This window comes from Ambystoma mexicanum, chromosome 3p (assembly GCF_040938575.1).
Source record: "Ambystoma mexicanum isolate Mex_15411 chromosome 3p, UKY_AmexF1_1, whole genome shotgun sequence".
Taxonomy (NCBI): domain Eukaryota; kingdom Metazoa; phylum Chordata; class Amphibia; order Caudata; family Ambystomatidae; genus Ambystoma; species Ambystoma mexicanum.
In genome coordinates this window covers 439,093,904-439,165,992 of record NC_090925.1, presented here as the reverse complement: position 1 = coordinate 439,165,992, position 72,089 = coordinate 439,093,904, and positions in this window count along the sequence as shown.

The window sequence follows — 72,089 nt, the reverse complement described above, 5'->3', positions numbered from 1 at the left end:
TGTGGATAGCTATAACACATAGTTATAATGTTGATTGACAACCCAAGCATCATCTTCGTCTTCTTGGCCTTCATTTAAGGCTCATATCGAATATTAAGGTACCCTAAAACAAAATAATAGGTATATTCAAGCCACAGAGGTTGCTTGGGCATTCCTTCAGAGCCTCGAGACACATACAAGCCGGATTCCCTGCTCTAAGAGAAATATTAAAAACATACATAATGTGCAACCCTTTCATCATCAGCTTCACACCCACAATGTCAAAACAGATGGTGGGTATCTAAGATGGCTCAACAGGTAAATAGGATGAAATGCGAGTCAAGAGTACTCCACTGGGCTTTCACTGGGGGCTTTGCACTACTCATTTGAAAAAATGTGACATATCCCAACGTCTAGAAGGGTTCCATTTAGCCCTGCCTCCTGCAGGCAGATACGATGTGGACTTTGAATACATTCAAACTAGTCACCTGGCAACATTCCAACTTACCAATCTAGTGCATTATTCAGAGTGCAGTGCTACTCACGCACAGAAAAGGAGCCATGAGACCTGTACCATCATTTACAATGAGAGGATCAACGTGTCAGTCCAGTAAAATTGAATCTCTCATCAGCTTAAAACATTTCTCCCTCTCTTATGTACTTGAGGACCTTGTTTGTGATCTTGTATGAGTATGTTATCCATACAATCCTGCCTAAGCTGACTAGCTATATCCACAGGGTTGGTGTGAATCCTTATTCCTAGTGGAGGGACTGTTCTTTGACCAATTAGTTAATATTTATTTTCTTAGAAGGTTGCATGATAACTCCACATTGATTATGTCATGCTCACAATCAGAGGGATCCTGGAGGCAGCATACATTGACTATATCTCCACAATTTATGGAGCAGCACTACTTCCTAAGCCTCATCAACGTGCCCCTGTTCTCATTCGAACCCATCGTGATTTTCGTGACTTGTAGCATAAAAAAGATAGAGCTTAAATGTGGCTGTGGCTTGTACACTCCAGGAAAGGCGCTGCCAGCAGGTGTGGGCAAGCACAATGTAGATAATTAGAGAGTGCACTCTGTAATCTTTGGAATACAGGTGCCAGGGTTCACTAAGACAACTAAAGGAGCATGTTGGACAGAAAGAAGCATCCTACCACTTTGGATGCACTGTGTTCATCACTTGCTCTACCTCACATGACTTTGTGCACACTCAGAGTATGACAAACAGAAGATGAAAGCCTGAAGATGAATGACACTTTACTAAAACCTGCTTATACATGGCTGCTAGCCAAGGCTTGAAAAGACACCAAGGTTCCCGGAAGTTATTAAAAATCCTTTCATCAACACCCTCTGGTGGACAAAGATTTCACATGCTCTATTAACCAAAAGCTTGAAAGCAGTTAAGAGACTAGTAACTAGGATTCACATGTTTGTCTAAACAGAAACGTCTTCCGAAGGTGACTTTAGTAAACTTCCATGATGGGGGAAGAGCAGAAGAGGGCCCCATTTCTTCAAGAGGAACTTGTTTTGGAACCCACGAGGGTTTACAGTTTAAGGGCACTGGCCCTGGTATTTGCTGTTTTTCACAAATGCATTTAACTGAAAAAGAACATGAGCCGGTTTTGAGATGCCAAGCTGAGTCCAGAGCCCCGATCGAGCTGCTTGAACTTTGAACTATCTGGCAGACTTTTGAGCCCTGAGATGTTCACAACAACATGAAGCCTGCGTTAAATCACCACTTCTTCTGCAAGGACAAGCACCAAGAAGCCTGTTTTTTGTATTTGAGCCTCCTTAAGAGAAAAACTAATTAATTATCTGTCATTCCCGAGATATTGATAGGTCCCTTTCCCATCTTAACCATCCCCTCGGGCCGCAAGGACCAGTTAGGGCCCATGTTTCCTTTTTCGTTCATCTATTTATCTATTTTTGCTGCCCTTCCTTCAGGGCAGTTCCCAGTAAACATGTATGATCAGTCACATATTCATCCTGTATTGCTGTCAATTTCCCTTCCACAGGTCGGTGACTGATGTCTGTCTTATGAGTAAAGGCTGTTATATGAATACATTCTTTTTTACTTTGGTACTCACCGCACTCTTACTGTTTGGAAATACCCTCTGCTGATGCACATCTCTATATAGCCTTGCATGCCTTTGGACCATGCTACCAATATAGACAAGATCGCGGTATGCTAATTACTTTCCATCTGCTTTATCTTTATATGGTGTTATGTTGATTCAGACCGTGCACCGCTACCACCAAGGGCAGTCTCCTGGCGCTCTTATGACTAAAAAATGGTATTCCACAGTTTTGCCCAATTATTTTTGACTGCATGTTTTACCACTTTTTTTTACCTATAGTAGGTAATTATGGGTATGGTATATAGAGGGGGTAGGGTTAGAGGTGTAAGGTGGGAGGCAGAAAAATCAGAAAAACAGACTTCAGCAAGGTTGCTTTTGTTAAAAGAAAATTGTGAAACACTCATGCCACATAGCACTTTGTGATGTCCTTTTCCTTTTTGTGTTTTATAGTCTCCTGATGGTATAGCAAATAAACATTTTAATTGGTACACTCCCAATTGTTTCAGATGTTTGAAATGACAAAACTGTGTCAATATTGTTCCGGGAGGATAGCTCAGCGGCAACGTGCGCGCATTGGAAGCAAGACGACACGAAGCAACACAGGTTTGGGTCCGCGCTTAGAAACCTCTGGGTGTTTAAGCGTGTTATAAATACTCAACTAAGACACAAAAAAACAATTACTCAATTAAAAAACAAACAATTTCTGTAACAGCGCCTCAATGCCCACAAGGCTGTGTGAGCGCTTTCAAAATAAAAAAAGAATATTTTTTTTCTGATTGCATAGACTCTTATTATTCTAGCAGAGCTTCCACTTGGCCGAGCAAAGACGCTGTTAGGGATGCAATGAATTTCATGTATGTTTTCTTGTTTGTTCAAACACTAATCGTCACAAGGCAGACACCGCCTCAGTCCCAGTCTCCCTCATTGGGAATGCTAATTGGCGGAGAGCATTTCCTTTGCGTAGTGATTTGCATTTAACTGATGAAGGAGAAAAGCTGGCATGAAATCTGGAGAGGTATGTGATGGGGTTTAAAGGTTAATTATAATGACATTTGTACTGCTAATACGTTTTCTTAGAGACACATTTTTCTTATGTGTGTAATTTGTTGTAAATGTATTTTACATGTATGTCTGCTTGAAAATCATCTGTGGAACTAAATGAATATATGTTTGATAATAAAAGAAAGCAACACACTATTAAAGAATCAAAACCAGCAACTATTGTATTGACAACACTAAGCTCCTCACCAATGTAATACACCCACCCACATTTTGAACCACAACAACATTTAAACTATAATCTCTCGGTACCATGGCACTTCTGGCACCACCTACTTGAACAAACTGCATTAAGCAGCAATACACCCCCTCCTCCCACACATCATGCCATCCATGGACATTATCACCAAGGCAGCAGCGGGCACTTGTGGTCATGCAGAGCCCTATACCTATATATATGATATGACAAAACCACTTTAAGTACACAAACAACGCAAAATGTAATATATCACAGAATGCTTTGTTTACCTCTGTACATGGATTATTGGTACGAGAATCCCATCTGCCTATCTGTAAACACTAGAACGTTTGCTTTTTTCTGCAATGTCTGCCCCCCCCCCCCAACCCCCTGTGTACTAAGGCTTGCATTTGGCTTTGTTTAGTGGACAAAATACTCCCTGCCCGTGCAGTCCCATTGGGAAAATGGATGAGACCTAACTGGTGTAAGACCGGTTGTGCAGTTCTGGGGATATAGTGTTTCATATAAGTGCAAATGTGAATTCATTGTGCACATGGGTGGGGCAACTGCACACCCCAGAGCAACCTTTAAAAGCCCGATAAGCAAAAATGGCATTTTTATTTCACCAGTCCTTCATGTTCTCATGGGCCACAGGAAACATGTTCAATACACATCTCCCCTAATGGGAAATGTTTAATGTCTCCCTGGTGCATACATGCAAACATATTGACGATACAGGTTTTTTTTATATGAAACTAAAATCTGACATTAGTTTGGTAAGATCTTGCTTGGAAACTATACCTTTGCAGAGGTGTACGTTGTAAAGTTTATTTCAACCGCCCGAATATAGAAAAGAAGCTTATCTGTGATGCGGCTAAATAGAAGCACACATTTTAATGCACTTGCTTCATAATTTGTTTCTAGAATTAAAGACCTGGACCCAGGCCACTAGGTGCAGCACATGGTCCATTAAGCTAATGAGACAAGCAGTCCTATTGGCTGAAAGCCCTGCTGATGAGGTCCTCCCAAAGCTTCCCTTTGAAATAAATGCAAGGCAGAGGGAACAAAGGACAAGACATTCCTTCAAATACTGGAATGGGGGAGGGGTACAGAGAATGTTGTTTGTATAGTCCTAAAACAAATCTCTCAAGATGTGGATGAAGGGGCTGTGGGCTAACTTACGGAACATTAATGATATGTGTTTTATAGGCTTACAATTTGCAAAAATAGATTAGCAATCAGCCTTTCCTCTACATTGCCAGGTAGTGTTTTACAATGCATTTCAAACAGTGACGGCTGGTGAGTTTGAAAGCTGGTGGGGCGTACTTTTCCCAGGGGGAATTTGGGAGAGAGAGCGCGCAGCGCGCAAGCCCACACCACCCTGTGGGGTGCGGGGCAGTTCTCCCCCAGTGATTTTTCTTTTAAAAAGCCTCCAAAATGTGTAATTTTCTGTCCCAACCCACTGAAGTATGACATAAAAAGCATTAGGTTTTACAAACTAATGGTGGTACATTATTCGTACGTGTGCAAGTGTGATGGTGTTTATTACAGCAGCTTGTATTGAAAATAGCTGGTACTATGGTGTATGGATAAAGAAATTAATTATATAGTCAGTAATGATGGAAAAATATAATTTTGTCATTCTGTTATTTGCATTCATATGGATTCATCCTCTTAGTAAGGTGTGATATTAGGCCTTTTCTGAAAGGGAGAAACTAAGCTAACATATTACTTTTTAACCACTAAATTAATGCAACACCTGTCCTACCACTAATGGCTGTCTGCCTCGTTGAGTCGCCACTGCTTCAGTTGCTCAAAGTTGAAACACGTGGAATGCAAAGGTCACAGAAATAGCAGCACATACATATTGCATGAAGAAAAATGAAACGGAAATAGTTTACTAAGTTTATTAATTGCAGTGCTTTATTATCACAACCAACAACCATTACATCATAATCTGATCAACAATTAAACAAACTTCACATTTCTCACTGTTCTGTCAAATAGATCACTGCAACCTTGCACAAAATCCTAACATGTAAGGAAATTGAAACAATTAAATAATTCAAGGTGTTACCCACAAAATATCTGCAAATAGCTTGTAACAGAACATTCACCTGTCGATCATTTTGAAAGTTTGTACACAAATTGTGCACATCTATTTTTCAGAGAGGCACATTTATCAATAGTCCGTTTAGTGAAGTCAGGGATCTTGTGAATGAGTTGTTTTTCCATGGGAAGCATGGCCAAAGCTTTCAGACGATCCTCAGTCATTGGGTTTATTAAGAATATTTAAACTCGCTTTAGGGTGCAGAAACAGCACTCAGACTCAGCTGTTGTCATGGGTGTAGTAATCAGAATTTTTAATAACTGCATTGTCTCACAAAATTCTTCTTCGAGGAACAATTTTAATAAAGACATGGCCCCACTTGCACTACAGAATTCCAGTCTCTCATACACAATTGAAAGCTCAGTGCACAGTATTTCCTTGTTTAACATGGGGTACACTTGGCCAGTTGCAGTCAGTGCATCATTGGGAAAAGACTGTCCATGTGTTTCAAATAGGTCACTCTGCAACAATTTGGCCCCCGTTGCAGGCCGATTCATGAAAATAATGTGCGCTGAAATTTTCGGCACACGCGTGCGAAAGCGTGCGAATCGCAGTGCCAGTGCGAAAATCGCAGCGAAACCCACGCACAGCGATTCATGGAAGTCCGTGCACGAGGAAATCCCAGGATGTGCTCCAAAATACTGCGTGGCGCACGCTGGCGCACACGTCTTCAAACCACGTGCGCTAAGCGCAAAGCAAAAGTGCACATAGCGCGGCGCACACAACAAAAGTAGGCGTAACACGGGGCGTGACACGCCGAATGGGGAACAATGCGTGAAAATGAGGGCGTTACGGGGGAAGTACAGGAGGCAAGTGCGCGGAATGCCCACACGCTCGCCTACAACACGTATTCATGGAATCGAATAGGGCAACCAGCGCACGGGCAAAGATGAGCACAGGCCTAAACACGTCCACCACACAAAGGCAGGCGGTAGTGTCCCTGCGCATGAAAGAAATGTGCGCCAAAATGTGCGCTAACAAAAAGGACGTATATACAGCAATGATGAATGTCCCATACTATGGCCCTCTCGGACAAATGACGTGCAAAGGGGTACGAGACAAACACTGACACCCGCTGTGTGAAAAATAGCGTGTGCGTGTATTTCGGGGGTGTGCGGGAAGTTTCGCACACAATAGGCCTTGGGGGAGCGGGGTACGTGTATTTCAGGGGTTCGCGTGAAGTTTCACACGCGATAGGCCTTGGGCGAGCGGGGTACGTGTATTTCAGGGGTTCGCGTGAAGTTTCACACGCGATTGGCCTTGGGTGAGTGGGGTACGTGTAAATCAGGGGTGCGCGGGAAGTTTCACACGCGATTGGCCTGGGTATGTGTATTTCAGGGGTGCGCTGGAAGTTTCACACGCGATTTTGCTGTCAGAGCGGGGAACGTGTATTTCGGGGGTGCGCAGGGAGTCCTACACATGAATTGGCAGTGTGGGTCCCCACAGGTGTCCCCTCTACCCCCTCCACGACCCCTGCAGGCAGCCCACACCACAGGGGACTACCCTGCACCCCTGGTCATGTCTCGCAGGCAGCCCATCCACCATGGGAATGCGCCCCAGCCAAGGCACATGTCACCTTGCAATATGATCAACAACTCATGTCCCCCTGCACCCCCACCACCCAGCAGTCAGGGGCACCTGCCAGCAGGCCCCCACTCATGTCCCCTTGCACCCCCACCACTCAGCAGTCAGAGGCACCTGCCAGCAGGCCCCCAATCATGTCCCCTTGCACCCCCACCCCCCAGCAGTCAGGAGCACCTGCCAGCAGGCCCCCACCCATGTCCCACTCATGTCCCCCTGCACCACCACCCCCCAGCAGTCAGGGGCACCTGCCAGCAGGCCCCCACTCATGTCCCACTCATATCCCCCTGCACCCCCACCCCCCAGCAGTCAGGGCACCTGCCAGCAGGCACCCACTCATGTCCCACTCATGTCCCCCAGCACCCCCACCCCCCAGCAGTCAGGGGCACCTGCCAGCAGGCCCCCACACATGTCCCCTTGCACCCCCACCCCCCAGCAGTCAGGGGCACCTGCCGGCAGGCCCCCACTCATGTCCCACTCATATCCCCCTGCACCCCCACCCCCCAGCAGTCAGGGCACCTGCCAGCAGGCACCCACTCATGTCCCACTCATGTCCCCCAGCACCCCCACCCCCCAGCAGTCAGGGGCACCTGCCAGCAGGCCCCCACTCATGTCCCCTTGCACCCCCACCCCCCAGCAGTCAGGGGCACCTGCCGGCAGGCCCCCAATCATGTCCCCCTGCACCCCCACCCCCAGCAGTCAGGGCACCTGCCAGCAGGCACCCACTCATGTCCCACTCATATCCCCCTGCACCCCCACCCGCCAGCAGTCAGGGCACCTGCCAGCAGGCCCCCACTCATGTCCCACTCATATCCCCCTGCACCCCCACCCCCCAGCAGTCAGGGCACCTGCCAGCAGGCACCCACTCATGTCCCACTCATGTCCCCCAGCACCCCCACCCCCCAGCAGTCAGGGGCACCTGCCAGCAGGCCCCCACTCATGTCCCCTTGCACCCCCACCCCCCAGCAGTCAGGGGCACCTGCCGGCAGGCCCCCAATCATGTCCCCCTGCACCCCCACCCCCAGCAGTCAGGGCACCTGCCAGCAGGCACCCACTCATGTCCCACTCATGTCCCCTTGCACCCCCAACCCCCAGCAGTCAGGGGCACCTGCCAGCAGGCCCCCACTCATGTCCCCCTGTACCCCCACCCCCCAGCAGTGCAGGGGCACCTGCCAGCAGCCCCCCACTCATGTCCCCTTGCACCCCCACCCCCAGCAGTCAGGGGCACCTGCCAGCAGGCCCCCACTCATGTCCCCCAGCACCCCCACCCCCCAGCAGTCAGGGGCACCTGCCAGCAGGCCCCCACTCATGTCCCCTTGTACCCCCACCACCCATCAGTCAAGGGCACCTGCCAGCAGGCCCCCACTCATGTCCCAAGCATGTCCCCCTGTACCCCCACCCCCCAGCAGTCAGGGGCACCTGCCAGCAGGCCCCCACTCATGTCCCCCAGCACCTCCACCCTCCAGCAGTCAGGGGCACCTGCCAGCAGGCCCCCACTTATGTCCCACTCATGTCCCCTTGCACCCCCACCCCCCAGCAGTCAGGGGTACCTGCCAGCAGGCCCCCACTCATGTCCCCAAGCACCCCCACCCCCCAGCAGTCAGGGGAACCTGCCAGCAGGCCCCTACTCATGTCCCCTTGCACACCCACCCCTCAGCAGTCAGGGGCACCTGCCAGCAGGCCCCCACTCATGTCCCCCTGTACCCCCACCCCCCAGCAGTCAGGGCACCTGCCAGCAAGCCCCCACTCATGTCCCCCTGCACCCCCACCCCCAGCAGTCAGGGGCACCTGCCAGCAGGCCCCCACTCATGTCCCCCTGCACCCCCACCCCCAGCAGTAAGAGGCACCTGCCAGCAGGCCCCCACTCATGTACCCTTGCACCCCCACCCTCCCAGCAGTCAAGGGGACCTGCCAGTAGGCCCCCACTCATGTCCCACTCATGTCCCCATGCACCCCCACCCCCCAGCAGTCAGGGGCACCTGCCAGCAGGCCCCCACTCATGTCCCCTTGCACCCCCACCCCCCAGCAGTCGGGGCACCTGCCAGCAGGCCCCCACTCATGTCCCACTCATGTCCCCCAGACCTCCACCCCCCAGCAGTGAAATGGCGATTCCATGACACAAACCAAAAGTCAACTATGTAAATCAACACATGTCCGCCATACTAAGGCAGGCAGTAGCGTCCCTGCGCATTAAAAAAATGTGCGCTATCAAAAAGCATGTATATACAGCTCTGATGAATTTCCCATACTGTGGCCCTCCAGGACAAATGAGGTGCAAAGGGGTACGCGACAAACACGGACACCCGCTGTGTCAACAATAGCGTGTATTTCGTGAATGCACGGGAAGTTTCACACGCGATTGTGCCTGGGCGAGCGGGGTATGTGTACTTCAGGGGCTCGCGGGAAGTTGGGCTCGCGTGAAGTTTTACACATGATTGGGCCTGTGCGAGCGTGGTACGTGTAAATCTGGGGTGGGCGGGGAAGTACAGGAGGCAAATGCGTGGAACGCCCACACGCATGCGCCAAAAAATACACGCTAATCCGGAAACACGTACGCCAACAGGAAGCAGGCGTACGTGGACCTGTGCAGCATAAAAGTGCATGCAAACAACAAGCAAGCTCAGACGCCAGGATGAACATACCGTTCCTAGCAGCAGTGGTCGTGGGATACCGCAGGAGGAGGAGGTGGATAGTCAGGCCCAGAATTTTCACACCCAGAACCAGCCTTTTTTCGCATGCTTGATGACCAGGTGTATGGGAGGTACAGGTTTCCACATCACATAATACTCGACCTGGTGAGTGAGTGGGAGGATGACCTCACATCACCCACCCTGTGCTCCCAAGCACTCAGCCCCCTGGAGAAGGTCCTCAATGTACTGCACTTTTTGGCCACCGGATCATTTCAGCGGACAAGTGCCATAGTGGGGGGGTGTCACAGGCCACACAGTCACGCTGCCTACACCAGGTCTTGGCCATCATGACTGCACGCCCATCAGTCCGTAGGCACATATACCTGCCCAGAACACCTGCAGAAAGGCAGGCTGTTGTCCAGGATTTTTACGGGGTGGCACAATTCCCCAAAGTCCTAGGTGCCATTGATTGCACCCATGTGGCCCTACATCCCCCCAGGGCATCAGAGCACATCTATAGAAACCGCAAGCACTGGCATTCCATCAACGTGCAGGTAGTATGTGATGCCAAGGGAATCATCACCTCAGTATATTGCAACTATCCAGGGTCCACCCACGACAGTTTCATTTACAGAATGTCAACCCTAAACCGGGACCTAGAAGCTGGGCGGCATGGCGATACATGGCTGCTTGGTGAGTATAAATGCCACAGCACATGCATGCATGCCAGATACTGAGTAATGTCACAACCCCACTAATGATACCCATCACCACCTCCCCGGGGGACAGTGCCTACCCTCTGAGCACCCACATGATGACGCCAATTCGGAACCCCACCACGCCACCCGAGTTAAGATACAACACAGCCCATATTGCAACCCGGGGCATAGTGGAGCACACATTCGGCGTGCTTAAGTCACGCTTTCGCTCCCTTGACCGTTCTAGTGGGCAGCTGTTATACGCTCCCCCAGTAGTGTGCAGGATCATAGTGGCAGCATGTGTCCTGCACAACGTTGCAACACGCCGGGGCCTGCCGGTGGACATGGTGGTGCCCCCACATCCCCAACCACATGCACGCCCGCTGCGCATGGGAGGGGAAAGGGCACGGGGTGAGGCAGCCCGAACACAGCTGGTGGCTAATTACTTCACTTAGAATCAATTCCCTGTGGAGTGCACACAGCCCTGCCACATACCAGCTGACAATCAATGATGATGACATGAGGGACAGTCAACTGTCACAACCATACCATCCTGAGATTGGTCACCTGGAAGTGTCACAATGTGTGCATCCCTACCTACAGAAACACCACCAATGCTGTGTCATCAAAAGACACATATTCTGCTAAATGCATGACCCCTTGCAAAATACAACATGAGAACAGTGCCATGTCACCCATCCCCTCCCCAGCACCGCCACCCAACACACCATGGCATGTCATGCTATGTGAGAGCAAACAAAGCAATCTCAAAAACCTGACACAAGTGTCCCAAAGTACAGTGTCCCTAATGGAAACTGGCCACACACAATATGCTCCTAGTAATGTTGAACTAACAACACACATGACCAAATACTTACCAACTAAACAATGCATCTAGACAAGTTCAAACATTTCTAAAACATGACGCTACTAAGTTAAAGTAGTCGTAGTCATACAACCTGAATATGCCACCACATCGCTCACTTCAAACTGTAGTCTTGCAGCCTTCAAAACTGGTCTGTGTACTGCACACAACATGAACTCCATCTCCAAAGCAGACGGCCTTGTGAAGACATAAGGAATGAGCCTGAAAATTCAGAGGGAGATATGGAAGCAAAATCATGCAGTGTACAATACAACAACAATATACACAAGGAATGTTGACACAGTATTGACTACAGACTGCCCACACAGCTCATGGAAGCCCAACGTCACTGTGTACATCACTGTCACTTGGTCACACCCTTTGCAAGCCCATGGAAACGGGATGCAGGAGGGGTGTGTGTCTCATGAACCCAAGCATCTAACCCAAACTCAGGACAAGCCTGCATGTGCCCAGCCGGAATACAGTGGATGCCCACGGGAGCCACACAAGGCAACACACTGTCAAATTATTTTTAAAAAAAAATCAAAAATCAAAAATCAAAAATCAAAAATGGCCATGTGGGGGATGGGGGGGGGGAGGCCACCCAGGAGGTCCGAGGACAGGGTGCGCACCAACAGCCACCTGTGTGGTTGGGAAAAAAAAACACCTCCATGGGCTCATGGCCTGCACGGCTATGCCAATGTGGGAGAATTGCTGCTGTCGCCCTCATGACCCTCTGCTGCTGCATCAGGAGGTGTGGTGCTATGGGAGGCAGCCCACGCAAAGCCCTAGTATGGTCCTCCATGGCAGCAAGCATGCGGGTGTGGAAGGTCTCGTTCTGGAGGATTATAGTGCGGAGATCCCCATGCAACACCTGACGTGATGACCGGATCTCCTCCCGAGTTGCCCGCATCTCAGCTGAGAGCGTACTTGTGAGGTGCTCCAGCCGCTGTTCTGCCCTAAAATTAGCGGAAGTCTCAAGCTCAAGAAGAGTCTGCCTGAGGTTATGGAGTTCTTCACTCAGGGCTTCCGTGTGGGCCTGGGACTCTATTGAGATAGATTGGAGCAGAATCTTCAGTTCCGCCCGTCGGTCCCCGTTGGACGCCAACATGTCTTCCCTGTGTGATTGGCAAATGGAGTCTATTGCCTGCTGTAGTTGCTCCATCTACCTTTCATGGGGGATAATGGAAGTGGCCACCCTCTCCATTGCCTGAGCCATAATTTCAACTGATGCTGACTGTTGGGTTGCCATAGCGTACATGGAGTTCTCCCATACGCTATTGCCTGGTGGCGTACGGCCACCGCGTCAACGGGCACCACACCTGTTTGGGGCAAGGCGATGTGCACCTTGCTGTGCTGGCACCGCCTGAGGATGCAGGACTGCATTCCCCCTCTGATCTGCTGGCCCAGGAACAGGATCAGATGCTGTGGAGTGTGACCCTGCATCCGTAACCACCAAAAGCACCTTTACCAACACTGACATCCCCATAGAGGGATCTACCCCTGGTGCAGGTGGGTTGGCCAGAACAGAATCCCTGCCAGAAACACTTACCTGTGACGGCACATAGGTCTCATCATCCGAATCAGCACCTGAATAGAGGTCTGGGGAGGTGCACCCAGATACACCCCTGGAAAGTATGGTCTGCAGGAGGATTGGGTTCTCACCCACCACCACAGCACGTCCCCCGCTGGTGCCCGGTCGTGCCTGGGATACCTCCTGGGCCTGCACCATCTCCTCAACCTCAACTGCATCAAGTGCGTCATCCCCTGCAAAAACATAAAAGAGAAAAAATTGAAACAGGCATTAGCACCATAGCACACAAATAGGCCTGTCAAGCTACAGAACCAGTACATGATTCACACATTTCCCACATGACTATAACCCTCCCATGCCTGCACTGTCACTGAGTAGTAAGGGGAGGCAAAAGGCAGACACTGATGACACCAATATGGGAGAGCAACACATTTGCTGCATGCTGGGTAGCACTGCCATCGCACATTGGCCTGTAAGTGGCATGTCCAATACACATACATGACACATGGCAGCACACAGATGGCATTTAGCATAGCCATGGTACATTTGACAAGTACAGCCATATGTCAGTGATTGAGTACTGTCACCCATCCATGTTAGATGGACATGATGACATGAAAAATGCCGCATACTTGGACTAAGTACACATGTGCCACTCACTGCAACACATGCAATGTACAAGAATACAGTAATAGTTGGATGATGTATGTTTCCTCACATTGACATCGCAGGAAACATCTGTCATTTTCCACATGCAAACAGGCACTCATCTAAACATTTGTGCTGGCCAATACTCCATCACCCTGAATGGTCTCATTGTGTACATAACCAGGTAAAGCATTGCCCCAGTGTGGCCAGTAAACAATAACCGAAGCATATCACATATCTCACAATATGGTTGATAAATGTCTAGCAAAAAAGGGGAGAGTGGAAAATATTATCCTGAAGGCACACTTACAAATTCTGACCAATGTAGTTGCAAGATGGCAGTACAAGGTCAACTGCACAATTGTGGACCTAATAGGATACTGTGGGCAGAAGGGATGTAGTCATAGCCAAATACAAGGCACGTGATCCCATGTGAGGAAGGAAATGGGTGACCCATAACACTCTGGAGTACACACTCTCACCTGGCACTCAATCAGAACCCGTCACCCAAAATACATAAACATGTACTACACATACACACATGGGCACTCATCGGACAATGCTTCGTAATCAGGTAGTTCTCCCACACCTCGGATCTGTTCCTCTGTGACTAAGGTCCCAGCAACAGACTCATGTTCAGTGAGTTCGTTGTCCTCTTGTGGAGACCCACCGCCAGTCACCAGAGTAGCGGCACGATTTGAGGCCAGCTTGTCCTTTGCTCTGAGTTTCAGGTCGTTCCACCGCTTGTAGCAATCATCAGCTGAGCGCCTCACAAATCCAAGGGCACTTATGTGGTCGGCGATGGTCTGCCAGTGTGCCTTACGTTGACCAGGTGTGGTCTTCGACCCTGCAGTCACCACCATTTCGTGGCTATGTTGCGACACATAGCTCACAAGTGCATTAAGCTCTGCGTCACTAAAGCAAGGCTTCTTTGATGTGCCGGAGTGTGTAGCCGTGCCTGGGGTCTCAGCCTGTCGTTCCAGAGCACCCTTCTTCCTCTTTTTAGAAGGTGGAGCTTAGCCAGAGTGGCTAACGCCGCTCTGGTCAGTAGGGGCAGAATCACTGGTGGACTCGGTAGTTGGAGTGTGCGAATGCACATTGACCATAGGACTTGGTGCAGGCATTGTCTGAAGTGTGATGTTGGCAGGGGGAACATCAGTATGATGGACCAGGATCAACACTGTCCTGGCTGGGAGAGTCAGAGCTGGGGCGGATTGAGCTGCAGCTGCCCCTGCAGCCTCACCACCATGCATACTTGGGGAAGCAGATGACATAGCTGCCCCAGATCCACGTGCCTTGGTGACAACTTGCACCGCTACACGGGGCCTAGACTTGCTAACCTGGAAGTCAGCCAGGGAGTCATCCTGTGCCAGGTCAGGTGCCACAATGGGCTGGTCCAACAGGGGCTGAGCTGGGATGGTCTCAGCCGCGTTTCCCTCAACCATGGGGGGGGAGCATGGGCGTCTCTGATTGGTCATCCACACATGTGGGTCTAGGGGCACCCTGCAAATCCTGGCCACGTCCCCTACCGCGCCCACCACATCCACCTTTTGAAGGTTGGCCACCTTTGCCTCCCTTACCGCTTGGTCGCCTCCCAACCGTGGCACTGATGTTGTTGTGCGTATGGGAGGAGCAGTAAACTATTGTCCTGGGCAATTGGGGGTCAAAGGGGTAGGGTACTAGATGGAATTCATACCCTAGTGCACTAACAAGGCTGTCTGTGACCCCTGGGGGAAGATGACTTGTCACGCAACGCACAGGCAGCCCAAAAACAAAAATAAACGTGCACGCAACCCCTCGTAGACCACGTGCGTGGAAAAATGAACCTGAACTACGCTGTGGCACCCAGAAACACAAAAATAAGCATACGTGTAATACACGCAGCCTACAATGACCTCTAAAGGGAAACGCGACACACGGGGCAAGCACAGTTGCTAAGTACGTGCGGAACTCACCGTCTGCCTGGAATAAGAACGTGAAAAATACGCGCGTGTGCGCGTTGGCAACACCCCCGCCAAAAGAAGAATTGTACGCTGTCTGGGGAGACAGGACAAAAGGAGAAGTGAACACTGTTTGAGGAAACAGGGAGTACGAACTTGAAACGCTGTGAAGTAATCGCGTGTGAACCGACAAGAAGTACAGAATTCATCCACTCGCTCTCCATGAAAAGCACATACAAGAAAATGGCGTTCTACACATACCTTTTAAACTGGCCCACACGTACACATCACTTACGCGTGTACGCGTCCTTTCCTCCAATTACACGCACTGACAGTTGGACATGCACCTTTTCCACGTGTGCTCTGTCATCACGTGCTATGAGGGAAACACCCGCGTGTGTCACGTCAAAGACACGCTTATGCGCTAAGGGCCTTTGGTCCAATGAAATCGCGTACGTGCGCTGATGCACTTACGCGCTAAGGGTCTTTCCTCGAATTGCACGCTGACGTGCAAGATTTTCACGTGCCAAATCACTCCGTATCAAGCTGGCCACGCGTTCACACACGGAAGACCACACTCCTGCCCAGAAGGCCGAATTACTGCCCCCCAGAGCCCCGAGCACGCTCCCACCTGCCATCTGCTGCTGCCTGATTGCCTGCTGCCCACGTGCCCTGCCATTTGCTGCCTGCACGTCAGCCCGGGGTGCTGTTGCTGTGACCACCCCTGCTGGAACCGAAGACTCCCGATTGCTATTCCATCGCTCCACAGCCCAGCCCCAGGACTCAGTTGCCCACCCACACCTGCCTCTGGGGTTGCCATGTCGGGCACCACACCATCTGGCACCACTGGCAACCTCCAGCCACAGAGGCAGAGGGCCACCAGCTTCACAGCCACCGAAGTTGGTGTCCTGGTGGAGCAAGTCCTGGGGCAGTATGATGCCCTCTTTGGAAGTTCGGCCACCGACAAGGAAGGAGGGACTCGGATCTGGACGGACATCGTGACTGCCATCAACGCGGAGGGGGTAGCAGTCCGCGACTTCCAACATGTCAAGAAGCGCTGGGAGGACTTCAGGTCCAGGACGCTCAACAAGGCCCGGCACCTCTTGAAGGCAGCGGATGCTAAGGGGCGCCGGGGCCACCTATCGGAACATCAGATGTGGGTCCTGGGACGCATACGCCCAGTGCTCCACGTCCAGGTCCTTGAGAGGCAGACCCGTCTGGAGTCGAGCGGTAAGTGTACATGCATACTGATTGGAAGCTGTGCGTGTGGTGGTGTGCCAGTAGTGTGCAGGTTGTACATGTGGTTTTGTAGGGCCATGTATGGATGTGTATGTACAGGGCTGTGAGGCTGACACATGCAAGTCATTTCATGTGTGAGAAACATGGATGGTGTATGTGTGGGTTAGCATGCAGGCCAAATACAGATGTGTGAGCACACATGTTTGGATTACTGTGTATGTAAGTTGGCATGGTTGTGGTGTCACACATGGATGTTGGTTCCAGCTGCATGTACATGTGCATGTGTGTGTATTTGACATGGGTGCAACAGTGATGCAACATGGATGCATGTGAGACTGATATGTAGAAGACTGATTGCCAGATGTGACATGGATGCCAATCTCATCACTGCAACAGTTGGCAGAGGTGTACACATGCATGTAATTGTGGTGGCGTGTGTGCATGTCTAGTGCACTCCCTTTGTTTCATGTGATGTTTGGCTCACCTTTGGCTGCTCATACTGTTGTATGTGTATGGATGGTGCTGGCTGTTGCAATATGGCTGTGGAATAGCTCATGTGTGTGAGTTGCAATGACATGTGTGTTGGGGATTGTGATGCCATGTCTGAAGTTTGACAATGCCACTCATGTACAACTATCATGTGTGTATGAGTCCATTGTACAGTGCCCTGATGCCTGTCTCCTATCTCTCCCTGTCTACAGCGTCAACTGACGAAGAGGGTGGAGAAGGTGCTGTGGAGCACAGCGGCAGGGATCGCACCGCCAGCCGGAGACGCAAGGCCCGGCTCCCCTCCCAGGTTGTCATCTCGTCGGGAGTGAAGAGTCTGGTGCCGCGTCCCAGGTCGCAGCTGCCGAGGGGAGGTCCAAGAGGCAGAGGTTGGAGTTGGACTCCTCGGCAGCCGAAGGGGCAGCTGAGACCCCACAGGGCCCGACGGAGGAAGATGGCATGGAGTCATCCAGGTTGGTGGGGGGTTTGGTGGAGGAGGAGGCCGTGCAAGGGACAGAGACAGGGTCTGGAGGTGGGGATTACACTGGTGCTAGTGGTGCAGTGCAGGGGCAGGGACAGGAGGCAGCACAGGCCGCCGCAGAGATGCCTGTGTGTAATCCTGTCCCCGATCCTGTGACTGGATCATCTTGCACCAGCAGGGATACCTACGTCCAGACCCGTTCTCAGGGAGGGGATTGGTTTACACCAACTGGCCTTCCTCTCCCTGCGAATGTGGCTATCCTGCACCGGGTTGAGCCTGTCCTCGGTGGGGTGGCGTTGCGTCAACGTGCCATGCGAGCTGACCTGCAGTCTTTTCATGAGGAGACTGCACGTCTTCTCGCATGGCTCGTTGACCACGTTGACCCACTGGGACAGCTCACCAGGGCCGGATTCCTCTGTTTTCTGGACCTTGTTCCGACCCCCTCCTCAACTGAACCCCCTATGTGCCAGTCATCCTCCGTGCCATCTTCCCACCCATGTGTCACCTGGGTGCCCTGTGGAGCTGCCACTGACCCTGCGGCCAGGCTGGTGGAGGACACATCCCTGCCACAGTCGGGAGTCGGACGTCCAGCAGGGGTGGCCACCTCAACAACTGCACCCCAGCTGGAGGAGGATGTGCAGGCAGCAGGAGCCAGGGCACAGGCAGCGGCACAGCAGCAGCAGCAACAGGGTGGGAGCCATGATGGCTCGGGGCCTTCATCATCGGAGGGGCAGGCATCGGCCGGAAGGCAGGAGGACCCTGGACGGAAAGTGTCTTCTGTGTGGCAGCGGTTGGGCCATGCAATAGATGCGGAGCGGCAGCGGGCGGAAGAGGCGTGGCTCACGATGGTCAGGGCGGAGAACTCCATGCGTAGGGCCCTGAGGCAGGCTGAATGCCTCGAGGCCATTCGTAGGGACCTGGAGTTCCAGATGTCATCGTCCCTGCGAACCCTCGGGGCCATGGAAGAGGACCGCCTCCGGGACATCGAGCAGGAGTTCGATGATGCCCTGGCCCGGAACATCAACATGTGAGCCGTTGGACTTGCCCGCTGCCCTTGTAAATAGTTTGTTAGTTAGTATTAGGTTTCCTTTGGTTTTTTTCTTTATTTTGGACCGCTTGGACAATGGACCACATTTTTGTATATAGTTTTTTTATTAGGTAGTAGTTTTTGGTAGGTTTCATTTCTTAAATTGGGCTCATGGACCCTGGATTCTTCAATTGTACATAGTTTTACATTGGATTCATCTTTTTTGATATTTTTTTTGTGTTCACCATGGAGCAATGGTTTTTACTTTTTATTTTCCCATGGATTTGATTTTTTGAACTGTGACTTTGGACAACATTTCTTTTTGGATTTCTTTTGCTTATGTTTTCTTGATTTTCATAATTTATCAGACATGGACCATTTATTTTGTTATTCCCATTGTTGTGTGTTTAATTTGATTTACGTTCATGTTATCTTTAATATATATTTTTTTATACTTCCATTTGTGGTATCATCTCATTGGTTTCATGCATGTCATGATATGGGTTTTGACATTCACTTGCACCCATTGTGTGTGTGTGACGGACATGTGTTCATTTACATACTTGCCATTGGGGTTGTATCATGTAATTGGCATTTCTATGTGGGTGGATGCAATACTTGGGTGGGTCTTTGGCATGTGGAGGCTGGCCATAAGGGCCAGGAATCTAGATTGTGATGACGTGTTGGCTGGGGAACATGTGTCGGGGCCTGCTGGCAGGTGCCCTGCACTGCTGGGGGGTGGGGGTGCAAGGGGACATGAGTGGGACATGAGTGGGGGCCTGCTGGCAGGTGCCCTGCACTGCTGGGGGGTGGGGGTGCAAGGGGACATGAGTGGGGGCCTGCTGGCAGGTGCCCCTGACTGCTGGGGGTTGGGGGTGCAGGGGGACATGAGTGGGACATGAGTGCGGGCCTGCTGGCAGGTGCCCTGCACTGCTGGGGGGTGGGCTGCAAGGGGACAGGAGTGGGGGCCTGCTGGCAGGTGCCCCTGACTGCTGGGGGGGTGGGGGTACAGGGGGACATGAGTGTGGGCCTGCTGGCAGGTGCCCTGCACTGCTGTGGGGTGGGGGTTCAAGGGGGTAATGTGTTGGTGATCACTAGTGCAAGGTGACATGTGGCTTGGCTGGGGGTGCATGCCCATGGTGGATGGGCTGCCTGCGGGACATGACCAGAGGTGCGCAGGGTAGTCTCCTGTGGTGTGGTCTGCCTGCAGGGGCCGTGGAGGGTGTAGAGGGAACACCTGGGAGGACCCACACTGCCAATTCACGTGTAGGACTCCCCTGCACCCCCGAAATACACGTACCCCACTCGCACAGGGCCTATCGCGTGTGAAACTTGCCCGCACCCCAGTAATACACATACCCTGCTGTAATCGCATGTGGAACTTCCCGCGCACCCCAGTAATACACATACCCTGCTGAAATTGCATGTAAAACTTCCCTGCACCCCTGTAATACTCGTACCCTGCTGAAATCGCATGTAAAACTTCCCCACACCCCAGAAATACACGTACCCTGCTGAAATCGTGTGTGGAACTTCCCGGGCACCCCTGTAATACATGTACCCTGCTGAAGTCACGTGTAAAACTTCCCTGCACCCCAGAAATACACGTACCCTGCTGAAATCTTGCGTGGGATTTCCTGCGCACCCCTGTAATACACGTACCCTGCTGAAATTGCGTGGTAAATTTCCCCGCACCTAAGAAATACACGTACCCTGCTGAAATCGAGTGTGGAACTTCCCGCGCACCCCTGTAATACACATACCCTGCTGGAATTGCATGTAAAACTTCCCCGCAACCCTGTAATACACGTACCCTGCTGAAATTGCATGTTAATCTTCCTCGCACCCCAGAAATACATGTACCCTGCTGAAATCGCATGTGGAACTTCCCGCGCACCCCTGTAATACACGTAGCCTGCTGCAATTGCATGTAAAACTTCCCCGCACCTCTGTAATACACGTACCCTGCTGAAATCGCATGTAAAACTTCCCCGCACCCAGAAATACACGTACCCTGCTGAAATCGTGTGTGGAACTTCCCGCGCACACCTGTAATACACGTACCCTGCTGAAATTGCGTGTAAAACTTCCCCGCACCCCAGAAATACACGTACCCTGCTGAAATTGCGCGTGGGATTTTCCGCGCACCCCTGTAATACACATACCCTGCTGAATTTGCGTGTTATATTTCCCCGCACCCCAGAAATACACGTACCCTGCTGAAATCACGTGTGGAACTTCCCGCGCACCCTTGTAATACACTTACCCTGCTGGAATTGCGTGTAAAACTTCCCCGCACCCCAGAAATACACGTACCCTGCTGAAATCGCGCATGGGATTTCCCACCCTCCTGTAATACACGTACCCTGCTGAAATTGCGTGTTAATCTTCCCCGCACCCCAGTAATACACATACCCTGCTATAATCGCATGTGGAACTTCCCGCGCACCCCAGTAATACACATACCCTGCTGAAATCGCTTGTGGAACTTCCCGCGCACCCCTGTAATACACGTACCCTGCTGAAATTGCATGTAAAACTTCCCCACACCCCAGAAATACACGTACCCTGCTGAAATCACGTGTGGGACTTCCCGCGCACCCCTGTAATACACGTACCCTGCTGAAATCGCGTGTAAAACTTCCCTGCACCCCAGAAATACACGTACCCTGCTGAAATCGCGTGTGGAACTTCCCACGCACCCCTGTAATACACGTACCCTGCTGAAATCGCGTGTTAAACTTCCCCGCACCCAAGAAATACACGTACCCTGCTGAAATCACGTGTGGAACTTCCCGCGCACTCCAGTAATACACGTTCCCTGCTCGGCGTTTGCTGTTTGCCAGCCCTGTATACTGGTCCAGGGTTAGCGCAGCCCTTTGAATTGGGAATTTTTATGGCTTTTCCTTGCGCGAGGGCGTTCTTGGGGTCGTAACTGGCGCTGTTGCAGGGTCGCTGCGCCACTCTGCGCCACGGCTGGTTTTGGAGGCTAAAATCCATGAATATGCTGTGCGCAGATATCAATTTTAGCGCACACGGCTGGCGCAGACATTCGCACGCGCACACTGTGCGACAGCCGCGTGCGCCACTTTTGTGCGAAATTCTATGAATTACCCTGCAAATGTTTAATAAATGCAAAGCGTTCTTGAGCTTGTGTAACTATGATATCACATACTTGTTTTGACAAATGATTTAAAGCAGTCACATTTTTATTGCCACTTGCAAAAGTTGCCTCTGGTGGAAATGTAGCTTCCAAATTGTCAGTGCTTTCACAAACTCTGCCAATGCACTTGCAGTAGCTTTCTGCACATACAAAGAATCAATAACTCGCTTCTGAAGCTGGTTATGTAGAATGTCAACATGGGGCATTATGTCATTGAACAAAAAAAGGAAGAAAAGAAAGTCCTTCTCTTTCAGAGTTCGAATAAATCCCCAGGCGTCATGCACAGTAACCCCCTCAAAATCATCCAGTTTTTCAATGATCTTAAAACATCTATGGAGTGCTTTCCTATGCTGATATATGGCTTCTACTACCCGAATATGGTAGCCCCAGCGAGTGCGAGATGGTCTTCGAAGGCTTTTATCTGATACCTCATCCAGAACTTCGGTTCTTTTTGAAGAATGATAACAAAATGTACAGAAGCCAGAGGTATCAGTAACATAAATTCGAGCTTCTGAGATTTTGGAAACAGCTTGTTCCATGATGAGGTTAATCTGGTGTGCATAGCAATGTACATAATGGGCATTTGGATACACTTCAGCTACTTTCTATTGGACTCAACCAGATCCCCCCTCATTACACTTGCACCATCATATGTTTGCGCAATTACTTTTTTTGTGGTAATCTTCAGGGAATTCTTTGTCCAATGTTTCCATTATGGCAGTAGCAATGGTCTGTGCACTAGAGTCTTTCAGATGAGTAAATCCATAAAACCTTTCAAAAATTCTGTATCGTTCATCAATGTAGCGATAGACTAGCACAGACTGAGTCTTAGTGGAAACATTGGTTGTATCGTCTGCCTGAATAGCCACATAATTTGTGCATTTTAACTGCTCTACAACAATCTCTTTAGTGACCGTGAGCATGCAGTCCAGTAGCTCATTCTGAATTGTTTTTGAAGTGCCCTTGAATACTATTGCATTCTTTAAATGCAGTTCCATTGCACTGTCTGTGCTGGATACAAAATCCGCCAGGCCTCTAAATACACCAGGATTCAAAGAATCTTCAGTTTCATCATGACCACGTAAAGCCAATTCAAACTACCGCAAAAACGCACACCATCAATTAACTTTGACACAATGTATCGGTTTTTATCCACATCCTCATTAAGATTCATCACGCTATGGTAATTGCCGATGTTTACACTTCAAAACATGTGCAGCTGTAATATATTCTCAATATGAGATTTGCATGATTCATGTCTCTTGCTTTTTTCTGACAAATGCTTTAAGTCAATGACTCCTTATTTCGTCCAGGGCGTTTCACCTCCAAACAAGAGGCAGGGGAAGCAGAACAAAGACTGCTTAGCAACGCTACCAGTGAGCCATGTTCCATACGTGGCTACGGGCCTATGTGTCTTGGCTTGGAGTCTAGAGCAGTTCAGATTATAGGTTTAAAATCAGTGGCGGCCGTGATGCATTTCACAAATGGACTTTGACAGCCTTCCCCTTTCAAGCGCAATTGCAAATATTTACAACATTACTATTTTCAAAATGCATGGTGAGGCTAATATGGTCCCTGGAGGACACAAAAGGTTGGGTGCGTTTGAAAAATATATTTCTTTTTAGCTAGAAATGCTCAAGAGAAGAAGTGGACTGGGCGAAAGGCTTCACTTCTAACTTGAATGCTTGCAAAGTGTTTTTCAAAACAAATGAGCTCTTTTCTTTGCACCAATTAGCGTGTGGTCACATTATCAGCATTCTTATTAAAATGTAGCAGCATTACCCAGAGAATGTTGAAATATAATATTTGCACACTGCAGCACAAACACTGCAAACATATCTGATGTTTATGTAAACCAAAAAGGCAAACATTCAAGCAAATATAAACACAGCATCCAAGCTTTACTAGGACAACCCGACAGCCAAAAATGATTTGTTATCAGTGCATTTTCATCCTGTGCCGTTTGGCAAAATGCCAATTTTCTTCAAAAATGCCAGCACATTCATAATTAAACAACAATTACAAGATTGGCTTTATTTCGGATGTAAACAAACAAGATGGCCATTTATACTGTTTCTACTGATTTCATTGTCAGCTGGAATTGGATTGCCAAACAGGGAAATGGAAAAACAGGTGTGGGACCTAGGCTTTATAAAACAGCTGTTTCAGAGAGCTGGGAAGGAACTCCTGAAATTCCCCAGAGGCTACGACACTGTTGACCATGAAGGGGCAGGGCCTGGATAACACTGCTGGCCCACACGATCCTGACCTGCATGGGCAAGAAAGCAGGCAGAATCTTTAATGTTTTTCAAACTTCTGATATTTAATGTATGCTTTAGCAATTTGAGTCAAAGCTAAATTATAAAACTGAACTACCTTGGAGCCAAGCAGCAAACAGCATTCCCCTGCCTTCACCCTAAGACAGAAATCTCTTTGTGGGGCCAAAAAGTGTCACTTTGTCAATTGTTCCAAAATCAATTTGTTTGGGTGTTTTTATAATTTAGCAGCTGAAATAAACAATTTTCACCGATGTTTTCAACATATAGTTTTCTTTTCCTATGAAGGCCCATTAAGAGACACCATGAAGTATTTTTTGTTAGGTTAGACTTTCAACGTTTCCTGTGCTGGTGACACAACAAGTTTAGGGTGGTACTGAGGTTTGACACAGTGTCCGTATATAACCTGTGATGACCCTTGCACTTCTTTGCCCAGGATAAGTGGATCCATCAAAGCACAAAGGAACAGTGAGAGGAATTCTTTGCAGGGGGCTTTAACATGCTTCACCTATAATCTTTGCTGTGTTGTTCTTAGTTAGCTAACCATAGATGGCTTGAACACGTTGACAGAGTTCTTAACCTTTCCACCTAATGGTTTATCCAGAGGGCGATCTGAATAACCTCATCCGTCCCGTGGTTTGCCTATGCACATCATTACCTTTATGAGTATGATTTTAAGTTTTATGTTTTACAGGGCCAACGTTGTTTTAACCTTTTAGAAGTGAATAGGATACAGTGAATCTACTAAGCTATTTTATTTCTAATATAAGGAACTGTATATTGTTTGACTATTATATATTTAATGTTCAAGTATTATCTCTAAAAATAGACATCCATATTAAATAACCATTATTAATATATTTCTATTTATTTGTATAAATAAAACTCTATTGAAAGTGCAGGTAACGTCTAGGAAAGATCTTCATAGCATCTAATATTTATCACACGTACAGGCTTAATAGTCACTGATACATAGATTTCCCGAGAAAGAAGACCCCCGACAATTTTATTGTCCAACAGTAAACCTGTCAGGTGCTCAGGGGCACTAAAGCACACAGGCCCACATTTCTCCAAGGCCATGCATTGGGTCCAGCTCTATTGTTTGCCACAAAATATGCCACATCCCAAGGTGGGGATTTAAACTTTCTTTGTGGTGGAGGTTAGGCTCTGGCATGCAAGGTATGATGTAAATCAAAACAGTAGGTCCAGTAAACATTGTACAAGCCTTCATTGGAGACACATTTCTACTAATAAACTCCCCTTATAAGAAGATGAGAAAAACTGCTCCCTGCTAACTTGTGTCTTTTCCTCGACTGAAAAGTACTACCTGGGTAGCCCCGGATACAAGAGGAGGCTGAGATATGGGAACTTGCCTTCTTTGCCTAAAGGTATTTCTCTGAGCTGTTCCCATGTGAAATTAGCTTCTGAAAACTAGCCCAGAAGACAAATGAACCTTCGCTTGGCTAATACTGCTACTATTATCACTACTGGTTAGAATAAAAATGACCACACAGAATAAAACTTAACAGAGAGTCAAAAAAAATTGAGAACTTGCCAACCCTCCAGCACAAGCCCAATAAAGATGGCATCTGTTTGACCAAAAGAGGTCCATAAAGCACAAAGCCCAAACGTTTAACACAAATACAAACTCTCAGTGTGATTGGTTGACACAGCAGGTCAGATTTATGGAGTTCTATTCAGCATTTAGTGTTGAACTACTTTTTGTATAACTAAATTGGTGCTTTACTATAACACACTGTTCAGCCACGCTCCAAATATCTCTACCAAATAATAATAACAGACATCATGTTGTGCAAATTATATTATGTGCTCTTTCTGCTACTACAAACAAAATTCATAAGTCATTCTTCTTGCCTAGCAGTCACACAGGGCTCAATGCCTATAGGTGGGAAGATGATCAGCACTGAGTCAGACACTGTCAGACACTGTCATGTTGATGGCTCAAGATGGACTTCAGTTTCATGCTGCTGGCAACTAAAATCCCTAGGGGAGCCCATCACGCTCAGAGCAGAATTCTTTTCATTTAAAAGAAAATAAACTTGCCTGGCATGCAGAAGGCACTGTCTGCCGGCCATCCTGGCTCATTTGACTCCTATTGGAGGTATTCAGGATGTTATTTGTGGGCCCTGTGTTGTGGGAGGTTGGGCGACAAAATGCAAGGTAAGAGTAGTTTTTTGGCTCAACATTTCTGTTACAGTCCTTTCCTTAGCTTTCAGAACACACAATCTCAAGGGTAGAGAGATAGTTGTACCCTCTCTACATGTTATATTGTGAGATCAGCACACCCCACTTTTCTCACTGCTCCTGCATAATTTTTGTTACAGTGACAAACGTCCCATTATGGCTGGTGGCAATGGATGTGTTCTGCCAACTCGTTTGTGATTTTCACTTGCAGGCTGTCAACCCATCCGTGATAATGCACAGAAGGGTCACCATTCATCTAGAATGGTGGCTGTATTCTTTTTTTGCCATTTGTCATGTGCATTTCTTGGTCCTTCTTCTACTGTCCTGGAAGGGGGATGTCAAGGTTTGATTTATGTCTTCGGCAGAAAAACTTTGTTTAGCCGGCCAAGGCTCCATTGTGTCTGTGAAGACAGGAAATGAGGGAGGAGTCCGAAACCGCGGCACCCTTTGTCTTCTGGCATGTCTGCCTGAAACCAGTTCTAACTTGTAGGCTGACTATCCTGTTCTGCGTGGCTTGAGGTAATATTTACCTTAAGTCTTTGTGTTGCTGAAAGGACAGTCACCCCTAAATTTTGAATGCAGCATGTGTGCTGAATGGCTGGGTTCCTGGATAAATGGCCTGGATCTGGAAGCTGAAGATATGTCAACCACGGTAACTCGATCTGATGTTGAAGTAGAAGAGAAAAAGTCTGTAGCTGATTGCAGCGACCAAAGATGCCTGCTGTGTAACCACTGCATGTGCTGACTCTTTGTTCTATGCAACAGAGGAGTCCCAAAGACAACAACTCGGACCCTTGAATAGGTGGGGCCCTCAGTCTTAAGAAGACCTAAATTTTGAGCCATCCCATGAAGAGCTGTGACTTTCCTGGGTTGCAGGCCAGCAGTAACCTGGGCCTCAAGGCTGAGTGCTGTGCAATGTCTTCCCGTGAACGAATCTTGCTAAAATCTTGGTGGACTACTGCTGGTCCTCCAGAAGCAAGATGTCACTCCTTGAGGTTCCCTCAACAGTGTGCTGGACTGAGATAGCAAGGCATATCAATTAGATGACAACCATTCTGCATCTGGTACTTTGAAAAGAACACCAAATCCACAGAGCCATGAAAAGCATGGAGGAATCCTCTGGTGGGAGCTTTTTCTCTTGACTGCTACTGGAATTTCACATCCAGGTTCCTTTCTTTCATCACCATGCCCGAGAACCCAGAGACCGGGTCTTGTGCTGCTGTATCATGAAGGTGTCCATCTGCAGCTCTTCTTCACATCCGACATACTGTGTGATTTGGGGTAATACTTGTGTCACTCATGTGTGGCTAGGGAGGTGATTTATGTAGTTGGGAGTTGGCCGATACCGTTCGCCCAGGCCTAACTATGGAACACATCTAGGGAGCCTTCTACAAAGTCCTTAAACACGTCTACCAACTCTCAAGTCTGTTACTTATTTGTTAGCTGAGAAATCCTCTGGAACTCTGACTTTCTTACAATGTATCTCTATTCCTGTTCTGCCTACAGTTGGCCCCTCGACCACCAAGATCCCCCTTCTGCATCTGAGAACACCCATGTACTAGATTAGGGAAGTACTGTTTAAGTATAAGGCCTCTGTAAAGAAAATATAACATATGTTGCAAAGTACTTGCTATGTGTTGGTGCTGTAACTGTATATTCGTAAAATAGAATACGTTTCAAGTGTTATAACATTATTACTTACCTGTGATTGCTTGATGCCATTCTGAAGTATTACAAAGTTATTTACTTACCTATGAATTGTGTTGCACTATTCTAGAAAGTAATGTTGGTAATATGACTGTATTATTGTTTGAAACAGAATACGTGTAACAGTTTGCCACCCATAGGGTCTGCTTACCTTGAATTGCATACTGCTATTTTAAAAGCCTACTAATGTTCTTTTATTCACCTTGAATTACTGCTATTCTAAATGTGGTTTACAGTGTGGTTTACTTACCATATGTGTAGTGTTGGTTTTTATACTGTGTTCATGATTTATAATAGTAATTAACTTGATAACAAATGTTATTTGCCTGTTTATATATTAAATAAACCATTATTAATACATCAGTGTATAAATGTTTCTTTGGACCATATGTATGCTGCATGTTCTTTGTACCTTACTCCAGCCCCCTCTCCCTCCTAAGATAAGTCTGGTTGCTCTGCCATAGCAACCACTGCCTTGAGTAGTACAGCCTTATACTAAGAGATGGAGTTTCTGTATTGCCCACGGGATAGTCTTATAACGTCTTGCTTGGGTGGACTTTTGAAAAATTGTCCTAACAAGATCCTTCAAAGATTCACATGATTTGTGAATGGTATACAACACAGTAATAGTGCATGTAGCACAGGCTTCCCTACTCCAGTCTACCTGTGTGGCCAGTGATTTGTGAAGGTGTGGGTGCTCTATGGGCTGGCTTTCCAAATGCTTTGTGGAAAAACCCACTGTGACAGTCATTATCGTTCTTTACTTCCGCTTATGTGCACGGTCACAGGGCCCTGTCTCTCCCTGTCAACAGCAGTATGGAAAGACATTATGCAGGAGATGGGTCAATGGGAGAGCACTTTCTTAGAGAGTGCCTGGCCTCCACGGCACACTCAAGTGTAAACGTGAGTGAATGAATTCCTGTACTATTTTTAGAGAGTGGACTGTGTCCCCCTTTCACCAGCAAACGGGTGAATGGTCTATGCCCCACTTAAATGTGAGGACTCCAATCACGGTATCCTTCAGGCTGCCTTAGTTAACAGTCTGCCTCTGTTTGTTTTGAGCAATGTTTATTATCTGGATATTTGAGACTTAAAGTCAAAACCCCATGCAGCCCTATTTGTACTGCTAAATATTTTCCTGCATTTTGTAAAACAAACATTGATAATAAGCTTTTCAAAACTGCCTATGTCGTTCCAATGGTGACTGCATGTTCAACTGTAAAACATAACATGTATTATGTTGAAATGCAGATTTACTATTATCATAACATCAAGGTGCATTGTCAAAGAATGACTAAATGAAGGAACATTAGCACAGGTTCATTACATGTCTGTCTTGAAAGTATTCAAGTAGTAGGGGACTTTACAGAGATGTTAAGTTGTCTTTTGTCAGCTACAAAGTCACTTTGGGTTTTAAAGTTCAACTCATTTTGTGTTCTGATACTTATAGTCTAAAATATGTAAATGGGAAAAAAACATTAAATATATTTACTTTATTCTTTAATTCGACAGACTACCACCATAAAAGAAACACACAATACAATCATAAAATAGATACTGTCATAAAACAACATTAAACAAATCCAAATTAATCATCAGGGAGAAAAATACCAAATCCAGAATTTTCCCAAGCACATCACCCTAAGACATAGACATAAAATTTTTAAAAAAACTTTTCCTAAAGGCAAAATTTTAAAAAGCTGCACTCTCTATTATATCTGCAGGGGTGGCACAGGATTTCACATATTCAAGAACCACGCGGGAGGATCTCACATTTAAACAAAGCCAGATTGGCTTAAACCAATGAGATCTCTGCCTTGAATAGCCAGGGCGGAAGCAAAAAAAGTGCATTTCATCCACGGTCATAGCAAGACAACACGGACAAGAAGATGACTTCCTCTCAACCCATTTGCAAGTGTCATGAGCAAGTGGCAGAATGGCAAGTCAAAATTTAACATAGATACTCTTCACTTTCGGATTTAACTGGTAATCCAAGTACGGCTCCAGACCCCACCTCATTTTAACTGACAGATAATTAGCTGCCAACCTTCTCATAAGGCAAGAGTCTATTATCATACCCAATGCCCAGTGCTAAAAAGAAGTCTTACAATGACTTTTATAACCAGAGCCAAATTTGGTACGGTTGCCCATAGATCTGCAAGCCCAATATTGGCTAGCATCTTTTTCATGTGCTTGAACCACAGCAGTTGTTTGCTTGCCCCATAGATAGAAGCTCCAACAGCACTTGCCTGTATAATACAAGGGTCTCCAAATTCCAGATCCTCCACCCATACAATAATAGTTGGAGCATGATTGTATATTTGATCTGGGTTATTCCCACTTCGCAGACCATTGGAATAGGGGATCCGTTGCTGCCCCACCCCCAAGCGAGAGACTATGCTTAAAAGGAGACCACATTGGCGTGTGCCTGTCGAAGAGCTCTTCATGGTCTGATGCACCCATTTCAACTTGTCAGAAAAGGTCAATCCCAAATAATTGAAAAAATCAGCTCCAAAAGCTGATCATTCAGACAGAATTTGGTTACACAGGAATGGCACCCACAAGGAGCACAGGTCATAGTGTTTGTCTTCGCCAGATTTATGCAAAGGCCTTTGGCACGGCAACATTTCCCAAATACTTCAAGCTGGTGTTGGACCCCCCCCCCCCACTGGAGTTTTGGCTTCTCAGGCCAAGAACATCCTTTGCCACAGCATGCAAATCAAGGGCAATATCATGTATGTATAGCAGAAATAGCAGAGGAGCTAGGACATATCCCTGCCTAATTCTAATGTCAATAGGCACTGGTTTTGTCATTTCACCATTTGCACCCTAGGGCAAAGGGGGATGTGCAGCTGCTCTAGGGTAGAGGTCTCTCGGATCAGTGTCAACGTCCATTTGCAAATCAACAAATGCCAAATATATGGGTTATGAGTTTGGGCGCACATGTTTGGAAAGCAAAGATCCAACCTCATTGCTTGATCTATGGTGGAGACCCCTGGACGAAAATCCACCTGGACATGTGTAAGAATGCCTAAATTATCAACCCATTCCTCCAGTCGATGCAAAATGACAATTAAGTACATTTTGGCCAAATAGTGAAGTAAAGAAATGGGCCTGTAATTTGATGGTACATTTTAGTCACTCTTCTTATAAATAGGAACAATGTCTGCTTCTTTCCAACTATTCGGTTGATTATTAGTCAACAGTATGCTATTTAAAATCTTGGAAAGTAATTGAACCCATATGTCAAGTTTGCTCTTTAACAAGTCATAGGGGAGAAAATACAGCCCTGGGACTCTGCCACCTTGTTGCTCAAGCGCAGCATGCTCCACATCCTTGGCAGTGATGGGGATTACCGTGGCCTCTGCACATTGAAAACTCGCCTATAACACCATCACATACACTTGTGTAGCCTCTCTGTTCAGTACTAATTGCCAATCTAACGAATACACTGAATAAAAGTGCTTATACCATTCACCTGCTGCTATATTATGAGATGAAGTCGCTAAATCAGGCATGATGTTTCCTTTGACTAGCTGCCAAAATATTACAATTCAAAAGATCATTGAATAAAAGGCAGCTTGCATAGAATACCTTTGTTTTATTAGCAAAAGTGAATAAACAAGGAGATATATTTGTTAAAAAAAATGAGCAGTAGTTTGTCAACATTACTAGGTTGATTGAAATTTCAATTTCCTTCTCTGCACTCTAGTTTCTGTGGGTTTTTCTAGCTTTGGATCTCAAGGGAGGACAGCATATAGGGAGAACATCCAGCACACATGCACATACAACAGGCCCAGTCCTGTAATAAAGCCAGGAGCCTTCAGCAGGTTGAACCTTCTTTGTTCAACTCCTGCAGCAAACTGCTGCTTCCCGGGCCTTCTACTGCGCATGTGCGAGGTTCGCGCATGCTCATTGGCCCATCCATCGGAGCTCGAAGGCTCCATTAACTGTGTCCTTTTCAAGACACTAAATCTCCCCCTGTTGAGCAAAACATAGTTCTGTATTCACATTTCTTCAATTAGACGCACCAGTCTTCTGATGCATCTGGCCAGCCTTGCTCGACATCATTCTGGCTCTTCCTCAGTATCTTCTCTCGCTGGATAACTACCTGAGGTCACTGAGTTGTCTCTCTCACCATGTTCTTGACCCTCTTCCTTGTACTGCTTGAACTTGGAGACATTTTGTGTGACCACCTTGGTAGAGGATCGAGCAGTCACCATTGTTCCATTGACACAGGACACTGTCATGTAGTCTTGATCAGATCTCGAGTCTGGCTTCCTTTCCTGCCTTCTACAGACAAGCACCTTGTCTCCTATCTGCAGGTTGGATCTCTTGGCTTGTCTCTCGCTATCAGCATTGACCTTCATGCCCTGCTTCTTGCATGCTTCCGTCTCTCTGGCTTGCTCTGCATCTTCTTTGGGACCACTTGCCAGGTAAAGGATCCTGGTTCTAATTCTCCTGCCGAATGACAACTCTGAGGGAAACTTTAGCGTCATGCCATGAGGAGAGTTCATGTAGTTACGCAACATGTTGCATAGGGCTTGAATGAGTGACATCAATCTTAAATCGTTCTGTTGGAGGACTTTCTTGAGGCTGCCCATGAATCGTTCCACCATACCATTTGCCTGTGGCCAGAGGGCAGTAATCTTTCTGCGGTGGATGTCCATGTATTCCCTGAATTTTGCAAACTCCAGGCTACTGAATGGCAAACGGTTGTCCGACTAGAGGACTTCAGGAATGCCCCATGCGGAGAAGATGCTATCCAACATTAGTATAACAGCACTGACAGCCATGGATGATACTATGTGTACTAGAGGGAATCGCGAATTCTCATCCATGATGACCAGCCAGTACCTGCTCTCTGTAAGATAATTTTTTCTTATTGGGGTAAATTTGGGGTTTGGTGGTATTTTCTTACCGTCAAAATGTGAGCGGTAGTTTGGTGGTAAATTAGCCTTGCATTTAGATTGGGGTTGGCTTCATATTATTTTAGTAACCAAACCTTGTTAGCTTATATTGGGTAATTTAGTGATATATTGTTTTGCGGTATTTAGTGATGAGCATGGTCTTCTTCCTTATATTATAACCCCATCATAAAACAAAAACTTCCTTTCTATAAGAGTACCTCCCAGTGATCTATAGAGAGTCTTGGACCTATGCACTTGATAGAAACCCAACCATTTTAGTAGAGTGCCACTTATAGGTTGTGGCCGGTATCACTGGCTTATTTACATCCAGTGATCTATGTCATAAAGTATTACTGGCTCATGGACGTCCAGTAATCTATATATTATCTCAGATTACCTCCCATCATCATGCAATGAAAACACACACACACTCACTGAATATTATTAGCTTGTTTTGGGTTGTTGTTTTATCTGCAGTGGTAAATTGACAAATGCACTACTGAACACAATGTATCTCCCCTGTATATTTATATAAATAAATTCACAGATGCAAAAATGACACATTTAACCCCATTTGTTTTCATGGATACTTATTATTTGGAACCTTATTTATATATTAACACATCTTACCATGGATACATTGCATCATCATCTGAAATACAAAAAGAAAGAGAAACAGAACAAGCAAGCCCTTTAAAACATGGGTCAATTTTCCTCAATTCTGAACATAGCCAAAAATACATGCAGTGACTTCCCTGCATTTCTACACTCTTCTAAAGCTCAGTCATTCATGCAGCATTTCACAGTGTCCTCACTTGTACATATCTTACCCAAAAATGTTTCTTTGAAATCCCCCACGTGACCTTGCTCCACTAGCAAAGACAGGCCCAGTCAGCATGGAATGCTTCTGTAAATCTTGTGTGTGTGCGGGGAGCACAGCAAGATAATTTTCTCAGCCAGCGCTCTGTACCCCTCGGAACTCCTTCTGGAACTCCTTCTGTCTTCCCAGCCAAGTCCCCACTACCTCCTCTCCGCAAGTTTTGCAATTAGCAAAACTCAGAGCCTTCCTACTTTATTTACGTGGCCTGTCTGCACACACCTTCTTCCAATCAGGTCAAAAGCATGTTTTCGGCACCACACTTAATTATTAGAACAATGAAATCCTTGCTCTCTGAACAACTGTTTCAATTTATTTCCTGCTGCACATACTTTACCTCTGCTCTCCACAAGTTAACACAGAAGAAAAAGAGGAAAAAAATGCTAGTGTGCATTTAAACTGCATTACAGCAGTGTCACCAAAATATGTATTTTCACCTCATTTTGCACATGAAACTACATTATAATGTTAAGGAAGCTAGAATTAGTGTTTAGTAATTTGAATTCAATTAGTCAGTTATATGATTAATGTAGTCTCATATATAAGGCATCACAGAGAAAAAAAAAATTGGTGCACTTCATTCTCTGCAGTTTCAAATTGGGCTTTGCTGTGCTATGAATTCTGTACCTTGCATGCCACCAACAACATATTCACATGTTATACTGGCAACACAAAAAAAATGTTTGTACCACATTACTGCTGGCAATAAAACACCACTGCACTTAGCAAATAAAAGTATGCCTTTACATTTTGGTAAAACACTATATATTTTCTTACATATTTGCTCTCCCTCAACGGGCCGAAGAAGTCAATCGCCTCTTGAGTCCATGGGAGCTCTGGCATGTCTGACATCTTTAGGGGTCCCGAGTTATTAGACTTGGATGTGCATTGGCACAGGTGGCAGGCACCAATCGTGCATTCCACCATCTGATCAAGTCCTGGGAAGCACATGGTGTCTCTCACCAGTCTCTTCGTGGCCACCACCCCCCTGTGTACTTCATGAGCTAGGTCTATGTTTTTCTGCCTTAAATCTGTGGGGATCACTGTTCGGTGTCCTCGCATGACAAGTCCTTCTGCATATTCTGATAATTCCTCTCTTACATTCCTGAAGGCTTGAAGTTCTGTCATGGCCCAGTTACCCACCTGTCTGATTGTGAAGTCTGAATCTCTCCAGCACCCAGACCTAATCAGTTCCTGTACTCGCAACATTGTAGCATCCTGTTACGTGTGCTCCAGGATCATTGCTGGCCTGATAGCCCATAGGGGGCCCATGATGGGTGAGGAAGTTCACATACTCCTCTGCCATTGAGTTGTTGGTGGATGTGTCCGAGAGGTGATGCTGCGACATGAAATCCGCCGAGTTATACTCCTTCCTCGGCTTGTGAACAATCGTAAAGTCAAATTCCTGCAATCGCAAGTACCATCTCTCTATGCGTGGCAGCATCTTGAATTTAGAACTGCCATAGATGGTCACTGGGCTTGGTGAGCCATCACAATTGTGAAGGGCTTGCTGAGGAGAAACATCTGGAAATGTTTGCAAGCCCACACGACAGCCAGACCCTCCCTTTCAGGATGCGAATAACTTGTTTCTACCTCCGACAGGCTCTTGTTGTTATAGACGATCACTGTTCTGGGGGATTCTTGCAGAGGTTGGTGTTGTGCCAGGATCGCCCCAGACCAACTGGACTGGCATCTACAGTCACTTCCATGCACATGTTTGGGATAAAGTAGGCCATGCGTTCAGCTGAGGCAATGTCTTTCTTTATTTGTGTAAACACCTCCTCACATTGCTGATAGCATCGGAATGCCCTGCCCTGCTTGGTGTGCTCCCTGAGCAGTACATTGGTGGTCACAAAGTCTCAGAGATATTGGCTGCAGCAGCTGGCCATTCCTAGGACAGATCTCACCTCACTGACATCTTGGGGAGCTGAAATGTTGAAGATGGCAGCCACTTTTCCTGGATCAGGGCTCATGCCTTCGTGTGAGAAGATGTGTTCATAAAATTAAAGGCGAGACTTGTGAAACACTCACTTATCCTTGTTCAGTGTCAAGCCGGCCTCCCAGATTGCCATGCATACTTGGTGGAATGCCTGATCGTGCTGAGTAATGGTGTCTCCAAACACCAGGATATCATGACTTTAGTTGAAACAGTTGCTAACGTACTCAATTACTCTCAGCACCCGTCTCTTGAAATATTTCAGCTGCTGAGCTGATGCCAAAACTGAGTCTCTTGAAGAGACCAATTGGTATGACGAATGTGGTGATGTAGCAAAATTGTTGGTTTATCGTGATCTGGTGATAGCTTTGTTCAAATCAAGCTTTGAGAGAACGTTTGCCCCATTCTGCAGGCTGATCATATCATCCAGGTGCATTCCCTGATGCCTCTAACGCCTGATGGCTTTGTTCCCTTGTCACATGTCCACAGTAAGGATATATATATGGGAATTTTGAGCTGGATTATGAATATAACCCATTGGTAGATATTGGGGAGGGGTTCGTCAAAATCATGGTGGATAAGAGAGGATGTCAAGATGTTCATTCAGAAGAGAATTCCATGCTAGGAATGGCCATACAAAGATCACATTATACTGCAGATTTCAACAATATGGTAATTGGAAATATCTCTGAGAGATATGTAGATGCACAGGGTGTGTTGCCAGAGTACCTGGATTCTCAACCCAAATGAATGTTCAAAATTCAATCTGTGTACCTTTATGATTCCAATGAGACAGTGTGCTGTCACCAGGAGAATTGTATATTATTTGATTTAAATGAAAATGAAACATGAAATCAGCACATTGAAATGGAGGCTGGTATGCCAAAATATTTCAAAGTGGCAGCTTAGCGGAGAGATACAGCGACGCAATTGAAGGAAAGCACAGAGGTTCCTCCATTGGAGGATTTCCCGGAATTTAAAAAAATGGTAGAGGAGCAGATTTTGTTAGCAGATGCCTGTGATAGCGAAGAGGATAAGAATGAATTGAGAAAAAATATTTATGGAATTTAAGGACGTTTTTGCCAAAAACACATGTGATTGCGGCCTAACTGATTTACATGTCGCCACATTATCAGAGGTGTGTGGTAGAAATCCAGTATTTGTGCACCAAAATCGATTGCCACTGGCATGCTTAGAGTCATTGGAAGAGATAATTAAAAACTTGGAGTCTAGGGGAATTATCAGACCCATTCATAGTACCTCCAACACGTCCAGTTTGGGTGTATTAAAGCCAAATGGTCAATGGCGTCTGTGTGCAGACCTGAGCAAATTAAATATAAGAGTTTCAGTGTCTAGATGGCCACTGCCATTCATTGATCAAGGCCTTGCTCATGTGCATGGGTCAAAGGTATTTACCACATTAGATCTTACATCTGGGTACTGGTGTGTGCCATTGGCAGAAGACATTCAAAATTTATTTGCATTTTCATTTCATAAAACGCAATACACTTGGTCCAGAATACCATTTGGGTATGTCAATAGTGGGAGTGAATTTGGCCTCTTTTTGAGGAAAGCTATGCCAGATGCAGCAGAAAAAGGGACCATAGTTTATGTAGATGATGTCCTGATAAAAAATGAAAACTTAAAAAGTCATTTTGATGAAATACAACATTTACTTGACCAATTACAAAAAGCGGGTGCCAAAGTATCTTTACAGAAAGCCCAATGGTGCAAGAAAAAGGTGAATTTCGTAGGCCATGAAGTAACTGAAAACAGGTTAAATCCACAAAAGGAAAAGGTGGAGGCCATACAGAAATTGAAAGATCCTAGAAACATGAAAGGTTTAAAAAGTTTATTAGGAATGACGGGTTATAACCAGAAATTTATTGAAAATTATGCTGAAATCACTCAACCATTGACTAAACTTCTGAAGCTGAATACGCCCTGAAAATGGGAAAAGGATCAATCTGAGACAGTTGCTAAATTGATAGAATGCCTCATAAAGGCACCATTCTTGGCCTATCCCATAAAGAACAAAGATTTCTTTATAGAAATAGGATTCACTGAGCAGTGTATGTCAGCAGTGTTATCTCAAAACATGATTTGAATCATAAAACTATTGCTTATGCAAGTAAAGCATTTTCTCAGGTTGGGACTAAATTCAGTGAATGTGAAAAGGCTCTTCTGACAACTGTATGGGCATTGCAACATTTTCATCCCATTGTTCAAGGGCAGAAGGTAATCACTGAGACAAATCATCAACCATTGCAATTTCTACAGAGTAAAAGGATTCGATCAAGCAATCTAGCACAGTCAAGCAATCTAACACAGTCCAGAATTACCTCATGAACGTTGGCATTGCAGGGCTTTCCTGTAGAAGTGAGATATAATAAATAGAATAAAAAGAGCCCAATTATTCAAGGGTTGGCATATCTACATGACTGTGCAGCTGAATGTGTATCAGATGAGGTAGAGGTGGAGTCTAGTTTACAGGGGTTTGAACAATCACCACACAAAGCTTTTGATGAAAATACATGCAAGGAATTGCCAATTGTGTATGTCGATGGATGTGCTTTTCACATTGAAAATAACACAAATAAACAGTTGAAGTCAGGGATACGAAATGTCTGGTTGAGATGTGAGGACATTCCTAGTATAGGAATGAGAATTGGGGCTAGGAGTAGCCAGGTAGCACAGTTAGCAGCCATGTATAAAGCAATTACTACTACAGTTGATAACAAATTTAGTGAAATTGTCCTGGTGACTGATTCTGATTATACACAAAATAGCTTTGTATACCATTTACCTGGCTGGAAAGCAAGAGGCATGCTTACATATAACAACAATCCCCTCAAACATGGGAAAATAATTGAAGCTATAGAAACATTAGTGTCAGAGAAAAATTTAACAGTATACTGGAGGAAAATTTGTAGACATTTGAAAACACCAGAAGAGGATAAGGAGGGAAATGATAGAGCAGATCAATTGGCCAAGATTGGGGCTGTTATGGAAGAATTGTTGCCCATTGAACACTTAATTGGTGAAATGCAAATAGATGCAGTTACACGGTCTAAAGCTGCAAAAGAATTTGAACAACCCATAGTGCAATGGAGTTATGATGCACCAGATCAGGATCTGATTAAGGCACAAAAAGATGACTCTGTATTGGGGGTTTATTATAATCATTTGATAGACCCCGAACAAAATCCTTTAACTGAAAATTATTGTACAGGAAAACAAGAGTTGAGGGTGTTATTTGAAGAACAAAAAATGAATTAAACTACAGGATGGTCTGATGATCAGGGAATCTATAACAGACAGATACAGTGTGTGGTACCTCTTTCATTCAGAGGGATAATGTTACACCATGCACATGAAGCGATAACTGAAGGACACAGAGGTTCACAAAAGACTTTAGAGAAACTGAAAGATTATGCTTACTGGCCTCACATGTCCCAAGATGTGGAATTATATACCAAGGGGTGTCTGGTATGTTCACAATTTAAACCTGCTTCACCAATGCATAGAACTCCATTGATGAAAAGAGGTTTAACTCTTCCATGGTCGGATTTACAAATCCACTATGTAGTGTAGGGCCTGTAAAGAGATCGAGTAGGGGAAACGTTTATCTTTTGACGGTGATATGCTTAATGGCGAAATGGGTAGAATGTATTCCTGCACCAGATTGTAGTGCGCAAACAACAGCTACATTGCTGGTAAATCACATATTTTCAAGATTTGGGTCACCACAAAGAGTCAGACAGAGGAAGTCATTTCATGAGCACCTTAATGAGCAAGGTGTGGCAGATATTGGGGGTAAAAAGGAAGTTGCACATCGCATATCGGCCCACCTCTTCTGGGAATGTTCAACGTTGCAATAGATCTGTAGTGGAAATACTAAAGAAGTTTGTAGCAGAGGCAGGTTCTAGTTGGGATTGCGATTACCTTTAGTATTGATGGCCATCATGTCGACTCCTGCTAAAGTGACAGGTATCAGTCCTCATGAGGTGTTGACAGGAAGTAAAATGGTACTTCCACAACATTTATTATGCAGGACGCATGAGCAAACACGTGTGAGGGCATCTACAGTTCACGAGTATGTGGATACTGAGAAAGCATTTACAACATGCATTTGCATTTGCATTTGTGCAGCGAAATTTGGAAAAAGCTGCTGATAGTGCAAAGTCATACTATAAGAAAAAGACCTTTGTGAAATAGTATAAAATAGGTAATCAGGTATATATGTTTCATTTGGCGAAAGGTAAACATAAAAAACTCAAAATTTCTTGCAGCATGGCAAGGTTTAGTTTAGTTTATTATTTGAAAATGCGCTCCAAAACCCAGGGGTAGCCGGGCGCAGCAGTCACAAGAATGCTTAGGCTTAGGTTGCATACATACTGAGGATACATACAGAATATGCATAAGTGAGTTATTAACATATATTCAATACCAATATACAAATATACAAGAAGTACAAAAATGTGAGTCCCTCTCATAGGTCTGGTGTCGGGAGAGTCAAAAGTGGTTATGCGCAATGATAGGACCAGGTTCAGTAGGTTAGTTGTCGTTACTCCAGATCCAACTTTTCACCTTACATCTGAATCTAGAGTAGGGTAGATTAGCTCTCAATGCTGTAGGGAGTGCATTCCAGGCACAGGCTGCTCTAACAGGGAAGCTTACATCGCCTGCTTTAGCTAGTCTAAATCTGGGAGTTTCAAGTAGGGAATGGTTAGAGGCTCTGGTGTGGTGAGTAGAGGATTTTCTGGTCAGTCTAGCCGAGATGTATGGGGGCGCAGTGTTGTTCAGTCCTTTATGTGTGAGAGATAGCGTTTTAAGGAGAACTCTGTCACTAATTTTTAGCCAGTGATTGTATTTCCTAATGTTAGATATGTGTGCTCTACGGGATATGTCCAGGGCTGCTCAAAGAGCATTATTCTGCAATATTTGCAATTTGTTTGTGATAATTTTGTTGGCGCCCGCATATAGGGCATTACAGTAATCCAGTATGGACATTACTAGGGCATTGGCTAGTGTAATGCAATAAGTTTTAGACAAGTAAGGTCTGCAGGCCCTGATTAATTTGCAAGTGTAGGCTTTGGAGGAAGCCAGGGAATTGACTTGTTTTTTGAGAGATAAAGTGGAGTCGAGGGAAAAACGTAGTGTTTTTACCTCCTTTGCCACTTTGATTATATTGCCGTCTATATTGAAGGCGCTATAGTTAGGGCTACGTTTTTTGAGGTTGGAGTCGGTACCCAGTATCAGTATCTCTGTTTTATCATCATTCAGGCAGAGGCAGTGAGAGGCCATCTATGCCGGAATGATGAGGTAAATCTTATTTATTAGAGCTGTGTCTTCAGCAAAGTTGCCAGATAGTGGTATGAGGATCTGCGTATCGTCCGCATAATTGGTGTAGGTTACCCCCAATTCGTCAGGTTTGTCGAAGAGTGGCTTAGTGAAGATATTGTACATTGTGGGGGAGACACATGAACCTTGTGGGACGCCACAGGTGATATGTATTGGGTCCGCTGAGGCTGATGGGGAGAACACTCTCATCGTACGGTTGGCTAGGAAGGATTGTATCCAGGCTATAGCTTCACTTGAGAAATGGGCAGCAGACGCTAGATGGTTGCATAACACTGCATGGTCCACTAGGTCGAAGGCTGCCGATAAGTCAAGGAGGAGGAGCATAGCTGTTTTACCTTTATCCTTCAACTCGTCGATTTGTGTCTTGAGGTTGATTAGGGCCGTTTCAGTAACATGTAATGGTCTGAAGCCAGATTGGCGTGATCCTAGTAGTTGGTTTGTCTCCAGATAATTTTGGATCTGGAGGTAGGCTACTCTGTCAATGATTTTAAGGAGAAATGGGACCATAGTAATGGGCCTATAATTGGTCGGGGTAGCTGGGTCAAGGTTCTGTTTTTTTAGGAGAGGCAGAACCCAGGATTCTTTAAGGTTAGTCGGTATGGTACTAGATCTAAAGGAGGAATTTATTAATTTAGAAATGAAGGCTTCTAGGTCTCTAGCTGCATCCTTAATAACTTGTGCTGGGCAGCTGTCCCCTTGGCAATTGGATGGTTTCAAAGATAATATAACCTTTTCGGTTTACAATATGGATATGTTGGAGAAACTGAATGGTTTGCAGTTACTTTGAATGACTGTTCTAGGTGTATCTGCCATGTGGGGGGTATGGGTTCCAGTGGAATTCAGGGATACTTTCTTCTTTGCAATTTTCGTTTGAAGGGTTGTGATTTTATTAGCTAAAGCATTTTGGATGCTAGTGCACCATTGTTTGTCCTTAGGGGCATTATCTATGGGTGTGATTGGGTTTTCCATTTCTCGGAGGATGGAGAAGAGTTCTTTGGAATTAGAGTTGGCTTTGCTAATTCTCTCATTAAAAGTATTCTTTTTAGTTTGGATTATTACTTCTTACATTTTTTGGCCAGGTTGTCGAGCAAGGTTTTATTCCCAACTGAAGGTGTATTCCTCCAAATAGCCTGGAGTTTACGTTTTTGGATCTGTAATTCCTTGAGCTGGGGGGTGAACCATGAATTAAGATGAGATTCTCGTTTGCTTTTGCGCAATTTGATAGGGGCAATGGTATCCAAGGCTTTGGACATAGTGTTGTTGAATGTCTCAACTAGCATGTTAGGGTCAGAATTGATAGCGGTAGCGGTGAGGGCTGGTAGGAGGAGTGGAAGTCGTTTTTCAGCTGTGATTTCTTTTTTGCTTCTAGTAGGCATAGGTGGAGCTGTTTCGAACTTACCTAGTTTGGGAGGCTCTATGGTGGCTGAGAAGCAGATGAGGTGGTGGTCAGTCCACGTTTGTGGTGAGATGTTGGAGATGGTCATGGCGCAATTTTGGATAGCTATCCAATCTAATATCCGTCCTTTTGTATGTGTAGGGGCTAAGACTTTTTGAGTAAGGCCATGATTGACTAGGATTGATTGGATGGAGTGGGCCTGTTTGTCCGTATCGTCATTGAATCCCAGGTCGAAGTCACCTAGTAGCAGGAGCTGAGTGGAATCTTTGTTTGTTTGTTTGTTTGTTTGTTTGTTTGTTTATTTGGTATAGCGCAGAACCAAACCCGAAGGGGTAGCTGGGCGCAAGCAGTACAAGATTACTTGAGAACTTAGTTACAGAAGACATACAGTTTATACAGTTCACATTGGATACAGTTTATACAGTTCACCTAGGTCGGAGGTAAGTGTACAGGGAAAGCAAAAAAAGAAAGGAAAAGTGCAGAGCTATAGTTCAGTCTAGTTGATCGAATGTCGTTCACCTAGTTACAGACGTCTAGTGTCTATGTAGGAGGGGGAAGTCGAGCTAAAAATCATTGGCACGAATCCTTTGATGATATTCGTGAGGAGGCTAGATAGGTCTTCCTCAAAGTTGCCTAATGGGCATGGTGGTCTATGCACCAGAAGGACAGTTAGTGTACTGTTGTTAGAGATAGGTATTTTAGCAGAAAGAAGTTCACAAGATGTGATAGCTGGGTGTGGGGTGAGCCTTACAGCTAATTTCGTTTTGGCAATGATGGCCAGGCCACCTCCCCCAGAGTTAGGCCGATCGACTCTTAGTATATTGTAGCAGTCTGGTATGGCAATCATGAGTGCGGGGCCAGTGGCGTCATGGAGCCAGGTCTCTGTGATAGCTAGGAGATCTAAGTTGTCCATGGCTAGTATATCGGCAATTTCTGTATCGTGTACTATAAGGGACCTCGCGTTGATAAGGGCTCTTGATAAGGTAGGAGTTGTGATTATTTTTTGGGTCGGTCTGGGAATAGGAAGATTGGGTCTCTTCTGGTTGTGAAAGAGGTCAGTATGTATTTTAGGGTGTTTTTCTGCAGCTAAGGCAGACGGGTTGAAGTCAGAGGCAGTTAGAGTTAGTGTGGAACCAGGTGGTCTAGTTCTTTTGTTTTTGAGGTCGTACAGACGTGGTAGTCTCGCTCTAAGTCGCATATTTCTCTCTTGAAGGTTACAAGGTGTGGCGTTGGTGTGGGCCATTGTTATGATAATGGTGAGAGTGGTCCACAGTAGGGAACAGAGTATGTCTGTACGGTAAATCTTAGTAATGCACATGTTAGGAGGCAGGTAGCAATGGCACCTGATTGCGACAATCCCAGCAATGACTAAAATGCAAAGAACAAAAGGGAGGCACCTAAGTGCAACAATCCCAGCAGTGACTAAAATGCAAAGAACAAAAGGGAGGCACCTTAGTGCAACAATCCCAGCAGTGACTAAAATGCAAAGAACAAAATGGGAGGCACCTAAGTGCAACAATCCCATCAGTGACTAAAATGCAAAGAACGAAGGGAGGCACCTAAGTGCAACAATCCCAGCAGTGACTAAAATGCAAAGAACAAAAAGGGAGGCACCTAAGTGCAACAATCCCAGCAGTGACTACAATGCATAATATAAGTACCTTGAAGCAGGGCATGTGCATATATAGGCAGCAGGGTATGTTTATGAGGTGAATAGGCGTCTGGTCAACAGACTGAACAGTATGCTGAGTATCATGTTAAATTGATACAACCCAGTAGTCGATCAGTGCACAACACAGACTGTGTCTAAGCAAAGGCGAAAGTGCAAATGTTTGAATGCAATGATCGGTGGGGGTTTAGGTAATTGCCTATATGTGATGAGGGAATCATAGTACTCACATGGATCCATGTTTGAATAAGGCAACGGCAGAGATTTAGGCCGATGGCACGTACGGCCGCGGACAGGCACAGACAGGCCCTTTAGCTCGCCCTTTGGCTCGAGCTTCCGTGTGGCGGCTTCCGCCTGGCCGAGTGGGTGGGTGCAGGATAAGGGGTCAGGCAGCCAATGACTCCTAGCAGTCAATCACGGCATCCGCAGGTCCAGCACCTTTACAGTGTCCATAGGACGGTGATCGATATGGCGGCCACTGACCGCATTGAGTAGAATGGGCGCGGGATGCGCCTCAAGATGCCTTTGTTGTTAGAAGCCCTCAGAGCAGGGCAGGTGCTGCCGAATGTGCCCAGTGCACATTGCTGGAAAAAATACATCCAGGCAGGATGCTGTTTGCAGGCCACGGCGTGACCTCGCAACTCGATGGCTCCGTTCTGTTGAAGGGGAGAGGGCGCTCCTGCCCGCTCCTCTCGTCGGGTCAGTGAGAAGTCCCTTTGAAATAATAGATAAAGTGTCCCCTATGGTTTGTGGCTGGTACTACTGGTTTATGTATATCCAGTAATCAATGTGTCTCATCTGACACTGCCTTCTTTTCAGCACGCAAAGAAGGAATCACTCACAACACCTACACACACCTTCCTACCTTACAGGTATTTATTCACTTTTTCTTGCTTGCTATTTTAGCTACAGTGGTAAATTAGCAAATGCTTTACCTCTCTGGTATAAACATCAAATCCTACTGGCCGCCAGGGGGCGCACGGATGCAGATCCTCTCCGTTTGAGCTCTGCTCCCCAGACCCAAAAGTGCTTTGAACCCCCACTATTGGCCCCCCCACCCATGCAACAACGACGGTTGAAGGCTGCTGAAGCTGGCCTCCACCCTCTGAGCGAAAATCCAGAGAAAATCGGGGCGGCCTTTCTCTCAAAATCACCCCGGCCTGAGCCTCCCCCTCCGGACCCTCTACGCAGTGTCTTGGACGAGCACTGCAGCCGCTGGAGATCCGGAGCGGCCGGCCCTGCCCAGCATCCTCCTGCAGAGTTGCCGTGACTCGCAGGCTGTCCCCTCCCCGACTTGTCCTTAGGCCTCCGCAAGCCGGGAGTGCCCTGAATGCAAGGCAGGCACTCCCACCCCCTGCGCAGAGGCACAAGCGAAGGACCAGCGAAGGACCATCCAGGGGAGTGCTCTCTATGCGCAACACGTGTGGACTCCCCACAGCCTCTGAGACACGTCCCCGTGCTCCTGGCCCTAACACCTCCTGCGGGTCGTGTCACTCAGCCCGCGGGGTCGAGACTTCCTCCTCTCTGGCCTGCATAAAGAGCTCATCCGGAGCGGCCTGAACCCCCCGTCCTCCTCCTCCAGAGGTCTACAGTGACCCATTGTGGTTGCGACCCTGCGGCCCACAGAATTGGCCCACTTCTGAGTGGTGGCCATCACATCACGCTGTCGGAAAGACACTTGTGGCACTTTAGGCCCACCCCCAGGCACCACTGAGCCATACGTCCCCCATGCAGATGTTATCCACGGGCCCAGGGGGGCCTATCTGATCCAACACCACCCATCAACCCACAGGGGTTGCCCTGCAACACCGCGTGGGGGGCCTACTGATCATCCCCTTGAGATAACACACAGTGCCATAAACCCCTGCTGCACCTGAAAGACTGGGTACGGGGTCTACTCCCTAACCAAGCACCCCGTGCCAGGCGCCTCTGGATGGCATAGCTGCACCTAGGGCTCGGCTCCACCACGTTGGCTGAACCCCTCTAACAGGTCTCCAACGACCACGGCAGAGATCCCACCTCTCGCACTGAGGCCAGCATAGAGGGTTGGGCCCCCACTCCTGGGGCGTGTGCCCTCCTCTATATGCTCCCTCCGAGCCCCCGCTAGGACCCAGGCTGTCCACTCCTGGACCTCCACCTATGCAGCCCTGCCAGGACCTATGTGCTGACACACAACTCCTGGGACACCTCGGACGCAAGAGATCCAAGAACCACGAAGAGGGTGCGACGCGAATGGAGGGTAAGGCCCCTGACCTCAGGGCATGTGCCTCCCCCCAACGTAACACTCCGGCTCCACGGGTCACCTGAGATACCGCCTCGTAACCCACGCCGGCAATGATTTGAAACCTCTGTGCAGAGGGTAGGGCCCCCACTCTAGGGATGTGTGCCTCCTCGCACCCACACATCGCATGAGCATCAAAAGCAAACTCGCCAGATTCGCCTACATTCCTCCATACCCGGACCCAGATACCAACTGCGAAATGTCAGAGGAGCTCCAGGAGGTGGGTGCGGCCGCCACCAAGGGAGACATAGCCGCCCTCCTAAGTGAAATCAGAAATATGGGGGCTAATTTAGGAGGCAAGATCGACAAAATGACCCAGAGGGTTGATAGCATAGAGCAGAGACTAGAAGGGGTCGAAAACAATCAAGCCTCGATCGACACATTGGATACCCAACTGGACCTCAGAATACGCAACATAGAGAAAAGGGAGGAGGACATTCGATTGAAAATTGACGATTTAGAAAATTGGGAAAGGCCTAACAACCTGCGATTTTTTGGGATTCCGGAACGTGAGGGCGAAACAGAAGAAGACCTCAAACAAACCATTCATGACATCATTAGGATCCTAGTCGCAGACGAGAATGTTGACAAACCCACAATTGAACGGATACATAGAGCTGGCGGCCCGTCAGGAGGTCCGAGATCTGTCCTGGCCAGATTCCACAGATATCAAGATAGAGCAAGAATGATCACGAAGGCCAGGTCGGCTGACACCCTCACTCTCAGCGGAGCTCAAAAGACCATCTTCCAGGACCTCTCATCGGTTACCCTAGCCCTACGACGTCTCTGCAGCCCCCTAACAAAATGGCTCAAGGACCAAGGCACGAGATACAGGTGGCGATACCCTTTTTCCCTTACTTTTGAGCATGGAAGCAGGCGGATAACGCTCCGCTCTGAGGACGAAATCCAAGATTGTATTTCAGACCTCCTTGGCACTGACCCACGAGAGGGCTCACATGACGAATCATCACAGGACAGAGCGAAAAGGGGGCTTCAGAGCCCGAAAAGGAAAAAAGTCAATGGATCCAGAAAATACAGATGTGCCAATCATTTCCCGGACAGCAATAAGTGAGGCAGTATGCACCGAACTCTCGTTCTGGTGATGTTCATCCAGGACCCATGGGTCGGAGATTCCGCACCTCAAGGTAGGACACTACTTCATAACCGCCGGACACTGCCCACTATGAGCTCACCACTGGAATCATAACGAATGGCTGGCTGGCGGACGATGGACCGAGAAACTGCATGTATCGTAACTATTTCCTTTTTATGATAAGAGTTGTTGTTGCTTGTTAGATTGTAATTGATGTTGATTTCTAAAAATTGGGGGGGAGGGGCCTCAAAATCTTAGTTTGGTAACATGTGAGATGGGGATCGCGTGGCGACGGCCCTCATGGGTGGTCTGACGGCGGACCGTCTGCGAGCACCTGGTCCAACGCAGACGCCATCGACACCGGGACTCAGTTCTTCATGGAAGAAAAAAATCACTGACCACAACTTAGAACTGAGGACAATGGGTATTACATTTAATACCCTAATGGGGAGTGAGAGGGGTGGGACGAATGAAATTTCGAGGCCCCAGGTGGCAAGAAACACTCATCAGTATACTTCCACTGTGGCAACTAATCGCAAAAGGTGATGCGACGTGCATACCAAACTCACAGAACTAAGCGATGGTCAACGGTCGTAACGAATTATATGACAGGCACGGCACCCTTAAAATTGGCACACTCAATGTCAAGGGTCTCAACTCCCCCACTAAGAGGTCGCTAGTATCCCGAGAATTCAAGAGAGCAGGCTTAGACGTACTCTTCCTACAAGAAACCCGATACTGCAAAGGCGAGGAACGGAGGGTCTTATATCCCAAACTAGGCACAGAGCATTGGGGCTCCGGCCTGATGAAGAAAGCTGGAGTGGGCATCTTGCTCAACAAGGCATTACAATTTGAGCTATTGAGATCCTGGTCAGACGTGAGCGGCAGAGCAATCGTGCTGGTAGGCAAGATACAAGGCCATTATCACACTCACATCCATATATGCACCCAACACTGGCCAATCCCGGTTTCTCCAACAAACGATCCCCAAGATTATGACCAAAGCGGAGGGTGAAGTGATCCTAGGAGGGGACCTCAACACTTGGATGGACCCAGAGGTGGATAGGCAAGCAGGCAATCCTTCTGCAATCCCCCCATCTGGCGGTGCCCACTCACGGGTGGCAGACCTGATGGACGTCTACAACCTTACAGATGCATGGAGACATATGAACCCGACTCGAACAGGCTTCACCTTCTATTCGACGCTGCACGCCACGTACTCCAGGATCAATTATATATACTTAACGGCTGCACTCACGACGGCAATGATAGAATCCAGCATATCTCCGGTTACGTGGTCGGACCATGACATGGTGACGGTCACTCTCGACCAAATGGCCCTCCCTCGGAAGTGCTCAAGTGCTCCAAAGTGCTCCAAATGGCATTGTAATGAATCGCTCTTTAAGGATCCAGTTTTCTGGGATCAACTGGATCAAGATATCATCCATTACTTCGAACAAAACAATACGGCGGACATCTCCACGAACATAGTCTAGGAGGCAGGCAAGGCCACCTGGAGAGGAGTTCTCATCAGGGAGGGAGCAGTGAAGAAAAGAGAACGCCAACTCATAGAAAGTAAGCTTAGAAGTGAAATCACCCAACTAGATCGCATGGCCCAATCTGCGACCTCTGATAGATTACACAAGATTGAACAAGCCAATGCCAAAAGAGAAGAACTATGGCAACTGGAAACAGGGGACATTGTGCACAAAGAGCAGGATTCTACAAAACTTTTCAGAACGCCCTACTCCCATTCATGGTTGACCTCTTCAACAACATTCTTCTCTCCGGTGTGGCCCATGAATTCTTTTCAGAGGCTCTGATAACAGTCATCCCCAAAGAAGGAAAGGACCCTAAGCACTTACCTCATATCGTCCGATATCTCTTTTGAATATTGATGCCAAAATTTACACAAGAATTCTCACTGCACGCCTAGAATCACACATGCCTTCGATAATCCATAATGACCAAGTTGGCTTTATCCTTGGTAGACAAGGTGCAGACTCCACACGCAAGACCCTCCACCTAATACATGAAACCAAAACATCCCCAGATATGCCAGCATTGTTATCGATTGATGCCGAGAAGGCGTTTGATAGAGTCGAATGGCACTTCCTAGAGGCCACGTTGAAGCAAATAGGCCTGGGCCCTACCCTCTGCCGAGTGATTAAACCTGTCTACATTACCCCGAAAGCTTCTGTAACAGTGAACTGCCAGTTCTCGCTCACTAGAGGAACGAGACAAGGCTGCCCCCTTTCGGCGATACTCTTCGCAATATCCATGGAACCAATTGCCCAAGCTCTCCGAGTGGACACTGCCGTGGAAGGAATCTGAGTAAATGGTAGAGAATATAAACTGGCCTTGTATGCAGACGACATCCTGCTCCATGTACTAAACCCGCTGTCGTCAATCCCACGGGCGATCCACCTCATAGAAGAATACGGGACACTCTCTGGCTTTAAAATCAATAGAACCAAATCTATCCTCTTTCCACTCCATGAACCCTCCCCAGAGCAATGAATAGAGCTTGAACACCTTGGCATGACCATAGAGGACTCTACACTGTGCTACCTTGGGATTAACAAAACAAGAGACCTGGCTCAGCTCTACGAGGCAAACTTCCCCCAACTTCTCATCGCCCTCAAGGCTGATCTCTTGAAATAGAAGCCACTTACAATCTCCTGGATGGGACGCCTAAACGCGATCAAGATGGTGGCCCTCCCACGTTTCCTATACCCATCCAGGTCCTCCCCATTACGATCCCGGAACACTTCTTTAGACAAGTCAAGAAATCCATGCTCGAATTCCTCTGGGACGGAAAGAAACCCCGAATATTGTACGATATCCTGATACTACCGAAGGAACTGGGAGGAGTTGGCCTTCCAGATATAGAAAAGTACTATCAGGAAACTCAACTGAGAATTCTGGTACCATACCTAGGGGATAGAAAGAACCTTCAATGGGTCCAGCTCGACAATGATATCCTGGTCCACGTGACCCTCGCAGAGTGGCTATGGGTCCCTAGATTTCAGCTTACAAGACGCCTGCGTGACCACCCGATATTGGGCACTATGTGGAACATCTGGAGGAAGGGAAAGGGAATGACTGGAGTCACAACATGGCCCTCCCCCCTGAGCCATCTCTGGTCTCCCGGGATCCGCGAAAAAATCCCCGAACATGCCAGGTATCAAACCTGGTTTGATGCCGGCTTAGAGAGAGTTGGCCAACTGTGGAGAAAAGAGAAATTTATATCAATCTCGGAATTAGAGGAAGCCCTCCAAATCCACCCGATTCCAATCTTCATATACCTACGATTGAAAGGGGTGTTATCGAGAGAAGAATGGAAGACCACCACATGCAGAGAACTGACACCCTTCGAAACAATCCTTGACACGACCAACACGACCAAGGGGTTAATATCCCACATGTACAAAGCCTTAATCACCAAAGACCAATCTCCGAGCCTCCGTCTCAAAGAAAATTGGGAAAAAGATTTCAACAGAGAATTTGACCAGCAGGCCTGGGACAGAATCTGTGAAACGCCGGCCAAAGTATCAATTGCCACCCAATACAAATTGCATGCCGTGAAACTACTCCACCGGTGTCAGTATGATCCGCATAGACTGTCTAAAATGTTTCAAACCTCCAGCCCAAGATGCTGGCGACATTGCGGTACGGAAGCCGACTATTGGGACATGTGGTGGAAGTGCCCCAAAGTGCGCATTTATTGGCAGGAGGTCCTAGGGTGGATTAAGCGACTAGATGGCATAGAAAGGGAACCATCCCCCCTCCTGATGTTTTTCGGCCTTGAGGAAGAAGATGATGAACTGGTGCGGGCGAAAGGACTAGTGTCCCAGCTCCTACTGGCAGCCAGAGCAGGCCTAGTCATAACATGGAAATCCCCACGACTGCCAAATGAGAAGGACTGGCTAAAAATTGCCACTAATATTTACACAATGGAGAAAATAACGGCGGCCCTCGATGGCAAGGCCACGAGACACGAGGAAACTTGGAGCGACTTCACAAGCCATTATATCTTGGGACCGGCCACTGACCCATCACCTAGTCATTGAAAGTTTCGACTAACCAGTTCTAGCGAAGAATGAAAACCGAGAACCACATCACCTAATGCCCGTGCCTGTCACAAACCTAATCTGTAATGCTTGACAACAGCAATGACCATCGAAAGACGTCACATCGCCTGTTTTAGTACATTACAATAAGCACCACGCCCTGGAAGTTCTATGAGCAACGACAAGGGGAGGGAGGGAGGGAATGGGAGTTACACTGTTCACCCGTCAGAAGGGGACGCGTAGTTCATTGTATTTTTGCTGTTTAAATGTTGCTCGGGTGGGATGCAATCTTCTTATGTGGCTACTATGTATGTTCAACTATGCATCTACACCCTGGTTCACTTCTGATGTTAAAAATTAATAAAATTGAATTTGAAAAAAAAAGAAGAAAAAAACATAAAATCTTTGTGATTCCCCTGTATAGAAATGATTCACAGATGCATGAATGCACCAAAAGCCCAGCCTTTGTTTTTTTTGTACACTATGTATTATATAACAATTATAAACAGAAATACATTTTAGCACATGATTTCAGAGCATCACCTACAAAATATAAAAGAGAACAGAAAACAAACAGGCACATTGCAAAAAAAAAAAAGAATTTGGTGTTCGCCACTTTAAACATAGAGAAATATGAACATGCAGTATGTTTTTTTAACTCCCTCCACTGCCAACAAATGATGTCACCTCCCATTCATACTTTTTCCTCACTTGGCAGTAACTCACCCAGGCCAGTGAAGTCTGAAACTCTCGTTGTCAGGATTTTGTCTGTACGACCTTGCCGCTTTGCCGACCCAGTGCCAAGAACTCCTTCGCATGTGTGGGGTGCTCACAGCTGTTTAAGTTTGTAGCTAGCGCTCACACCCACATGGAGTCCAGCAGCATTTATTGTGTAGCACCGTCTATCTCTCTGTCCCAGCATGATCTGAGCTGTTCCCCCTGGTTATTCCTTGAGAAAACACCTCCTGCCTATCACCCCTAGGTCAGCCCTCTATTGACATCGCCCATCCACCCTCAATCTCTACCGATCAGAATAAAAGAATGTATCCTCTACCATCTCTCGTTTTTCAAGACAATGAAGATTTCAGCTCTGCAAAGCAACTGTTTCTGTTTTCTTTCCTTCCCTCCAGTGGCATATTTCTGCTCTCCACAGAAAAAAACTCTGACATGGACTGAATGTGCATCTCTTCATGGACAATAAAGTGAATTTTAAACCGTGCATGTAAAAACATAGAATGCATTTCATTGTGCACAAAAACCGCATTAATAATGTTAGAGGGGTTGAAATTAATATATTAGTATTGCAGTTAGTATAAGGTTAATTAATTATGTATTTCTAATGCAGTTCGCCCACATGAACATATCCAATTTGTAAAAAATGTGCACCTCTAAATTTTTAAATGACAGCACACTTTGCTAAAACATTTTACTAAATGTTATGAAAAATTGCCTGCTGGCTGTTACTGAAAACTGCTGTGCACCTTTTGTGCATCTATTTTGAAATGGCTGCATTTAGATATTTCATACTGCCCATAGACTAAATGCTTTTAAAAATAATGCCTGCAGCTTGAAAATCTGAGCCTGGCTGCATTTCCATACTGCCAGCATACTGCATACTGGCAGTAAAATCCCCATATATATATCCTTACACCACACATATGCGTATGTTGTCAGAGGATCCTCCCGTGGGTACAGCCACTTTGGGGGACATGCATGGGGTCAGATCGTCAGCCGGTTGAATTATTCCTTCCTTCAACAACTACTGTATTTCTTCTTCAACAAGAGGTTGCAAGTGGACTGGTATTCTCCTCGGCTGCTGAACCACTGGCGCTATCGATTCATCAATGTGAAGTGTCACAGGGTCTCCTTTGAGGCATCTGATGCCCTTGAACAATGTCAGGAAAAGCTTGCGTGACTGAAAGTCCATGTTGCATGGTGTACGACACAGCCGCCATTTCCATCTCAAGAGCATTGGTGCACCTTAGTAGGTTGCTTACAGGGACCTCTCCCTGCAGTACATGTAATTCAGCTTGTGCATACTTCTCTTTGTAGTGGATTGTTCTGAAGAACTTCCCATGGTTCTGTGCTGGACCTCTCCCGGTCCCCTGGAAAACTCTGAGATCAGATTACCTTAACTGGGGTGGAGATGCCATATTCCGATATGCACATGAGGTGTAGGGTGGTGCCAATATCAATGTGGAACTTAGCCTGGTGATCACCCACTAGTAGAGTGATGTCGCCCTCCGATGCTGAGGTCATTCTGTGCATTGTATATACATATTCCAATGGAGTTCTATCTGTAGATGGTGAGGTCAATGGAGATCTTCCGGTCACTTGCCTGACGTGTCTCACAAGGTCTTTCATTGCTCCTGTGTCTCGCACCAAAAAACCAGTGGCAATTCCTCCAGTGCTAATTCCAACCAAGGAATTAGCACCAAGAAAGAAAATGGTATTTCCACCATATTACAAGGTGAAATACCACCAAAATAATGCCATTAACTGATGGTAACTCCTCCAAAATAGTAGTGTAGTTACCTTCACCTCAGATAAAAATAAACTACAGATGCATTCAATTGCATCAGGGAGAGTATGTAAGGCCAACACCTTTCACCGTACCCACTTTCAAGCAACATGCGGCCCCCAGTGGACATGGATTATGGTCTTCAGAAAGTGCTATTGTACTTGAACTGCGGAGGCAGGCAGTGCAACAGCGGCCAAGGGGACTAGCTCCACAAAGTCAGAGGAGATGTGCCTTGAGGAGGCCACCACACATTGTATCAGATCCTCTCCCTGATTAATGACTGATGAGCATATTACCACATTCCATCGGCTGTACAGAGGCACCGTAGCTGAGCTGCTCACCCTCATACAGATAGACCTTCAGAGTCAGATTGTCATTAGGACTGCCATCCCAACCATGGAAAAGCTAGTGGATGTCCTTCCCTTCTTAGCAACTGACATATTTCAGCTCAGCATTGGAATGCTACATGGTATGTCACAGCCAACATTTTCAAAAGGGCTGGTACATGTGCTTGATGCACTAATGCGACATGCAACTAATCACATCACAATGCACACCACCCCAAACCAGTCTCCTGCCACCAAGGCACGTTTCTATGCAGCATCCCACTTCCCTAATATGATTGGTGCACTGGACTGTGCACATGTGGCTTTGGTTCCACCTCAGGCACAGGAGCAAATACATAGCAACAGGAAGCAGCATCATTCCATGAATATCCAAATGACGTGCAAAGCCGTTATGATGGTGAGCCACTATTGTGTCCATTCTTTGAGTTCCACCCATTATGCCATGGTCATGAGGAAGAGCACCCTGCCAGCATAAATGGACTCCCTCTGGGACCATCATACATGGATATTGGGTAATTATCATGAGTGACAATGCAATGCACATGTGAGCCAAAACATGAGAAGGGGTTCATCCATCAGTGTTGTGGGGAGGACATGAGTACTGCCATACACATGTAATGCATGGCCAAACATGTTTTCAGGACATGATGCATGTGAGTGAAATATTGCAAGCCTACATAGAGCACAGCCTCTACTGTCCAGAGTGAATAGCCCAGTGCCAGCATCACCCCCTCGCCCAGGCACCATGTTACATGAGTGGCCATTATAGTAGGTAATTATAGTAGGTAACACTGCTGTATGTCCCATGACCCCTAGAAAATAAACCCCTCACGCTAACAACCAAAAAGACATTAAAATGATAACACTACCCAACAATGCACAGCGCATATACCATTGAAAAGCAATAGCAGGACAGGAATATTGAAATGAGTAAGGTCGATGTTACAGTTACGATAGGGGTACGTGAACGATGATAAGGTCATTCACCATGCAGCCGGATTAACAGCAAGCCTTGGCCATCACCCATTGTAAAGCCCAGAAACCCAACATTTTGTACAAAGAGCACCTCTATGCATACCTGAAGATATACCCAATGTAAATGAACCCAAGCTGCACTTTACAATGAGGCCTAGGTAAACAACAAACACTGACATAATTAAATGCTTCTGTTGCAGGTGACTCTGGCTATCCGCTGCTGCCTTGGTTGATGGCACCAATGACTGATGACACCAATCAGAAACCTTTCAACACCACAGGAGGAGGTGTAAAATAAAGGCACACATATGGACCAAGGAGTGCATAGAGAAACATTTGGACTGCTCAAGTAAAGATTCTGGTGCCTCCACCGGACCGGTGAGACACTCATGTACAGCCCTAAGAAGGTGGGGAAGATGGTCATGGTCTGCGCAATGCTGCACAACCTGTGCATTATGAATACTGTCCATATGCCTCCATAGGATGGCAGTGCTCACTCTGACTCATACTTGGAATCAGACGATGTAGGTTATCAGAGGCCACATCAAGGTGTATGTGATGATGCAAGATAAGGACAATTCATCTGTCATGAGCTCATTCAGAACCTTTTTTTTATACAAATGTGCACCTAAATAAAACGTAATGACTACTGGACTCATTTGCTGGAATGCTGATTTTTGTATTGAACAGAAAACGTCACATGCCCAACCACCTCCCATATGTCTAACACCCATGCCCACCAACCTCCAACATCCCCAACATCCCTAACAACACAACAACCATGCACATCTACCTCCCAAATCCCCAACAACCATGCTCACAGAGTTCCCACATCCCCCAAAGCAGGTCTGTGGCAGGTCTGTGGCATGGTCTCCCCTACTTCTTTTGGGTCTTTCCACATTCCTAGATAGCAGATGGTGAGTGGATCTGTCTCCGCCGAGAGCTCCTCAATTGGGTGCTGGGAAGAGAATCCTCTGTGGGCACAACCGAGATGGAGCTGGCTGTGTCACCCCCTGAATATGCTGCAGAGTGAGTTTGAAGGCCTTCAGAATGGTCTCATTGCAGGGGGATATTCTGCACCTTTTGGGCCACCACTGTGACAGTTACAGTAGCATCTGTCACTTTCCTGCTCTGCCTCTCCACAGCAGATGCTATCCTATGGTATTGTCCAATTTGTTTGAATTTAATTTAACTCATGGTAGATTTGGCCGAATTCGGGAAGTATAATTTGTCCAATTAAATTTTAACAAATTGGGTAATCAATATCGAACATGGGGAGCGGGAGTTTGCTGGGGTGTCCCCCGCTTGCCTTGGGGGGTGGTGGGGGTGTCCCCCGCTTGCTCAGGACTGGAGATGGGGAGAAAAAAAAAAGAAAGAAAAGCAGACCATGCAGCGTCGGATCTGACCCATGTAAGAGGGTGTATTGGGGGCTGGGGGTCAAGGTTTTGCCAGATTTGGCCATGGCAAAATTGCATTTGCGGTGAAATTGACCACGGTCAATTCTGCCATGAACAATTTTTCCACGGTCAAATCACGTATATCCTACCCTTCTCAATGCTGACTGGATGGTATCACACATGGCCTGAGAGTGCCCCAGTTGAACCTGTGCCATGGCCTCCATGCACTCCTGCCTCGTCTCTATCTGGCTAAGTCTCTGCCACAGCATGTCAATTGTGTTTTGAGGGACTGGTGATGGTGGGTCATGGGACTCCCTGCCCCCCTCCAGATTCGCGAAGTTGGCCATCTACCGTGTCAACATCATCAGAAGTTAAATCATGCCACTGAAGAGCCTGGCCAGTAGATAAGAGTGATTACATGATGATGAGAGGGGTAGGGGGAGAAGTGGAGAGTCTACCTGATGAGGAACACCCATTGAGACAACAGGAGTGTGTGGAAAACAGTCTTGTAATTCCACAGGCACCCTTGCCCCGGAGTTTATTCTTGGCACATTGGTGATCAGGGCTTCCAAGTCACATGAGACTGGAGTGATGGTTGTAACTTTGGTTGTTGGGGTGGCACACAGGGCAAATGTGGTGGTGTTGGTGGCCACAGGGTCAGAGCTGCCAGAGGTGGGGATGGCAATGTCAATTTCTGTACTAACAGGTACGGTTGTATGGAGGTGTGGGGGCCTCTGACATGTTGGAGCCTGATGCTTATGTTTGCCTTTTCCCACTGTCAGCGCTCTGCCCCACATCTATGGAGGTGTGGCCTGAGAGTGTTGCTGGGGTTGATAGTGTGGTGCATAGGAGCTTGTTGTGATGGTGCTTTCTTCTTCTTCCTGGCTGCCTTGCCTAACCGTTGTGAGAAAAGTGACATGCTATAAAATGCTTTGTGCAAAAGGGGTTGATCACACATCCCATTAAAGTCTTTTGTAGGCCACCCAATACAGATCTTGTCATCATGGTTGTGTGTATTTAACATGATACCACTAGGACTTGATAGCTTAGTTTTATGCAACTGGTGAATGCCTGTTGACTACATGCATGCAGTGGGTGCTGTGGGGCAAAAGGGATTGTCTTGTGGGCACAGGGTGTGATCAGAGCGGTGGGGCATAGTGCAACGTTTCAGTGAGTCAACCTTCACTGATGACTATTGCATCTCCACAGGCCTTATGGAACTTTCTGTGGAGTGGATAGGTGACATGTGTCTCACATATGTCCTTGTGGCCCATTGCATTTCATGTTTGTGGATACCTCTATGTGGCAGTTATGAGTATTGCTGCATGTCTATTCACTAGAGAGTTGATCGCCCATTCAGGATACATGAGGAACTCTTTATGTTGCAGTTATAGTACTTTGAAGACTGTCTCCTCGCTGCATGTTAAGTGTTCTGGGGTGTAATCTGCCTGGTGCCTTGCTCATTGCTTTATGCCATCAGACATGATCATTGGCAGCCCCAGAGTCAGCAGCTTGATGAGCAGCAGAAGCCTTGCAATTCTATACTTTTTCTTACATTCCAAAATGGACTATCATGTACTTATCAAGTCCAGGATGGCTGTCAGCTCCACACTCAGTGAATAAACACCCTCCAGACCTGCCATGTGGAGGATGCTGCTGACCGTCTCCTCCCTGGGGGGGTCAGGTTAAGTGGTTCCAAGGTGCCTCCTCCAGTGGAAGCTGTCTCCCTCTGGTGGTATGCCTGCAAACTGCACACCCGGGCCTTTAGGTAATTCTAATGCTTTTTTGACATCTCAGATGTCCCTGGACACTGTGTAAACTGCCACCGCCCTGTTGCGCTCCTCTGCCCAGATGGTGGCCTTACGTTAGAGTGTGTGCTTTTTACTACTCACCCAATACAGTTGGTCTGGTCTGCATGAGCCACAACCTCTTCAGCATGTACATTGAGCTCCGATTCCTTGAAATTAGACCAGATTTTCAGCGCAACATGATTTAACTTTCCTTCAGGCTTGGGTGGCAGCTAGGGAAGCTGATATCCAATCAATTTGATTTTTAAAGATGGCCACCCTTCAGCTACCCATTTTCGCTATTTCTGCCTGGTGCTAATTCCAATTATGTTTTGGTGGGATTACCGTTCGGCAATTCATCCAAATACTGGTGCTGGTAACAGTAATTCAGCCAAATATTGGCACTATTACCACTTGGTAGCGGATTTTGACAGTTATTCCAACAGGCAGAAATACTGTTACAACAATGTGTTTTTTTCCTTGACCATGGGCTCTTAATATTGCAGAATGAAAATCATATTTAGCACCAAACTTGAGATGAGCCCTTTTTCTGACTTGGAAATGGAAAATGTTGGTTCAGACACTCTAATGAAAGGTTTTATCAATCTTACAGTTCCTCCAGGATTACTTATCTGCAGGCTTGGTAGTGTTGACACAAGGAGCTCAGTAGGCTGCATTGAGAGCCTTTACAAAACCATGAATGAATGGTTCAGAATATGGGTACTGGTGATTAGGTTATAAAAGAGCTTCTCATTGGCAAAACCTAAAGTAGGCACAGGAACCCTCATTGGGACCTGCCTCTTAAGGGCCTACAAATCTAGCATTTCAAAAAGACTGATCAATGACATTATTATTTAATCCCAAAACGTACTCTTTGAAGTCTTCCTGCACGCTGGTTAAAATTGGGGCCTAATTGTGCAAAGCCTCTTATCTCATATTTGACACAGTAGTCATAGATCTCAGATGCAATCTCTGTCCTTTCTACTGAAAGTAGTTTTGAAGTTTCCCCATTCCAGGGCATTGTTTTGCCTACTTTCTACCAGAAACGCTCCTTTCTGGAGGAAGAATAATGGCACATTCTGAGTGTCAAAAGGGTGGTATACATGCACAGAGCAGCTGCTTCTTTAAAAGCTGAACATATGTTGGTTATATTTGGCTATTCAGGAGCATATAAGAAAGCATTAGGATTTGCTTATACAGGGCATTTGCAGGGCAGACACTTGGTCAGACCCACTATAACCAAAACATGTATCAATGAAAGGTTTTGAATTAAAATTATCCTCCGGCAGTGCTAAGGACAACCTTCCACACCACTGATTTTTTGCCCATCTGTGCCATTGCAGACAAAGAGCACCAGCCATATGCGATTCAGTCTGGTACTTCTACCAATGAGAGCCTGAACTGCTAGGCCTGACATGTTATAGCCTTGTTGGGCATCATCATTGAAGTGCAACCTGGTTCCCTGTGGTGTCACAAGCAAGGGGCACACATACTTTCACACATAGGGAGAGAAACTAGAAATGTGATTGGTAAATGGTTTTGAATTAATCTTAACCACTAGTAGTGCTCTGGGAAACATTCTACACCATAATTTTTAACCCACCTGTGGCATTCCAGAAGGGCACCAGCCGTATGCAGACCAGCCTGGTACTGCCAAACATTGTAACATTCCAGCCTAAACAGTTAGGTCAGGCCAGGCCCAAACACATTTGCAAGTCATCATTGCTTGACCATTGACATCCAGGAGCCTAGCTGCTTTGTCACTACTGTTTTGTGTGCATGCATTCAGTGAAGAGAGTGAACAAGTGCTTCAGGTTAAGAATAAAACAGCGATATGATGTGCAAGTGGCATACTTGGCAGTCTGGGGATATTTACCATAGGCCCATCCATTGCTAGCTTTGGTGTTTTTGAAACTGTGGCTACCTGGAAAAAAAAGATCTCGGCTGCATTTACATTAGCTTCAATAATCTAATTCTCAAAGAGGACAGAAAAATGCAGACTGGCGTATATGGAACTTTCAAGATTGGCTGGTGTTTCTGTGACTGCCCCACACGCTTAAACCAGCAGTGATCCCAATCATAAAAGTGAAACAGATGCAGGTGGGAGGATAAACTCTTCAGTAGGGGTGTGAGCTAGCAAAGAAGCCCCTTAACAACAATAGTACTCGAGCACCAAAATAAAAGAATGTTCAAACAAGGTTCTGTTAAAAAAATGAGAACCTTTAAATACAAAAACACATACAAAAACCCTATAAACAACTCCTGTAAAGGAAGACATGGAATATGGAGAAGTTAAACTGGAAGAGGCACTTGGGTCTGATAACAGGGGAAGAGAGGTAAAATGTTCAGCAGCCATGTCCAAGTTCAATGAATATGCTTTTAGAAAGGTAAGGACTGTGGTCCTAAATTCCACTAGGGTCCTTTAGGGCAGTCTTGGGAGTCGTGAAAGACCAAAGAAATATCAAGGCTTAGTACCACAAAATGAAATACGGCAATCACGGATTGAAAGATACAAGTATCTATATTTCTGTACAGATTCAAAGCAAAACAGATAGCTATCTGGCTCCCAACACCTTGCAGTGTGTACTAGCAGACACAGTGAGGGGTGAGAGTGCTGGACATCTTAATGTAGGTTCTTTTATACATGTTCCCAATCATTGTCCAGCCCCTCTCCAAACTAATAATTTACATGCTAGGGTTTGTGCCCAGTTCATATGACAAATATGACAATATTGTTTAACATATTTAACAGGTTTGCTTGTTCATGAAGATACAATGGCAGTGTTGGGTCTCCGGCTCATAGTAAGCCTAGTTTCAAGAAAGAACACAATATATTACAACCAAAGCACAAGGTTTGAGTTTCCTCTACATTGTTCCGTTGTGTATATGAGGATGAGGCTTGTGAGTGCAGACAACACTTGGATTGCAGTTCATATGAGTCATAAGGTTTCTTTTCTCAGAACAACCAGCCTGCTCTCGGCCAGCCTAAATGTTGACGTAACTCAAGGGTCATTCGGCTCGGCTGTAGTAAAAAACACAGTCTACCATTTTAGGACACAAAGCAAGAGTTAAAATCATAATGTCGGATAGTTCTTAAAATTAAATTGAAGATCATCTGACTACCACTGATGAACTGACAGTTAAGCTACATGACAGGATTAGAGATATAGAGGTACAGAATGGAACATTGCAGCTCAAATCGTCTGAGCAAGAACATTTTTCAAGGAGAAACAACATTAGGATAGCCGGTTTTCCTGAAAATGTGGAACATGGAAATCCCATACTATTCCTGGAAAAAGCTCTGACCTCAATTTTAAAATTGAATCCAGACACCCCGTTGGAGATAGAACGGGCACGTAGGTCTTTGGGCCAAAAACCAGCTTTAGGGCAGAGGCCAAGACATTTTGTAGTAAAGTTCCCGAGATTACCCAGAAAAGAGCTAATCCTAAAAAAATCATGCGAACTGGGGATCTTTCTTGGGGTGGCAACAAGATCATGGTCTTTGGAGATTTGAGCAAGGATGTTCTGGATAAGAGGAGACTCTTCAATGTTGCAAAGGAGAAAGCAAGAATTAGAAAATGTAAATACTATATGGTTTATCCAGCAATTCTAAGAGTGGTGGTTGATGGTCAAACTTATTCTTTTCATGATCATGAAAATGCTGAAGCCTTTTAAACTGATTTGGAGACGTTACCCATGGATACTGCCTCAGAAGAATACATCTTTAAAGAAAAAGAGATAATTGCTATGGAGAACAGTTTGATGGTTTGCTGTGTAATGTTGACATTATTTTTATTTGTTAAAAAAAAAACTTGATATTATATTCACATATTTCACTAATTGATCATCTGTATGAGCTAAATTCGGTAATTTTACTGACTTTGGAATGCTGGAACTACTCGGAAAATGCTCCGGTGCTTCAACGCTGCATAAAGTAAAGCACCCTACATGAAAAGGTTTAGTCACATGATACGTGAAGCTCTATAGAGGAAGGAAACCACTCGGTGATGAAGCATGGCTGAGTCGGACTGTGGTCTGGAATCGATGTGGTGGAAGCTGCTGCTTTATATACACGGAGATGTCCACGCTGGAATAACATTGCTGAAGTGTGACATGTGAGGAAGGAAAACACTTGGTGATGAAGTATGGCCGAGCCAGAGCGTGGTCTGGATTCAGTGAAGTGAGAGCTGCTGATTTATATGCGCAGAGATGTTCAGCCTGGGAAAACGCTGTTGGAGCATGATACGGTTTGAGACTCTGATTTCTCAGTAAGAGGGGGTTGCCATGGCACTCTACTTTTGTCTCCTTTGTCTCCGCCCTCACAAAGGTGGATTTTGTCATTCCACAGCTAAGCGAGAGGACCGATCCACGGACGTGTTGTTATGCTAGGATAATCACTCAAATAAACTGTAAATGAGGGTGAATGGCTTTTTCAATGTGCAGGTCTGGGAATAAGTAGATTGTCAAACTAAATGAAATTAACACGGATTACTGGGGGTGAGTCTCTGGGGAAGAAGCAACCTTCATTTGTGAGATGTTCCCTTTTGGCTGAACTATACTATAGTGAGCTGAATTGTGGGGTGTGAAATGAAGGTTTATGAAGGAACAATGACATCTGGTGTTCTTATTATTAGTTGTTGAAGACGTAACATTCTGTTTCATGTTAATCCTCATTACATGTCGTGTGTAGGCTGGTTAGGAATGTATGCAGACAATGTTGGAAATGTACAAATGGCAGACACTTGGCGAACATAGGAAGATTCTCCTATTGGTAAATGTCATTTGCGGTGGCACCTTCAAGTCATTGTGGTCTGGACTAATGGTCATCGGAATACAAGTAGTAACAAACACGAGTTTGAAGCTGGAGCTAGATGGTTGTAGGATTGTTTAGCATGTTTTGGGAGCTCAGAGCACAGCACTACTGCACAGGATCAATGTATAGCATGTTTTTTTTTTTTATACAGCACCACTGCATGGGTTTGCTACATTGCTATAAGGTGGTACAGCAAGGCATGTGTTGCCAGTGTAACATGGACATGTAAATGAAAACAGGCTATGCAGTCAAAAACGATTTATACATATAAAATGCAAATAATTTATTTTCACAGTTAAAAGCATATATTTTTTACCTGAAATTCCTCTGTTGCAGGAGACACATTTGAGGATTAATGAACTAACCACATTAACAAAAAACTAACATGCTAACTCATTAATAAAATAATGTGTTCTCCAGTGCACAATGGATGGAAAAGACAGGCTCTGAAAGTCATTTTAAACGTGCATCCAGATTTCTTTTTCTTTTTGATGCTCTGTGCTGCTCTGTCCACAGTATTTGCAGGAAGCAAAGACTCGAATAGCAGGAAATCAGTTTTGTTACAGTTGCTTACTGTAAAAGATTTCTATTGTGTGCTGGAGGAGGATAGAACATGAGGGATTCTTATTGGACAAGCATCATATTAGAGGCTGCAACCAAGTTTTCTTGTAGAATCTGGGGGAAGGAGAGAAAGAGAGAATACATTTTAGACAGCTCGGAGAAAGACCTGACCGGTAGCTGTGGAGTTCCTGATTGAAAAAGCAGATCCCAGCTGCACTGCTGCAGAGACTGGGGATCCCAGACAATAATCCCCGGTTTGAGTAACGGCTGATGCCTGTTCTCACTGGGGGTGCTTGAAGAGGGAATTGCCACATCCAGAAGGCGACCAGCCGAAGAATTTCACATGCTGAACAGATTAGGTAATAATACATTGCAAAGTACTGGGGCAGTGTGCGTGAATGCGAAACTATTCAGTCAGTGTAGAAGAAAGAATTCCAGTGTCTTATCATCAGGTTTAATGTTGCGACTGTTCTCGTCGCCCTCTTCTCATTTTGTTACAGATAATGTTGACTGTGCTATTTCATTTATTTCTGTAAAAAGAGTGAGATTGTGTTTAAATGCAACTTTTATAATACACAAAAATATCTGAAAGCAGACGGGTAGTGTGTTTTATTTTCTGTTTCCTTTGTGCATTTACCATTACAGTGCTGATGATGTGGGGAGATGTTTAGACAGTGCAATTGTCATTTTTAAGGTAGCTAAAAATAAGACTTGGCTGCAGCTGTGTGCACGATTTCATTCAGTATGAGCAATTATAAATAACTGTGTGTGTTATAGCCTGCTGGAGGTACATGAGTCAGCAGAAAGAGAGGCCCTGGACATAGCTCACCGATGTAGATAAGTTGGTGATAAATACCGCATGTTAGCTCGCTGCCGTAGATAAGACAGCGAGGACAGCCCATGGTGGCACTCCAATTGAAATCTAAACAAAAACAAGGGGTTCTGGATTTTGGGGCCACAAATAAAACAAAGGAATTATGCTCACCAAAAATACCAAAAATACCACCAACCACGCACACCAACCCCGCATACCAACAAATGTATACCATCTAAATATGTCTGTGTACTGAAATAATGCATATCCACTGTATTATTATTAAACATAACCCAATCTGAATACAAGGAGTGATTGTTGCTAAATTATTTTTTCGGCGGTAAGAAAATACCGCCAGGCCCCAAGTCTACACAAAATACCCAACATGGTGTTATTGAAAACTTGAAGATCAAATGAAATGAAATAATAAGACATTTACAATCAATTGAACATGAGGACGACTTGTATTTGTTTCTGATGGTTGAGAGACCTTGTATGACTTTGGATTCCTTAACAGTTCATCATCATGGCTTATTAGCTGGTACAGGAATGCTTTAAGGTATAAACTGGTCTATGGTTGTAATTTATGTATGGGGTTTGCTATATCCACTGTGGTTTGTTTGCTTTCACCCCTTTTGATCTCCTAGTCAGCAGTTATGGGCCCCTATGACATTTGCCCAGGCTTGTTTTTATTTACAAATGTCGGACAGATGTAAATTGTAGTTTTAGATCCCCTTATTCGGAGACTTTTAGTTGTTGGCTTTTTTTCCTTAACTATTACATTCACTAGATACTATTCAGGGTTGTTTACTGTCGAGACACCAAATGAATGCTAATATGACTCACACCTGTTTAAATCACATTGCCTAGCTAATGTTAATCCTTTAAACATCTTTAACTTTCATCTGAGTTTATTGTATTAGTATACAATTATCTCAGTGGCTTGGGTCAAATGGACACTTTGGTAATTTCTGCTGGAATCTACACAGTGAGGCTAATTAGCTGCCGACTGATTGTTTCTGATTCGTTATGAGGGGGTTGTGTACATTTACTATTGGTTAGTATAACGTCTATTTTATTGGTTTAGATCCATTCGGGATATGCAATAGTGTGGGAGGTTAAGGTGAGATTGGACTGTAGTATGGATGGCATAAGGGAGGGGGGTGTATTTTGATGACTTCTGCATTGACTATTATTGGGTATAAAGTGTGTATATGGATGAGGTTCAGCTTATATGCTTATTTTTGTTTTTTATGCGTTTTTATGGCTAAGACATTTAAGGGGAGAGGTTATATTTTTGGGTAAATAGTTGGGCATAGGATTCGAGGGTTACAGTTTAGTAATAGGGTATGGTGCTTGTGTGACTCATCATATTGCTCTGGGTATGGGAAATTGTGGGGAGTTTTATGTATTTGGGGTTGAATTCAATGTTCTACTGTGTTGTTGCTCTGAGTTTCTTCCTATTTAAAAAGCCTGTTAAGCTATGTTTACAAGATTTAATTCCCACTGGAATAATGAAGAGTTACATTCAATAGATCTTTTTTTGTTTTGCTTTTTAACTGCTTGGGATGGGATCTTTGACATTTGTTTCATGGAATGTTAAAGGGCTTAACTGCCCTAAGAAGGGAAGAAAGCTAATGGCTAGATTACGACGTGAGAAGGCGGATATCATTTTTTACAGGAGACTCCGGATAAGTTTTATGGAACCTCTTGGTTCATGAAGGGTTTGTTGAATTGTTATTCAAGCAATTCAAGGGGTGTAGGCTTCTTGAGTCGGAAGAAATTAGGTATGACGGTAGAGAATGTACTTATGGATGCTGAAGGTCGTTTTCTATTAGTAGATGTTAAATATGAAGGGAGAGTGTTAACCCTGGGTTTGGTGTATAGTCCATGCTCTAATGGCATTCGTTTTTTTTACGAGTTGAGGACTTCTTTAAGGAACATGAATGGTGAACATATTGTTCTTGGAGGTGATTTTAACTGTATTTTGGATGCCACTTTAGGCTATCTGTGTGCAGGTTTACGGGTCAGAGATTGAGTGGTTTTTTTCGCAATTTTATTCATACTTTTTCCTTGGTCGATAGTTGGAGATTGTTACATCCAGCTGAGAAGGGATTTTCCTTTTTTTCTGCTGTCCATAATTCTCATTCGAGGTTGGATTATTTGTTGGTTTCGAAGAGATTGGTTGGTGTATTGAATATTGTGGAAATAGGGGAACAGTGCCTTTCTGATCATTCATTGGTGAAGTTGATTATGAATCAGACCATGTTCAGAACCATCAACTTAAATGGAGGCTTAAAATGTTTATTTTACAAGAGGAGAAAATATGTGATGTAATCAATACTTCCATTACTCTTTTTTTTAAGATAATGAAGGTTCTACAGATTATTTGATGGTGCGGGATGCTTTCAAAGCAACTATACGTGGAGAATTGATTAATTGGATAGTTAGGATGAGAAGGGAAGGTGAGATGAAGGTTAAACATTTGGAATCTGATCTTAAGAATATACAGAAAAAATATGCTTTGTCTGGTAAAAATGCAGATAGGTTAAAGATGTAATGTGTTAAGGAAAAATTAAACACTACTTTGGATGGGCAGGCAGAGAAAGGGTTGTATTTTATGCGACAGAAATTTTGGGAGGAAGGGGATAATGGAGGGAGTCTGTTGGCTAGGAAATTGAAGAGTTTGTCAGAAAAATCGTTTATGCAGAAGATTGAGGACGGAGCAGGTGGATTGAAGATTAAACGTGCAGACATTTGAGAATGCATTAGATTGTTTTATTCTGCTCTTTATTCGGATGCATCACAGATTGAGGAAGAGAAATTAAACGGGTTTTTTGACAAAATTGAACTTCCATGTCTATCGGAAGAAGGTAGAGAAGCACTTGATGCTCAGATTTCTGAAATTGAAATAGGGGATGCTATTCATCAACTGAATTTGGGTAAATCTCCAGGTTCAAATGGATTGCCTGTTGAGTTCTATAGAACTTTTGATACACTTTTAGTGCCCCAATTGTGTGTTTTATTTAACCAGTTTCTTTCTGATGGGGTATTGTGTACCTGTATTCAGGAGGCGATTATCACATTCATTGCTAAACAGGGTAAAGATTCTTCTAAGTGTGCTAATTATCGCCCTTTTTCTCTGCTGAATGTGCATGTAAAGATTTTTGCGAAAGTTATGGCTACACGGTTACTAAAGTATATGGGCGATTTAATAGGTGGCTCGCAAGTAGGGTTTATGGACAAGAGACATGGATATGACAACATCAGAACGTTATTAAATATAATAGGTTTGTCTCGCGAAAAGACAGAGGAAATACTTCTTATCTTCTTTGATGCTGAAAATGTATGTGATTGTGTGAACTGTTGTTACTTAATTTTACATTACTTCGGATGGGCTTTTGTCCACAATTCCTGAATGCAATAGGTGCTTTGCAGTATAAGATTTTGGCGAAGATCTGGGTTAATAATGTTATATCTCAATCTTTTCGGTTACATAAAGGGACTTGACAGCGTTGTCCGCTTTCGCCCTTTTTATTTAATTTAGTTATTACCGTTGATGAGCTGACAGTAGTTCTGACAAATCCAGAGGTAGGGGGGCTGTACTAAGGGACATGTTACAGGAATTAGAGGAATTATCTGGGTACAAGGTAAATTGGGGAAAAACTGTTGTTTTTCTGCTAAAGAGAAATCCACTAAATGGAAGATCGTTAGACTGGGAGTGTCATTGGGTTGAAGTCTCGGTGAAATATTTAGGTATTCATTTGATGCGTGATGTTAAAAGAATAGTTCAATATAATGTGGAAAAATTAAAAGAAGTACTCATTAAGTATATACTACGATAGGATAGGCTGCCTTTAGGTATCTGGGCTAAGGTCAATGCCTAAAAATGAAGTTATTGCCTAAGGTTTTATATTACATTCCATCTCTCCCTCTTAGATTAACTAAGAAGGTACTCAAGAGCATTGATAGATTATTTATGGACTTCTTTTGGGGGAAGGGAAAAAGACCAAAGATTCCAAGATTTATTATGATACGTAAAGTTAAAGATGGGGGTTTTGGCTACCCAGAATTAGAAAATTATTATAAGGGTTTTCTATTGAAGAAAGCGTCCTATTATTTCGGAGAAAGAGGGGATTCAAATCCTTACTGGCTTCTGATGGAACTAGAGCGGTTTTATCCTTTTCCTGTGAGTTGTCTGTATACTTATGGAAGGTTACCAAATTCTGGGACAAAACTGGAAACAATGGTGGTTTTAAAAGCTGCTCTTGTTTCTTGGATTAAAGGATGTGGACAATCCTTATTTTTTCATGATTTGGCATCAATCTGGCTGAATCCTGGTCTGCAAATTGAGAATAGAATGCTTAATTGGAGAGCTTGTGCTAATAAAGGTATCTTGAGAATAGGAGATGTTTGGAGGGATGGAGTTAGCATTCCATTTGGTGATTTGGTCAATTATTATGGCCTGAACAATAGAGAATATAGGAGATATAGATTTTTGGAACAGTTGCTAAGGGTAAGATTACAGATGTTGGAGGAGCCTTTGAATTATAGGCCTCAAATATGGGATTTGTTTACTACACCGCCAGGGGTGGTTTCGACCTTTATTAAATTGATGCTTCTTCACAAATGTATGTTGAACTCTTGGGATAAGCTGAGATTGGAATGGGAATCGGAATTAGGAACAGGGTATCTGAAGAATCATGGAATTATGCCTGGAGGATTGCAGTGAAAGCTAACATTGACATTAACCTGAGATACATTCATCAATGCGTTTTAGGACACATTTATTGGACGCCTGCGAGGATGAATAAACGAGGATTAGCAGATACAGATTTGTGTTGGGGGTGTAATGGTTTGAGGGGAACATTTCAGCATATGCTTTGGGAGTGTAATAGAGTATTAGATTTTTGGAAGGATGTTCTCGATCGAGTTGATTTAGTGGTTGATGGTCTATTCCCTCGAAATTTTAAGTCAGTTATATTTCTTTTGGTTGATGACAGAAATGGAGCTATATGTGATTCTTTGGATTGGATCGATAGAGCACTGTTAATGGCCATTAAACATATTATGAAGGTGTGGAAATCTAGGAAGAAACCTAACTATGAGAATTGGTTATTGAACATGCAAACACTTTGAGAAGACACAAGCCTTGAAGCACGATCGGGAGGTTGACTATACTGAGATATGGGGTTCTTTCCATAACCTGCTTGATTAAATTGTAGAACTTGATTTATAAGTGTGTAAGTAACTTTGGGGGTGGGTGGGGGTTTGTTTTGTCTATCGTGATGTTTTTATTGTATTTGTAATGAAGATGCATTAGGGGGTTTCTTTTGTAGAGGTATGGTATGATACTTTGAATTGAAATTGGGTCTGTAATATCTGGTTTGGTGAACTTATTGCAAACCCACTCTTGTATATATGTTTTAATGTTTTATGTTCTTATGCAATATAGTAAATAAAGTTGAAAAAAAAAAGAAATGGCGGCGAAGTTGATCAGAAATAGGAGCATTTCAAAAGTGGTTTTCTGTGCAACGTGAATGGGTTTAGGCCAATATTCATAACAAGACGGTATTATATGAATACAGTTTAACAAATCCTCCTTTTGGCCTAAACCAAGAGCATTATTCAAACATTTGCTTTATTCAAAAACCCATGCCTCAATGTCCGTTCATCCTGAATCACATTTTTCATAAATATCAAGTTCCTTGATAGTAATATCCTTCATTACTAAAGCATTAGCAGTTTCCTTGGTCATAGCGTACCTATCGCTTGTACACAACATCCTCATAACATTGAACATATGGCAGGGAGACATTGTACACAACAACAACAAAACAATAGAACACTGAGAACGATCATTACGACTGCAAAGATTGTCCAACACTATGATCGTAACAAGTCCCAGAACCAAGCACCAAAATTCCAGTTTCCCTTGGGGACACGTCCTTCAGTACTCAAGGTATGTAGATTTTGTATTGCCTTGAATATGGTAGTGGAGGATTCAGGTACAAAACACAGCATGCAAATCCCACCAATTTGCATACCCCACCACGCTTAGCTAGGATGATGTCTAACACCATCCTATTTTGGATGGACACTAATCTAATTGCCTTTTGCTCCAGCGTCATGTTGTACAGAATATCAGTGGTCCTATTGAATGTATTTTTCAGTACCCTTGCTAGTCTTCTGATATACTCAGAATTCATTTTCTGACCCCAAAATGGCACAAAAGATTTTTCAACATCACCCATGACATGTGAAGGAGTGTCACCACTCCCATCCTGCCTTGGTCGAGCTCTATAGACTTCAGTGGTGGTAGCCACATATACCCCGGGTAACAAGATGCACAAGTACCAAGTACCCTGCCAATCTCTAGGTAACCAAGGATAGGCCTCATTGCCACAAAGTAAATAGGGTCACCTACATACAAAGGTCTGTCCTCACTGGTTAGATTCACAATGTTAGTACAACCCTCGAATTACCCATTGGCTGAGAACCTTACCTTTGTATACAGAAAGAAACAGAGTTGGGGCTATCATTAATAGTATAGGAAGGAGGCATGGCATCCCGGTTGCCTACAGGAGCCATCTTGAAAGAAATCAGTGATTGAAAAGGTCTAGAGAGTCTATCAGAAGGCCTAATGAAAGCAACATTGAGTTTGCTTCTATTTGCAAAGAGAGAAGATCCCAGAGGTGTCAAGACCCACTTTTCAAATTCATTCAGATTAGTCCCATCAAAGTTCCCAGAAATACTATGATTCCAACGACCAAAGAATGGTGCCCTGAATGAGGCATAGCATGCAGTAGTTAGAGGAAGAGGATAACTATATAAACCCAATCCCTTTTCCCTGTGTTGTGGCAAGTGTGAACACATCCAGCAATTCATTCTGTTCAGAATCGCATGGGCAGCATTCATGTTCATTATTAAGAGAGTGTTATTATGGCAACCCTGTCTATGTTGGGAGTCTCGAGGAGGAAGAGTGTGCAGATGCACGAAAGGTGGAGACACAGTGGGGATTATTTCAGTAGGTAACAAAGTATCAAGTGGATGCACCTATGTACCAGAGGCCAAGCCTAAGTATAACTATGAAACAGACCAGTACTATGATTAAAAAACAGTGGACCTTCAAGGACCACAACATCAATAGCTTGCTCCACATGAGTGGATTTAGGAAGGGACATTGTTTCTCAGAGTCAGTTTAGAAGCCTCTCCATTAGGCTCTTTTAGTTCATCCGTCGTTGGCTCCTGACCATGTGGCCTATCTGGCATGAAGGTAACTTTGCCGGTCCCTGCCTCTTATTTATTTTTCAGCGAAAGAGTGACAAGTGACTGGCTCAATGATGATTCCTTGTGGGTACAGCAGATGCTGTGCTGTAAGTT